General features: G+C 34.3%; 4 protein-coding genes and 1 long non-coding RNA gene across 8 annotated transcripts; 3 read left to right on the top strand and 2 right to left on the bottom strand.

The window, feature by feature from the left end:
- Positions 1–158: 158 nt before the first annotated feature.
- Positions 159–1,424, top strand: LOC132620142 (uncharacterized). Its single transcript, XM_060334841.1, has 5 exons — positions 159–165; positions 274–357; positions 680–852; positions 900–984; positions 1,099–1,424. The coding sequence occupies exons 1-5, from the start codon at positions 159–161 to the stop codon at positions 1,422–1,424; spliced, it is 675 nt and encodes a 224-aa protein (XP_060190824.1).
- A 2,462-nt stretch (positions 1,425–3,886) lies between these two features.
- Positions 3,887–6,911, bottom strand: LOC132618833 (uncharacterized). 4 transcript variants are annotated; one of them, XR_009574348.1, is made up of 3 exons: positions 6,410–6,882; positions 5,565–6,323; positions 3,887–4,660 (listed from the first exon to the last, which is right to left on the bottom strand). It is a non-coding gene; the product is annotated as an uncharacterized LOC132618833 (long non-coding RNA). The 4 variants fall into 4 exon arrangements; XR_009574349.1 differs by having other exon boundaries at positions 3,890–4,660; positions 5,565–5,653; positions 6,382–6,874; XR_009574346.1 differs by having other exon boundaries at positions 3,895–4,660; positions 5,565–5,653; positions 6,410–6,868.
- Positions 6,912–33,290: 26,379 nt separating this feature from the next.
- LOC132620141 (uncharacterized) lies at positions 33,291–34,213 on the top strand. Its single transcript, XM_060334840.1, has 2 exons — positions 33,291–33,602; positions 33,758–34,213. The coding sequence occupies exons 1-2, from the start codon at positions 33,291–33,293 to the stop codon at positions 34,211–34,213; spliced, it is 768 nt and encodes a 255-aa protein (XP_060190823.1).
- A 22,184-nt stretch (positions 34,214–56,397) lies between these two features.
- On the top strand, positions 56,398–59,952 carry LOC132620140 (ammonium transporter 2 member 3-like). Its single transcript, XM_060334839.1, has 3 exons — positions 56,398–56,991; positions 58,194–58,479; positions 59,058–59,952. Exons 1-3 carry the CDS (start codon positions 56,398–56,400, stop codon positions 59,585–59,587), a joined length of 1,410 nt encoding a protein of 469 aa, XP_060190822.1. The 3' UTR covers positions 59,588–59,952.
- A 427-nt stretch (positions 59,953–60,379) lies between these two features.
- LOC132616771 (serine/arginine-rich splicing factor SR45a-like) lies at positions 60,380–65,657 on the bottom strand. Its single transcript, XM_060331421.1, has 7 exons — positions 65,520–65,657; positions 64,632–64,651; positions 62,252–62,380; positions 62,018–62,120; positions 61,583–61,732; positions 60,903–60,981; positions 60,380–60,817 (listed from the first exon to the last, which is right to left on the bottom strand). The coding sequence occupies exons 1-7, from the start codon at positions 65,520–65,522 to the stop codon at positions 60,591–60,593; spliced, it is 711 nt and encodes a 236-aa protein (XP_060187404.1). The 5' UTR covers positions 65,523–65,657; the 3' UTR covers positions 60,380–60,590.
- Between the last annotated feature and the right edge of the window lie 6,432 nt (positions 65,658–72,089).

Genomic DNA, 72,089 nt, shown 5'->3' with positions numbered 1-72,089 from the left:
TGAAGCAAATTGTCTATTGTTGATCATTCTTTTCTTCTTCTCAACTGATTGTGGAGTTACACTTACAAAACTTAGTTTGATGAATTTAATATTCAGGTAATGTGGAATCCAAACTTATATACCTGACATTCTGAAGTTTGCTTTCCAGTGATAGCACAATGTCAAGTTTGCTTCCTAGTGATAGCACTTCATCTTTGTTTCTTAGTTGAAATTTAAGTTTAAATATACCTGTTATATTATTGTTATAATTAGAATTTTAATTTGGTAATGCAGTTTCAAAATTCAATGAAGAGAATTTTCTCTCTTGTATCATCCAAGTTGCCATAATCAAGTTCATCCGCTCCAAATGCTCCTCAGGTGGAAGAATACTTAAACCAATTAGAAGAAAATCATCATTCTGCTAAAAAACAAAAGCAATGAGTAGAGTTGGATTCTTTACGGGCAGATCCAAAGAAAAGAATACCCATTCTAGACTATCATCTAGATGAACATGATGACATAAGACGAGTATATATATAAAGACATCCTCATCAACCTCAACTTCTTATGTTTCCTCAAATAGATTTTTACGGATTTAAACGTCGTTCTAATCGTAAATGGTGTAAAAAATATCATGATTGGTTGGAGTATAGTTTCATAGAAGATGCAATTTATTGTTTGTGTTGTTATTTATTTCAAGATGGATGCATTCATCAAGGTGGAGGAGAACCATTTTCAAGTATAAGGTTCAAGAGAAGTCACAAAAAGAAAAGATCAGATACGCATGTTGGTGAGTTGAACAGTGATCATAACCAGGCAAAGAAGAAGTGTGAAGATCTAATGCGACAAGAACAGTCAATTAAAGTTGCATTTGTAAATCCGGATAATAAAACTAAGCTTGAGCACAACTTTGTTTAAAGGCTTCAATTGATGTGGTGAGACTCCTTTTGAATCAAGGATTGACATTTCGTGGACATCATGAAGATGAATCATCATTACACAAGGGTAAATTTCTTGAAATTCTTTCATGGTATCCAAAGCGGTGTGATAAAATTAGTGATCTTGTGATGAAAATGGCTCCAAAAAACGATCAATTGACTTCTCATAAAATTTAAAAAGATATTATCACTTCATGTAAGCTTGAAACAATTAAAGCTATTACGGAGGATCTAAATGGAGACTATTTCTCATTGCTAGTTGATGAATCTTGTGATGTGTCACGTAAAGAGCAAATGTCAATTGTTTTGCGATATGTTGATAGATGGAGATTTGTGGTGGAACGGTTTATTGGGATCGTTCATGTTCGTGATACTAGTGCTTTATGTTTAAAAGAAGCAATTGTTAACTACCTTGCTCAACATTCTTTGAGTTTATCTCATACACGTGGACAATGCTATGATGGAGCAAGCAATATGCAAGGGCATCTAAGTGGCCTTAAACTTTGATTCAGCAAGAAAGTATATCAACTCATGCGATTTATTGTTTTGCTCATCAACTTCAGTTGAGTCTTGTCGGGGTATCTAAAAAATATCTTCAAGTTGAAGAACTTGTATTGTTGGTTTCTAATGTCTTAAATGTAGTGGGAGGTTCTTTTAAACGCATGAATGAACTTCGAGAATCTCAAGCAGAAAAAGTTCAAGAGGCACTAGATATGGGCGAGGTTGAAACCGATAAGGGCTTGAATTAAGAACTTGATCTAGCTAGGGCTGCCAATCCTCGTTGGGGTTCACACAACAAATATTTTAAAAACTTCATTAGTATGTTTGTCTCTATTACTGATGTTCTTGATACTATTGTTGTTGATTTCAAATGTGCTGAAGATAGAGCTAAGGCAAAAGGATTTCTCAGGGTTTGTCAAACATTTGAGATTGCTTTCATATTGCAGTTAATGAGAGATATTTTGGCGATCACAAATAACTTAATGGAACATTACAGAAGAAAGAACAAGATATTGTAAATGCTATGTTACTTGTTCAAGTGGTGAAGAAACGATTGCAAGATCTAAGAGATGAAGGATGGGATCCGCTTATCGAGAATATGTCTGCATTTTGTGTCAAGTATGATATTTTGATATCTAATTTTGATGAGTTCTATGTTAATTTTGGAAGATCTCGACGTAGAGTTGCCGAGTATACTTTTTCACATCATTATTGTGTTGACATATTTTTTAAGATTATTGATTGGCAACTTCAAGAACTCCAGGAACGTTTTACCGAGGTGAGAACGGATTTGCTTATTGGAGTTGCTTGCTTGAAACTAGTTGACACTTTTTCTAGTTTTGACATCAAGAAAATACTGAGAATGGCTGAATTATATCCTGATGATTTTGGTGAAAATATAATGGTTACTCTTACGAATGAGCTAGAGACTTATATTGTTGATGTCCGTGATGTTGATGGAAGATTCTCCAACCTAAAAGGATTTGGTAATCTTTCTGAAGAGCTAGTTAAAACAAAGAAGCATTTACATTATCCCCTTGTGTTTCGCTTGGTAAAATTTGCGTTGCTCCTGCCAGTCGCCATTGCTACAGTTGAAAGAGTTTTTTTCGGCAATGATGTTGATCAAGAGTGAATTGCGAAATCAAATGATCGATGACTTCATGAGCGGTTGTATAGTGCCTTATGTAGAAAAAAGAATATTTAATACCTTTTCTGATGAGAGTATTATGAATAGGTTTCAGAAAATGAAAAATCGTAGAATACAATTGTTATAGTCAATATTAATTAATCAAACTTTGTTTAGTTTGTTTCTATGTGCATTTATATTCTTATATGTTGAACCCGCTTGGTGAACATTATAGGTCCTCCACTAGCAACCCTCTGTTTCAGACACCCCGCCTCAATATGATATGTAACATCCTCGTAAATTTCAACTTTAAACGAGGTAAAATTTAATTAACAGCAAATTAGTAAAACAATTCTTACTTTTTAGACTAAAGAGTTTTACTCAAACTAAGGTGAAGAGTGGGACGATCAAGGGCAAAAGAGTTAATTCACAAAAATATCAGTCTAGAAAAGTTGTACATTGTGCAGTAAGACCATCGGGTTCACTAAAAAATCAGGCAACTTTGATTTAATTTCAGGCATACCCCTTACTATTCAATAACTCCAGTACAATGCCACTATCAAGTTGCAAAGCTTTGATTTACTTAATGTCACGAGTGTGAATGTGTACATTTCTAAACATGTGGGTCCTACTTTTTTGCTTGCCTTAGGAAGATTATTAAGAAAAGTAGGAGTACTTTTTATTCCTCCTGTATTAGACCATTTAAGTTGTAAAATTAGCATTTAAGACCAATTCAATTTCTTTTTCTTACATAAGCACGACATCAAATTAATACTTCTGTTTTTGCTGCTTCCAATTAAAGTTAAACAACGAGTATTCACTAAAAATTTAAAGATAGAAGCTTTTTTTTTATTTAAATGAAAAATATATTTGAACTCTGTGTCATTTAAACCTTTTAGATTTGATCTAAATATATGAATTAATATAAGTTTGATTTATTTCTAAAATTTACTGAATCAAAGATTAATAAAAATAATAAATATGTTTTGAGTTCAATTTACATAAACTAACAATATAATATAAGTTTTGCAAATTGATTTACAAAAAGAATTAATATAAGTTTGATTTATTTCTAAAATTTACTGAATCAAAGATTGATAAAAAGAATAAATATGTTTTGATTCCAATTTACATAACCTAACAATATAATATTTAGACTTCTAAATTGACTAGATAGTAATATCGTGGAAGTCTGAAATTTCATTTCTTTAACTTCTATAAGAAATTGCGGATTAAAAAAGATAGTAACATCTAAAGATAAATATTTCAAGTACAAAATAGTAATCATCACTCAAAATTATTTAAATGCAAGGCAAAAAGATTGGTGAGAACACATAGAACACTAATTTATAAATCTTGCTACATTTCAATCCACAAGCAGTTCACCATCTACAAGACCAAATAGCTTAGATAGCTATCTTGAAGGTCCTAACAAGCTTCTACAGCTATCCTTGCAAAAAACATCACAACACCCTATTACCCAGCTGTATCGCTGAACATAAAGCAGGAATGCCGGAAGCCGTTATCATAGAGCAGACTCGAACTTTAAAAAGGATGTCTAAAGGAGCATCGAACATGCTCAGTTCACATCAACGTATATATAGACAATTTAACCAGTAATTTGAAACTAGTCATAGCAAAAGCATGAATATAATAGTAAACACTTCAGATAATACAAGTAGTCCGACAAATAAATTTTTGGATTTTCCGTGACAGTTGAGTTAAAGGCATTGAGCACTTTATACAAAATGATGGACATCAAAAGTATATAAATGCAGCAAATACATTGAGGAAAAAAATCAAAAGAAGACTTTAGTTTCTGCCCTTTAGAATTGCAAAGCACAGATACTCAAATTCGTCCAGCTAGTTTTCTATGAATGCACATTCCTTAGGAATGTGATACAAGCCTTCAATGTTGGCCTCTTTAAATGCAACCAGAAAGCATCTACCTAAAGAATATAAGGCAAGAGATTAAAAGATTTGTACCAAAGCTATTAGTGGTACACAGAAAGAAAGACTTCCGCTGGCTTGATTTTAGAAGCTCTTTCTGTTGAGTACTGCAGCTTCCTTTGTTTGGAGCAGCAAGTTGGCAACGTGGCTTTTTATCTGTAGGCATCTGTAATTTGAATAATTTAAACAACTCCACCATCAAATCTCGAACAATGAAACGCACAAAAAATATACACACAGGAATTCACAGTTCAAAAAGTAATTTTTTGTTCTAATCATCTCATTAACGTACAAATTTTATAGAGTTATGCCCATTTATTACCAAGAGAAAGACAAATTCCTTTTCTTAACCAAATGTATTATTTGTTTATCCTCACAACTAAGCCAATCATAGAATATATGATAGCCATAGCTTTAATTAAATGTCTGATATATTGGTTAAGTTGTTTTCTCCCTCTCTTTTTTCTCTGTTTGCTCTGCTTGTATTTAGTCCCCTCTCCCCTGATGAATCTTGGCTCTGCTCTTGCACCTAGTTATTCAATTTGGACAGGTGAAATTCAACAAACAAAGTAGAATCACAAATAAATTGAAGCTCCTTTTAATATCAGACAAGAACACATGTAGTAGGTTGACCACCAACTCGATCTTTTAAGAACAAACATACTGAATTAAAAAAGCAGTCGAACATAAAGAAGTTGCATAAAATTACAAAAGATGTTAAAATGAGAATGCAGCAACGCTAATTAAACCAAGTTGTAGCAAGTTGAAGCCATTAACACACTTTAAGAATGCAGTCTAGGAAGTCTTAGAGACATCATCATATTAATGGACAACGTCTAGTCTCACTGCTAATTTCCCATTGATGGTGTACTTGAGTTTGTTGTATACTCCAAGCCAACATGCATATCATATATAATGACATTCAATACCGTAGATAATTGACAAATCATATCAATTTACATCATTATACTTTTTAGTGATCCAATGCATAAAATTCGAGAATTTGACAAACTCACACCATCCATTTCAACCTAATAAAGAATGTTATTTGCTGAGTGACTTTGACAAACCTTTCATGGTGCCAAAAGATCCCATGAAGGCTGAAACTTGCGGCGCATACTACTGCACCTCAGTCATCACCAATGGCATCAGCTAATCCCTTTGTTACAAAGTAATCAAAAGAGAATTGTGAATTTCATCAATCCAAATAAAATGAGTCGGACATATCATAAGACACTGGGTGCACATGTTAGAAAATCTCTTTTAGTGGACTCACATATTTAATATAATTGTACATAGATTGCTATCAATTAAAGAAGCCCATTTTTCTGATCTAGTCAAGTATTAATTTTATGGGCTAAATATATAAATCTTATGTTATAAGGTATGAATTTTATACGCGTAGAAATATAATTAACTCTTCAGTTATATATGATGGGTTCATAACTGAAGAGTTATACCTCTTCTAAAAAGTTACCTTTGAAGAGTTATGTCACTTCGGAAGAGTTGCGTATATTCTATTTAAATTGGTTATGGTCCCTGTGCCACACATGTTATTATTCTTCTCTTTCCCCATTATAGAAAGAATAAGAAAACATTAATGTGTGAAGGCTCAGAAGATCATAACTTCCTCTGGTCGATTGTTGCAAAAGAATCAAGGTAAGTGTTCATCACTGTCTAATGATTTACTTGTGATCCTATGTGGAGTGTATAAAGTTTTCCAACAGCACATCCACTTCAGTTATTATTATCCTAATCACGTAAGAAAAGAAGAAAGGAACAGGACTTGACAAAAAATATGTAGTTGCAATGTCGTCTTCCGTGTTATCCTTCAAAAAAAAAAAAAAAAAGGAGAGATAGAAACACAAGTTGATGAACTAACCATACCAAGTGTATTTTAGCATTAACTGCATACCTTGTGCGTCTTCTCCTGTAATTCCAATGCGGTGGTTCAAGATATTCTGAACAAATAGAATTTAATGTTGCATTAATTAATTCGTGCCAAAGGAGAAAATTAATCAAAAAATACAACAAGCAACAACTATTCAAACATGTACACTTGCAGGCCCCAACATATCTATCTCAAGACATGCATGTGTAGATCATATACATTTCAGCAAGAAAATGGATTGAAGGGAATCCTAGGTTAAAATCACAAAGTCCCCTAATCAATATGATTATCACTTCCCATAAACCTGTCACCTGTTATTTCCCCGATCGTTAGAGATAAACCAATTCAGATTTGCAAAATAAACCAATTCGGGTTTACAAAAGATTAACATGGAAAAGGGACGAAAGAAAATGCTAGAAGTGTATGAAACGGAACTTAGTTGTGGAGGATATGCCACGTGGTTGTTCCAGTAGGGGTATAGAAGACACGTATAAGTTGATAACTGAAAAGTCTACTATGACCTTAAGTTGAGATTTTTTTGACAATGAAGCAGCCATGTCAAAACCATGGCTCTTCTAATATACTAGTGGGAACAAGTCGTGTTGTGCACAGGCTCAATATTTATTTATAAATTTAGTTTTTATAATCGCTAATCATTAAATGATTTTGAAATTTATGATTTAAGATAATATATAAATTTATATCGTAATAAATCATCTTATTAGGAGTAAAATAATAGCTGATAAATATTAATATTGATTTTGGGAAAAAAAAATTAAGAACAACAAAGATATTTATAATCAATGCAAATTTAGCAACATAATTTTTTTTGTCCTTTATTTCACTAAATTGGAAGCGCAAATTAAATATAATATATTTAATCTTTTTCACTCAAAAATCAGTATAAAAACATAAAAGATCACTGTTAGAGCCTGTTTGGAAAGCCACCCAGGTAATTGGAATTGGGTGTAATTACACAGTTTGGCCTGTTTGTTTGATCAAGTAATTACACAGTTAGGTGGGAATTGAGTGTAATTGACAGGGTGTAATTACACTCTCCAATTCTCAAGGGGGGGGGGGGGGGGGGGGGGCTGAGAATTGGGTATAATTACACCCTGTAATTACAGGATTACTTTTTAGTTTGTTTATTTGTTTATTTTAATTTATTTTTATTTTTAATTTATTTTATTTCTATTATTTTAATTTTTTTGATTTTTAATATTTTTTTATTTCTATTATTTAAATTTCTTTTTTATTATTTTTATTTTTTAAAATGTATTTTTCTTTTTATATTATTTATTTTTCATTTTCTTTCTTTTCATTCCCAACCTTTGCTTCTTGTGATTCCATGTAATTGCTCGTATTTTTTTATTTTTTTATTTTATTCATTTAGCATAACCGTGTTATTATTCTAATATTTGAAACTACACCTCTTAATATTGGAAAGAATGAGTTATTAACAAACTTGTACACCTCTTAATATTGGAAAGAATGAGTTATTAACAAACTTGACATATAACGGGTGACGTTATTAAAGTAGAATTTCATTGTGAATGGGGTTATAGACTTATATTTTTCCTTTCTTTTGAATTATTTACTTAAGTTACGTTGGAACTTACTTATGTAATGTTGGAATTTGACATAAGAGTATTATGTTGAACTTTTTCTTTTGGATTTTGAATTTAGGTTATATTTTCAATTTTAAGTTATTTGCTTTCACATTGCATGTTGTTTATTTTTCACTTACATTTGATGAATTTTTTGTGTCAAACATTTGAATAATGTTATGGCATTATATTTATTAATATTATTTTTTTGTCAAACATCCAATCCATGACGTTCTCACAAAAAAAGTCTTCTTTTAAGTTTTATAATTAATTAAAATTAAATATTAATTTGAAAAATATATATCAATTATTTTTGTTACAATATTAGTTACAAATATATGATTATTAATTAATATATTTTCAAGAAACAATGTGTTATTAAATAACTAATCTAATATCATTTATAAAGGCAATATTTTTTAAATATTAATTTTAAATTTTTTATAATTAAATTTTATTTTTAAATTAAACTGACTATGTAATTACACTTGTGCAACCAAACAGCACGCTTGTAATTATACTGTAATTACGTTATGACAAACAAACATGTCGTTGTAATTACACTACTATGTAATTACTAGGCTGTGTAATTACTACCCTAGTAATTACACAAAATCCAATTACCAGGTGGCTTTCCAAACAGGCCCTTAATTCATTTGATTTATTGTATCCTTTAGTTCTACACCAATTGAATGCTTTCAAAAATAATCTGGAAAGTTTTATACAAAATTGGTAGTACATACTACTTTAACAAAAAGAAAACAAAAAAGGAAACAGAAGCCAAAAGTAAAACAAACAAAGTGGGAAATGTTAAATTGAGATATCAACGTGGGACCCACATGGTCATGATGCAGAACTTTGAATATTGCAAAGCCAACGCGTGACATTCAAAATACAAGTGGACCCAGCGTATAGCAAATTAACACTCACGTGAACAAGTGATAAGGCATCAAGTACAACATTTTAGAGGCATACAGATCTTGAAGTTTCAAAATTATCCTCAAAAGAAGCTGGTATGTCAACGAAGTGGTGGCTGCTTCAGTAGCTCACTCCCACTTCTTATATAGGAGAAGGAGAAAGAATAGATTAAATTTCATCAGTTATGCAAATTTATTTACGTTAGAAATATTTAAGAAATTTCATGAAAATGAGAATTTTGAGTCTTCACAAGCTTTAAGTTCACGACCAAAGATAAATTTTGGATATAGAACGCTAACTACTTTTTTTGGCCGTGTTTTGAACATACATTAGCAATTGGAGAAGTAGACAAATTTAAGCGGATTTTGTATAGAAAAATATCTTAAAGAATAACAAATGCATAATTTTAGTCTGAGAAATTAAGTAACCAATTGAAGGAAAATATTCTATTGATAAACTCTATGAATTCTTTGAATGCTCTCTACAATTCCACAACATAAAATAAATTGCAGCAGCCCTATTTATAATAGTATAAAACCTATTTTAACTCAGAATAGGAAAACTTATTCTTATACTAATTTGACTATAAATCCTAATTGGGCATGGATTAAAATATTTAATCCTAATCAATTTTGGTTTCCTACCATTTTGAATTATTATTTCCAACATTCTCCCGTAATTCAAAATTGTATATCTAATTCTTGATCCACTTGTCACAATCTTCAAATTGTCGAGGCACTTGTTTCCAACCCATCAATCGTTGAAGCACTTTCTCTTCAACCGTCACTCACCATCTTCCAATTAGTTGAAGCACTTTCTCTTCAACCGTTCAATAGCACTTTCTATCCAATCTTCCCAACCGTTGGAGCACTTTCTCCCCAACATTCCATTGTCGAAGCACTTTCTCTTCAACCTTCAATCGTTAGAGCACTTTCTCTCCAACATTCCAATTTGTTGATGCACTTTCTCACCAACCTTCAATTGTTGAAGCACTTTCTCTTCAACCTTCACAATCATTTGAGCACTTTCTCTCCAACGTTCCAATTTGTTGATGCACTTTCTCACCAACATTCAATTGTTGAAGCATTTTCTCTTCAACCTTCACAATCGTTTGAGCACTTTCTCTCCAACATTCCAATTTGTTGATGCACTTTCTCACCAACCTTCAATTATTGAAGCACTTTCTCTTCAACCTTCGATCGTTGGAGCACTTTCTCTCCAACATTCCAATTTGTTGATGCACTTTCTCACCAACCTTCAATTATTGAAGCACTTTCTCTTCAACCTTCGATCGTTGGAGCACTTTCTCTCTAATATTCCAATTTTGTTGATGCACTTTCTCACCAACCTTCAATTGTTAAAGCACTTTCTCTTCAACTTTCACAGTCGTTGGGGCACTTTCTCCCCTGCATTCAAATTTTGTTCATGCACTTTCTCATCAACCTTCCATTTTTTTTTGCCTTCTCTTTAACTTTTAGAGACGATATCCTTCCTCTTGTGCTACATGTGCTTGCACCTCTTTAAACTTGCAATAGTTTTTTAGTCCTTCTCAACATGATTGTTTTTCATGCATATCATTAGCCCGATATTTGCCAACATCATCATCATTGGCCAGACGAGCGACATATATGAGTCATAGCCGCCCGCCGGCAGCGGAAGCTCTTTGATTTTCTACCAGGATCGTAGAAGCTTTGATACCAATTTGAAGGAAATAAAAATACTCAAAGGAATAATATAAGCACAAGCGGAAGACTCAACAATGACTATATAGAAGAAATTTATCAAACTAGAGAGAGAAGGTAGGAGACTTTACTTAATAACTCAAAACTCTTGAATCTCACTACAATAAAATATGTGACAGATCATCCCTATTTATAATACTAGAAAACAACATATACTAGGACTAGAAAACTCATTCCAATATGAACTAGACAAATTAATCCTAACTAAGTATGAATTAAATAAATACCAATCCTAAACAACTTTGGATTAGTAATCTTGGTTTAATTCCAATAGAGCCTCTCTTAAACCAAGATATTAAAACTTGAGCGTGCCATTAACAATATCATATCTTATAGAAGTCAACCACCTCAGACTCTCGAACAATTTCCTGAAGTATGTAGCATCAACAAACTTGCGAGTGCCATCTTTAGTCAGATTCAGTTTCTCTTCAACAAGATTCAAAGTTAATTTAACTTTCTCCGTCTTCAAAATATCATGAGCATATTTGTTCTTCTTTTTGTATCCTTCAATAACTCGTCTTGATTTAAAATCATCTGCTTCTTCACTTGATTTGTACTTAGTCTTGTGTGCCCATCCTACTCTAGTTGACCTTTCAATAGGTGGTAGAGCAGTATCATCAACAAATAATTTTTCTTCAATCTCCTCAAAATATACAATCTGAGATAATGGTTCAAAATTGATTCCGTCTTCAATATCCAAAATCATGCACGTCAATTGTGGATCTGGACCCTTAATTATTTTTGCTTCAATTTTGGGTAGATCATTAAAAACCTGCTCTTGATGAACTTTTTTGCTTCTTTCATCACTAGATTCATCTTCAATACCTTCAAACAATTTTTCTTGTGTGATAATGGCGGGTACTTCCATTCCTTTTTCAATAGCCCCACATTGTATAGACCAATCATGTCTATTACATATTTCATTACTTAAAAGACTAGTAGCCTCTACCGAAAGAGCGTCAGTTCCAATCAAATTATCCTTTTTAGCTATCCCATAAATCATTGATAAATCAATTTGAACATTATTAGATTTTGCGTTGCAATCAAAGACATTATACCACAACAAAAATTACCTCTACCTTCTCTTCTTTTCTCTATAATTTCTAAATTCTGGCCTTCTTCATTTATTTCTGCCAGATCCGATGACTCTTCTTTATCTTTTGGTTCATCCTTTGTTTGCAATGCCTCATCCACTATCTCATGTGTTTGCTGATTCAATGACATCTCATATGCCACCAATTAATCTTCTAGATCATCAACTTTCAACGTATTAAGATCCTGGATTGCCTCAATAACTGTTTTCTTAATGTGAAATTCTAATCTTAGAGACTGCAATATCTTCTCAACAACTTTAACATCTTCCAATACTTCTCCATTAGCCTTCATAACATTAACTAGTTTTATAATTCTTGCAAAAAATTCTTTGACAGGTTCTGTTGGTTTCACCTGGGCCAGCTTATACTGTCTCCAAAGCTCTTGAAGTTTCTCTCTCTTCGCATCTACAACACACCTATATGATTTCACCAATATTGTCCAGGCCTCTTTTGCTGATTTTGCATGCAAATATTTGTTATATACATGTAATCGGACTTTGCTATTGAGGTAGTAGAGTGCCTTATAATTCAATTGCATATTTTTCTCCAATTGTGTAGCTGTTTCACCAGTCAATGTTGTTCCTTCTGGGGTTTCCACGAACCCTTCATCAATAATGGACCATAGTCCAACAACATTGAAGAAATTCTTCATCTGTTGATACCAACTCTCAAAATTATTTTTCCCATCAAACACAAAAACGGGACAATCTGGTAAATATGGAGTATTCATATTCTTTTATATATGTCGGATCTTACACGAGGCTTTGATGGGATCTCACACAGGCTCTGATACCAATTTGAAGGAAAATATTCTATTGATAAACTCTATGAATTCTTTGAATGCTCTCTATAACTCCACAACATAAAATAATTGCAGCAGCCCTATTTATAATAGTATAAAACCTATTTTAACTCAAAATAGGAAAACCTATTCTTATACTAATTTGACTATAAATCCTAATTGGGCATGGATTAAAATATCAAATCCTAATCAATTTTGGTTTCCTACAATTTTGAATTATTATTTCCAACACCAATTAACATTAATAAGATCTTTTTCTGGAATAGCAGAAAAAAATTCAATCTTTTATTTTTTACTATTTGGGCGAAGATATTATTTGATCTTTATTAATTTAATATGTAACTATAAATAGTAAACACAAAAAAAACTTGGTAAAAGAATTTAAAATTGAATCATGATATGAAACTTTAAAGAAAATACGCTTGATTTGAAAATGTATGTAGTATTTTCATTACATTGACATAAATGATACACGTAATTAAGTGATGAAGTCATGAATTTCTTCAACGGTGTATAAGATTTAATATATGTATAATTTTATTTATTTATTTATACACACAATATCACATTCTATATATTTTTCGATAAAGAGTGTTCAATTGATCATGGTTCACTCTATGTGGCTACACCACTAAGTATGTATCATTTTCTCACCAAAAAATAAATTAAAAAAATATCCTCTCATGCTCATATTTTTCCTTTTATCAGTTAAGACAAATTACATGCTTAGTTTCATTCGATAATGAAATGCATTCTTAGTTATAAATCAACATGTGAACAAGAAATTGAGAGGAATGGCCTTAAGGAATGCATAAATGCCCACCCCCGTGAATTTATGTTGTTACACGGTGATAAGGGCCAAATTGAATGTTAGATTTTGAGTGTCTTACAATTTAATGACATATGTTATCATACTTGATACTAATAATACTTGACAAGATACAGGATTAAAGACTTATTACCTTAATGGCTACATAATTTTCTTTTGAACTTTACATCTTCATTTATTCTCTTTTAATATTTCTAAAATAGGTACACAAAAAAACAAGGAAAACTTTTAAGGTTACTCTGTATGCAATTTATATAGTAAAACTTACACAAATAGCTACTTTTTAATAGACTCTAACAAGTTATAGCTATAAGTTGAATATTTACTTTTCGTAGCTAGTTTTTGATGTATTTCAGAAGATTCTCGATTGGCTGAAATATAGTGAAATACACTGATATATAGAACGGCTATTGAGTAAAAAACGGCTATATTTATGGCAATAAGAATCTTTTCCAAATTAAATGTTTATTTGTATTTATGGTTCCATGATTCACGCAAACCTCATGAGGTTCCATTACAGCTAACGTCTGTCAATTAAATTAACTCCATTCAAATACTTTTTGAATTTAAAAAAAAAACAAAATCAGCATCTTATCTTTCCCAAAAAATAGCTGAAGTTCCTTTCTTTCTTTTTTTTTTCAACAATCTGCTTTGCGATAATACAGCAATAGTTCCTTTCGTTCGTTTATTATTTTTTTCAACAATCTGATTGGAGATATGTTGTTCTAATATCGTTGTATTCGTAATGATATAAATGGCCACCGTAACCGCTTTGATCCGACATTTTGGTTTTTGGAACGATCAAAATTGTTACGTTAACTACAAAATAGATGCAGTTGTATTCAGTGATTATTGCAAATACGATGGACTGGTTGCTACGATTTCAACTCAACTTGGTCTGGATAGTTACAGAAACAAAATCTCAATAAAATATGTTGTTGAGGGGGATACTCAACCAATGGAAATACACAACGATATGGGAGTTAGGGTGTATATTGAGCTTAAGAGGGAAAAAAGTATTTTGCGGATGTATCCATTGTGCGTTAGTATTACAGATAATCATGTTGAGGAGATTGCAACTGGTGAGTGTGTTTTTAGAGACGATATGCTTCAACTTGGATACGATGATAATTTGGAGTATATGGTTGCGTATGATTCGAATGAATTCGATCTGTCAAATTGTGGAAAGGTTGCTGTATTTTTAGATGAGGACAACAAATTGATTATTTTCAACGCAGAACAGAAGGACATTTTTGTAGATCAAATTTACAAGGATAAGGATACATTGAAACTGGTAATGGCGAATTATGCTATCCGAGAACGATTCAACTTCAAAACTGAGAGATCAAATGCTATAAGGTATGTGCTTTCCGTATTCTAACTCTGCGGGAGATAATAAATGCATTACAAACAGCTCGTTACGGAGAATGACTTCATAATGATATATGTTTTTTTTTTAGCTATACAGTCGTATGTATGTCGCCTGAATGTGAATGGAAATTAGGAGCCTCAAGTGTTGGAAAATCTGAACTGTTCAGAGTTAGGTATTTCCATGACGAACATACATGCCCTTTGAAGGACAAGGTATATTCATAGAGGAAAGCAACAAGTTGGTTTATTGGGGAATCGGTTGTTAAGCTGAAAATAGCGAACCACAAGAGGAAAGTCAGCCCTGGGGATATAATGGACGACGTAAAAAAATGAATTCGGCGTAGATGTTTCTTACATGCTGGCCTGGAGAGCTAGAGAAAAAAGCTATGAATGATTTGAAGGGTGATCCTGCTGCTTCATACAATAAATTGTCGGCGTATGTGTATATCCTAGATAAAACATACCCTGGATCATATGTTAAAATGCATAAATCATGTGAAAATGAGTTCCTGTATTTCTTTGTTGCACTCAAAGCATTCATAAAGGGATCCGAGTGTTGTAGACCAATAGTGGTAGTGCATGGTGCACACCTTAAAAGCACGTATAATGGTACATTTGTATCCGCAAGTACTTTGGATGGTGCAGGTATGTGTATTCCTGTGCGTTTAATTTCAATAATATAAACTGAAAATACATTGTATATACCGAAATATACTGTGAAATATAGATTACATTACTCTTATCTAGACTGATAAAAATACATAGTTTGTGGATTAACTTTTTACAATGCAAATGTATACATAGGTGATATTCTACCACTGGCATATGGTTTGATAGATTAGGAAAATGATAAGTCCTGGACTTGGTTCTTTGAGCAGTTCAAGCAAGCTTATGGTATTAGGGATAACATGTGTGAAGTATCCGACAGACCCGAAAGCATAATCAAAGCGGTGTATCGGGTGTATCCTACTGTTCCTCATTTGGCCTGCATATGGCATGTTGACACCCAATTTTGTCCCGCCTCTCCTCCGAAATACCTATTTACGCTTCTAATATTTTTGGAAAATTAAAAAATATATATATTTATATTTTTACTATAATTATTAGCCTCTTATCAATACCGGCATTTCATTATTCTATTACAGTTACTAGCCATCATTATTATTATTACTATTATTATTATTATTATTATTATGTTACCAATATTATTATAATTCACAATTTTTATCATTTCGGTATTTTACCAGCTTACGCACACGCATCGCATTTATCTTTGCATAATTAAATAATAGTGTTTATTTACTGTGGATTTTCGAAATATTATTGCACGACTATTACAACGCCATTTTTTATCTGAGCACTAATAATTGCATATTTTATGTTACGTAATATTTTAACGCAAGTTATTTAAGTAGGTCTTTATTTAAACGCAGTAGCCCAATCAACCCATACTATTTTCGGACCAATTCATAAATCAGTCCACATTTTAATTTACCAGCCCAATTTAATTCATCTTATTCCAAATAATTAACCAACACTTCGGACCAGCCCATTCTTTTAATGCCCGGTCAAAAATTGACCCAGTCCAAAAAAGAACCGGGTCCGGCCCATTCCGTTTCAAGATAAGGGAAACCCTTTTAGGGTTTCCCCTTCATTTTCTCCTCTTCTCTTCAAGCCGCCACCCCCATCTCTCCCGCTCCCTTTCCCTTTTCCTCCTCCTTTCTCCCTCTTTCTCTCCCTCCACGCTCCTCTGTCACCCACTATTCCCTGTTCCCCGCCACCACCGCCGCCTACCCCACTCCCATTTCCCTCTGTTCCCCACTCGTCTTGTCCCCCCCGCTCCTCTCTCTCTCTTCGTCGAAGAAAACCCTAATTCGCCCTATATATAATCATTGTCCAAGTCAAGTGTTAGGGGGACTTTTTGGGAGCTTGATCGGAAACCCCCAAAAGAGCGAAATCTTTGATTCAGAAAGTTCCTCAATAACTGATTTTCGGTTCAAGGAATCCCTTGCAAAATAATTTCTTTTAGCTGTCACAATATCATGAAACATCGCATAAAAAAAAATACTCAAACAATGTTTTCGTCTACTCTGCGTTTGTCTCGAATTCGAGTCTCGCGACATGGAATTTGAAGTGTTCGAGAATAAATCGAGGCTCCCCGCACCTCAGGTTCGCTGCACTCGAAGAAGGTAAATAATCCTCCTTTCATTAGTTTAATTTCATTTTTTAGTATTTTAACAGGGATTTAGATATTCACCCATTTTGTTTGTTTAGTCGGTTGAACCTCTTCCTTTATTTATTTTTGGTATTTTGCGGGTTTAGTTCAACTAGTGCTTGTGTGTTAATTAATACCCGTGTTCGTGTTCGTTCAGTTTTAGTTGAGTTTAGTCTTAATTAATATGGTATAGCATCAATTAGTTCATAAAAAAAAAAGGATGAGTGATTTTGAGTCGCACAAACTGATCAAGATTGTTCACATGCTATTTGAGAATGTTGTCTAAACAAACGTAGTTGGGGTTACTAGTGTGCTATTGTTCTTTTAGTATCTAAGGATCCCAGACATGTTTCATTAAACCATTAAAGTACTCTAGCTCAATTATGCTCCTTTAACACTGTATGGTATGTATGCTGCCTGATTATATTTTTTGCATATTATTCCTCCTATGTGGTTCTATCCCTTGATTTAGCTCCTTTTCACACTTTTGATCAGTTTGGGTATCTGGATGAATCCTGTTTTCAATGGATCTGTCCTTAATAGATAACATTAAGTTCAATGCTTTGTTAAGTCTCATTCTACTGGAAATAACTCTATCGATTTGTCCAGTATTAATCATCTTTTAAGTATCTTAGGTGATAAAATTAAATTAATGATTCATGTTTTGGTATAATTACACTTCTTTAGTTTAAAGGTATCCTCTCATTCTTGTTGCATGTTTCTTTTGCTTATGGCTTCACTTGGGTGCCTTTAGGACATTATTGTGCTCCAAAGTGGTGTGTTTGAATCCTGGAAAGTGTGCGAATATGAGTTTTAAGATTACCCTGCTCCATTAAGCCATTCTTGTCTTCCGTACTATTTTCTATCGTCTTTAAACCACCATAGTGTTATGCTTTGAGTCGGCTGCTACTGCGGTCTACTGGGATGTTATGCTGGTTACTAGGAACCATGATCATAGAATCCCTATGCTGTTGTTTTATGCCCATCATCATGTCTGTCCCTGTGAATTGTTGGCTGCTATGCCTAGTTGTTGATTGTGGCATTTAGAACTAAAAGTTCTGGTTAGTTTTTATTTTTAGACCAAATATTGTCACTCTTTAGCATGCTGCTGTTGAGTTAAACCACTTGCTACTGTGTTTGAAACCTGTTTTCTGCCATGATTAGTTGATGGTTCAAAATGTTATATCCTTGGCATGCCTGCTCACTGGTAGATGAATACAATATATCCGCCTAATTGTTAAAGGATCCAGCATATATATATGAAGACGTAGTAGCTATTTGGACTGAGGAATATTAAAGTGTGACGCACTGTTTTGTCGGTTATGTTATTTTGCTTAGCATCTCTCAGTTGCTGCCTCTTTAAATATATTCACGGTTACCTTGAATTTTCCCAATGTCCTATATACATGAAATGAATTCTTCTAACTTCTATGGTTATTTCTATTTCTAGTCTTATAAAGGGTTAGCCTCCTTGTCTTTATAGCCAGCGAACATATACGGATACACTGACTTGTCCATAAGCCCTTTGTTTCTCATGTCCACCTTGGATGTCTAGCTCAACTGTTTTGAACAACTGCATAATTTCACTTATTTTAGTGGCTGTACATTTGTACTCTTGTGTATATTAATTGTTTTCTTGGTTTTTGAGAGGCTGGTCATGTATGCGTCAAATGTCCTTGTTGAAGTTGGTTTTAGATTTACTTATTAAAAGATGTGATTTTGGGAGGTGGGGTTTCTTCGGTTTTGATAATTGGCTATACTCTGTGTATATCGACTGTTTGCTTGGTTTACTAAAGTCTAATGTTCCTGTTAAAATTGGTTGCTTTGATATTAGTAAGCGAGTGTAGGTTAATTGGTGTGCGTTTCACTGTTTGCTTGTATGTCTTTGGAAATTTCTCGCCTCAATTACTGTAACAAGTGATTGTTGAATATTCCTTTCGACATTATAGTTTTATTGATTAGAACACTAATTCTTTTTTTTTATGCATGACCATCGCATACGAGTCCGAGGACTCGTCTTCTTCGCATCCAGTGTTGGGTTATAAACCCAACGCAATTGCTCTCGAGTCAACCTATCAATTCTGTCCGCAGCCAAACAAAAAATAACATCCGGGTCAAAGCCCAACAGACAGAGACAGCCTGCAGCAATATATAAAAAAACTGCTGGGCCGAAGCCCAACAGAAAATGGGTCCAGCAGTCCCCAAACGGGCTGGCCCATTTGATACTTATTACCCTTTTATTTTTTTATTTTTTGCATATAAATTTGTATTATGCAAACTAACTCTTTGTTTGTTTTTGTTTTCTTAGTTTAGATAAATTTTAATTAATTAGTAGGCTTAGTTTTAGTAATGGGTAGTTAGTTTAAACAAAACCAATAATTAATCCCATAAGTTTCATTTTCTTCTCTCCACACTAAATTATTCATAGAATCTATAATGTTTGCTGCCGGAATAATTGATGGCATAAATTCATCTTTTGATTTCCAAAACGCCACTAATACATAAATAGGGATTCAAGCATATTTTCTTAAATAACTCTTCAAATTTGGAATTAATCACACATCATTTTAGCTAAGGGTAATTAATAAAATTAATGAAAGTGAGGAAACTTATGTCCCTTTTCCAGCATATTTAAAGAAAAATAAAGCATTTCTACATCACTATATATCACAATATAAGTTTTATTTAACATTCACACTATCTATTTTGTATTTTTTTGTTTATACTCTTAAATCAAAAAAGAGAATCATCAATATCTCACCATTTGAGTTGTTTCAAATATTTATTAAAACGCTGCGCAAATCCGGGTTTCCTTCTATTTATATATTCTATGCAAAATCTTATTTTTGAAAGCATTATTATTTAGAGCTTTAGCAATCTTCATATGTTTTATTCGAAATGGCATTTAAAATCTTCTCTTATGAAAATCATTATATTTTCTCTAAACCTCATCTTAAGCAACATTTTATATTAAACTTTAGCAGTATTTATAAACTACTTATTTAATTTTAAATATTATATTTGCATTTTTCCCCCCTAATTAATTAACCTAAGTTTGGTCGGATAACCGTAAGTTAACGGATTCTAAAGGATGCCTAACCCCTTCCCTTTAGGATAATATAGAGCCCTTACCTAGAATCACACTGGTTAAGCAGACTACTAATTAATGTTTAGTTTTAACTTTGCCTTAGTTAACCTCTAGGTGTCCTAATTCACCGTTAAATTAATTAGGTGGCGACTCCTTAAAACAAATAAATAGGAATCACCAATACGTCATACTCCTAATTTAACTACCCTGTTAAAATGGGGTGTGACAGCTTGGCGACTCTCCTGGGGAACTTAGGCTCTAACCATAACAACTTAGGTTAATAAATAATTTGTGGGACATTTTGTTTGTTTTGCTTTATTTTCCTTATACTGTTGCTTTATATGCTTTTAAATGTTTGTATTTCATTCTTTATGTGCATTTTTTCATGTAAAATGTATATTACTGCTTTCCTTAAATTGGCATTCCGTTCATATTTTCTTCCACTTCTGGAAACTCACACTATCACACGTACACGCGAGGTGTGTTTTGCGCACCCGCAAATTTCTTTCGTAGAATCCAAATTTTAGGAGAGTTGGCGTATGCGCGGGGTTCTCGAGTAACGGGGACCGCGTGGCCTTCTCACTCGAGCAGTCCGCTTGGGAACCTTGTGTCTAGTAAACCCATTCTTAGTCTACTCAGGGTAGAGCGAAGCCAAAACCTTGTAAGGACATGCATCATTTTAAACCTAGGAAGCTTAATACCCTTAGTGTATTAAGTTCATTAGTCAACCTTACCAAATGTCCAAATGAGTCTATGACTCTAAGTGACACTACTCACTATCTATGTGCATTATTTGAAGGACAAATATGTGGAATATGTGGACCTAATACTCTATAGATAAATATTTCAAGGAAACTGACATTTTGTTGCAGGTTGCCGTGGAGCATTAATTAATGCCGGAGGTTGAAGACAACCAAAGGAAATTAGTGAAGTTGAAGTATTAGATATCTTAGGTTGATTTTGAGATGTATTATTGGCATGTAATAATTTCTATTCTTGCAAATTACTTTTAGGAGGAGTTGTGGAATGATACATAAAAGACATGTTTGTCCATCAAATATTCGTTAGGCCTACCTCTGGCATAAAGAGGTCCCTTGCATTATAAAACGCGATGTATTATGTGCAATAATGTGTTTATATGCAATAATATGTCCTTACCGTATACTGGCTCATTTTCTTTTTTCTTTTTCTTGTTTTATCTTTTTTCTTTTTAAAATTTATTTTCAAAATGAAAGGTTGACTTGTGCTAAAGGGGAACTGGCGGAGCATCCATATTTCACACGGTCTAGAGCCAAGAAATCAGACTCTGACTCATCACTAATCATCTGGTTAACTAAAAAGACTCGTTCGAAAATGGAGCAAAGTTTGATCAATGCAACCACTTCATCTGAGTCATCTCTTAGTTTACCGATCACGAGTGATCCCACATCTTCTAATGAACCAGAAACACATTTAGAGATCATTTCTCGTCTGGAGCGACGAGTTGCTGAATTAAGTCACATGGTACTTCACAACCGGTCATTTTCTCAAACGCCACCACATATGACTCCATCTCATGGGGTTCGTCAGACTTTGCCAATGCCACCTCCATTCCCAAATTTGAACGAATTTAACCAAGCAAATTATTTTACCACCTCTCAGCCGGTTCGTTCCGAACCCCTCACTCAAAATGCTCCCCTTTTATTTACAGCCACCTCATCAAAAGCTCAGTTCATACCGCCGACACATGATGTTACCAATACGCATCAAGTTCCGCCAGTATATACTTATACCACAGCTCCACCCATGACACAAATCCAAGGACAATGTCGCACAGATGTTGATCATTATGTCGAAGTTGAAAATGAGGCACGGTCAGTTAATGATGAAATGATAAATAGAAAGCTCAAAAGTTTGGAGGATGCCATGAGAAGTTTGCGTGGACTTGGTAGTAACCAAAGCGTGAGATATGAAGAATTATGTGCATTTCCTGAGGTAGAATTGCCACCAGGTTACAAGATTCCAAAATTTGAGAACTTTGATGGGTCGGGGAACCCTTTCTTCCATTTGAAGGTCTATTGTGAAAAGTTGATTGGTGTGGGGAAGAATGAAGGGATAAGAGTCAAACTATTCAATCAAAGTTTGAGTGGAAAAGCCTTGGAGTGGTATTCCAAGCAAGATACAACCAAATGGCGTACTTGGGATGACTTGGCGAATGCTTTTGTGGATCATTATAAATTTCATGTCGAGATCGCTCCTGACAGAATCTCGATTACAAAATTAAAGAAGAGGTCAATCGAATCATTTCGAGAATATGCTATACGGTGGAGGGAAGAAGCATCTAGAGTACACCCATCCATGGAGGAGACAGAAATGGTTACTTTCTTCATTCAAGCACTAGAACCGGAATACTATGAACGTTTGGTGACAATGGGCGGAAAAACTTTTGCAGAGGTGATCAAAGCTGGGGACATGATCGAAGATGGCATTAAGACAGGGAGAATAACAAGTCTTGCGGCTTTACAGTCTACTAGTAGGGCCATACAAACTGGTACTCTCGGAAACGGAAAGAAAAATGAAAAAGAAGCAGCATCGGTAATGGCTTTGGGAAACACATCATACCACCATCAACGACCCCCGCGATACCAGCCTAACGCTCACCATTCACAATATTTCCAATATTCTCCACATCCCTACGACCAAGCTTTGTCATCTTACCAACCTCAATCACCACAAATATCCTACCCTGTTTACAACACACAACCAGCATATCGAGCTCCACGACCACCAACATATCCAGCTCCACCATCACAAACTCATCATCCAAACAATGCATCCGCACCTCGCCCAAATAAACCGTTTCGCAATTTCACACCATTAGGAGAGCCACTGAGCGTTGTTTTTGAAAGGCTGCAAGCTTCAGGATTAGTATATCCTGTGGAAGGTAGAATTCTAGATCCATTACCCAGAAGCTTTGATCCCACTAAAACATGTGCATATCATTCGGGGGTAAAAGGCCATTCCACTGATTGTTGTTACGCAATGAAGCATAAGGTTGAGGATCTTATTGAAGCAAAACAGATCACGGTCAAACCACCAACACCAAATGTGGTTAACAATCCACTCCCAACCCATGATGGGGCCACGATAAATATGATTGGAACAGATGAAAATGTTGATGACCCAGCCGAATTTATAGTGCCTGTGGATCGTGTGGAAGATCATGATCTTGTAGCCGTTGCTTCTCCGGCTGTAGTGATAAGGGGTTGTGTGCCTGTCGAGATATTAGGAGCTTCATCAACGCCTGTGGAAGTAGTTCAAGCACCAAATCAGTTACCAGTGCTCGATACAAAAGCCGTACCATGGAATTATCAACAAACTGTGATGGAATGTCGAGGAAAGGACGCGATCACTGACAAGGTTAAGACATCAGGAATGACAAGGTCTGGAAGATGCTATTCTCCAGAAGAGCTAGTTAGATTGGGGCAAGTTAAGGAAACCAACGTACCTCCCAAAAGGGTCGTGACTGAATTCGAAGCAGAAGAATTTCTGAGGAAAATTAAAGCTAGTGAGTACTCGGTCGTGGATCAGTTGAAAAAGACCAATGCTCAAATTCCTATTCTCTCTTTGCTTTTGAGTTCGGATATGCACAGAAATGCACTGTTGAAGATCTTGAATGAAGCATATGTCCCAAGCGAAACAACTAGTGAGGCGTTAGCTGGGATGATTGAGCGCGTACTTGATAGCCATCGAATCAGTTTCGATAATGAAGAACTGCCGCCAGAAGGATGCATGCATAATAAAGCGCTCTATATAACTGTCAAGTGTCGTAACATGTTTGTGGCTAAAGTATTGATTGATGGGGGGTCTGGACTCAACATCTGTCCATTAACAAGTCTGAAGAAGATCGGATATAATGTTAGTGAGCTCAAGACCAGTGATATGAATATTCGAGCATTTGATGGGGCTCAAAGGCGCCCTATTGGGGAAATAGAGTTGAAAGTGTTGATTGGCCCTGTTGAATTCATTATGGATTTTCAAGTACTTGATATTTCCACGACATACAACATGTTGTTAGGTAGGCCGTGGATCCATCTGGCTGGGGCTGTACCATCTACTTTGCACCAAACTGTCAAATTCGAGTGGGATCAGCAACAAATATGTATACATGGAGAAGGGGACACGTCTTTCTATCTAGAGCAATCCACCCCATTCATCGAGGCAGAAGGAGGGTTTGACGGAGCTGCTTATCACGCTTGGGAGGTTGTGAATGTCACTAAGGAGAGTGAAGTGTGTCAAACTCAAGAGTTCAAAAGATCATGTGCCGCAATTATGGTTGCAAAAGAAATGCTGAGAAATGGGTACCAACCTGGCTTTGGGCTAGGGAAAACACTAAATGGGCGGGTTGAGCCAGTCGTTCTCCCTACGCAACAGTTTACATTCGGTTTGGGATATGAGCCAACTGAGGAAGAAGTGAAGAAAGCACGAAAGAATAAAAAGAAAGAGATTGCATTGCCAAAACCCATTCCTACCATTAATCAAACTTTCTCAAAACCTTCAGATCTGATTGTTGAAGTTGCCTACGATGATATCGTGGAGGGAGTCAAGAACCTATTCGTGGAAAATGAAGATTATCATGTGGTGATAATCAAAGACTTTGCTGAAATACTGACTTTATAGGCTGCTGAGCCAGGACCGGAGTTGCAAAATTGGACTTCTATCTTAGCCCCGGTTCGCCGGGAGTTTCAGTATTTTAAGTTTAAATTTCCTTTTGTAGTAGGCCGGAGGCATCAACTAGAACATTTAGTTCCTTTTGTCATGTTGCCTCTATGTTTTGTTACGGCCTTTTTAAATTAAGATTCTGTCATTTTGTTTGTAACGAACTACGTTTGGCCTGACTTCCTGTTGTATACGTAGGCAGCCCACATCGGGTTCGGCCACTCTTTTCAAATCATTTCAGTATCTTTGTTTGTGGTTGGAACTACGTTTGGCCTGACTTCCCGTTGGAAACGTAGGCAGCCCACATCGGGTTCGGCCACTTTTTCAAAATATTTCAGTGTTTTGTTGTATGAGTCGAACTACGTGTGGCCTGATTTCATTTTGGATACGTAGGCAACCCATATCGGGTTCGGCCCCCTTTATTAAAAAATCAAAAAAAAACTCAAAAGTCTTTATTTTTATCACGAACTACGTCTGGCCTGATTCCTTTGGGATACGTAGGCAACCCGAGGCGGGTTCGGCCCTTCTATTTTTAAATTTTTAATATCTTCGGATTGTCCAAAACATTTTAGTTCCTATAAAATATATAAAGATTTTTATACAAGACTTGGTCTTCCCACCGTTTAAATTCATGTGTCTTAATATCTTGAAACTGGGACCAATTTTTGAAATCGATCAAATCACTTTCAAAAATTTTTCATTACAACTTTCTCACCTTTCGATTGTTTAGAACCAAGTGTCTCCAGGACTTGAAACTGGGACAAAATTTTGAAGTCGGTCAAATCACTTTAAAAAACTTTCAATATAAGTTCTTGCTTTTCAATTGTCCAGAATCAAGCATCTTCAGGACTGAAACTGGGACAAATTTTTAGAAATTGCATAAAGGTTATCTTAAATATTTAACCATTTTTTAATAAGAATCTATCCATATTTCTAAAATGCAAATAAATTCAAAAATCAAGTCATTTTACAGATTAGAGCCACTAAGTATTGCCTTTCAAAATCATCCAAATCTCATTACTTTTATTTTTCAAAATACATTTTGTATAACTGAAACTCCCCGGCAAAGCAAGATGTGTGGTGAAGCATCGAAGAATGAAGGATGCGACCAAGACAAGATCAATTCAAGGGCCAAGTTCCCCGACACGCACAAGTCAACTAATATTTCTTTTAAACTCACGATTTTTCTTTGATGAGGCAGGTTCAATTAACGTGAAGGTTGTGCATATTCGACTCATCTTAAAACTTTAATTATGGGCGTGATCGAAAAGTTAGCTTTCTTCAAAAGGGCAAACATTCTTCAACGTGGATGCAAAGGTAGCTTATGCCGAACGGCGGGCGTCGTTCCACTCATCACGAAATTTCGATTGCAACAGTGGACACAAAATCATCTTCTCAACCAAGGGCTGTAAGTATAATTCTTTCAGACCCAGCTATTTATTCTTATCACTAACAGTTGTTTTAGCTCGTGACATTCCTCGATGAATCGAATACATATAATCATGGACACTGACCTTGATCACCTGTTATTGGTTAGAATTCCTCAATTTCATCATCACTTCATACATGTTCAAATCATTATCAAATTCTTTTAGAATGAGGTATTTTAATAAGATGACCAGATCGAAATATTGCATCATATATCAAGTTGTGAGGTTAATTGTAGATGTAACTTCCGTCACAACGGGACATGGATTAAGTTGTGGATATCTTTCCACAATACTATTTCTAAAGTGGACGTGGATTTACATTTACATTGTGGATGCGAGCATGGAAGTGGGAGTAGAATTATATTACAAAAAATATACATATAATTGTAGAAAGTGGATACAGATTTATATTTTCGAAAGTAAAAGTGGATTTATTTTTTGCGCCGTATAATACGGACGTGAAAGTAGATGTAGATTTATTTTATATCGTATAATACGGACATGAAAGTCGACGTGGATTTACATTTTTGTACCGTGAAATGCGGACGTGGATTTATATTTTGAATTGTGAAAGTGGACTTAAATTTATTTTTCTGCACTCTGGAAATGGATATGGATTTACATTTTTTGCACCGTGGGAAGTGGACGTGATTTAGGCACCCACCTTAGAATGCGGGTATTTCAATTTTTAATTTAGGCGCCCACCTTAGAATGCGGGTATTTCAATTTTTAATTTAGGCACCCACCTTAAAATGCGGGTATTTCAAAATTTAATTTAGGCACCCACCTCCGAATGCGGGTATTTTATATTCAAGTCCAGGCACCCACCTCCGAATGCGGGTATGTTATATTTTATCTCAGGCACCCACCTCCGAATGCGGGTATCTTATATTTCATTTCTGGCACCCACCTCCGAATGCGGGTATCTTATATTTATTTCAGGCACCCACCTCCGAATGCGGGTATTTTATATTCAAGTTCATGCACCCACCTCCGAATGCGGGTATTTTATATTCAAGTCCAGGCACCCACCTCCGAATACGGGTATCTTATATTTATTTCAGGCACCCACCTCCGAATGCGGGTATTTTATATTCAAGTCCAGGCACCCACCTCCGAATGCGGGTATCTTATATTTTATTTCAGGCACCCACCTCCGAATGCGGGTATTTTATATTCAAGTCCAGGCACCCACCTCCGAATACGGGTATCTTATATTTTATTTCAGGCACCCACCTCCGAATGCGGGTATTTTATATTCAAGTCCAGGCACCCACCTCCGAATGCGGGTATCTTATATTTTATTTCAGGCACCCACCTCCGAATGCGGGTATTTTATATTCAAGTCCAGGCATCCACCTCCGAATGCGGGTATCTTATATTTTATTTCAGGCACCCACCTCCGAATGCGGGTATTTTATATTCAAGTTCAGGCACCCACCTCCGAATGCGGGTATTTTATATTTCATGTTAGGCGCCCACCTCCGAATGCGGGTATTTTATATTTCAGTTCAGGGGCCCACCTCCGAATGCGGGTATGTTATATTTCAGTTCAGGCGCCCACCTCCGAATGCGGGTATTTTATATTTCAGTTCAGGCGCCCACCTCCGAATGCGGGTATTTTATATTTCAGTTCAGGCGCCCACCTCCGAATGCGGGTATTTTATATTTCAGTTCAGGCGCCCACCTCCGAATGCGGGTATCTTATATTTCAGTTCAGGCGCCCACCTCCGAATGCGGGTATTTTATATTTCAGTTCAGGCGCCCACCTCCGAATGCGGGTATTTTATATTTCAGTTCAGGCGCCCACCTCCGAATGCGGGTATCTTACATTTCAGTTCAGGCACCCACCTCCGAATGCGGGTATTTTATATTTCAGTTCAGGCACCCACCTCCGAATGCGGGTATGTTGTGGATTCAACTTTCGAAACAGAGGTTACAAGTGTAAACTTCTCCAACCCTGTCTTATTTACACATATATTTCTTTGTTGCTAACAATTGTTTTTAGCTGGTGGCTTTTAACAATATCGAAGTTGGCATCACACATCAACTCGTAGAACTATTTCTTCGGCAGCGAACTGGGGCAATTTATCGGGAAGGATAATCAGACTTCCCGACACGGGTCAAGGATCTACCTCGAACACTCGTCTCTAATCACAAGTATTCTTTTGCATTCCAGCAATAGAATTCTCAAGTTTCTATCATAATACCCAGTGTTATCATAATTCAACACTGGGACAATATTTTGCAAGATTCGCGCCAATCGGGGTTCAGGTGTCGTATTTGTCCCAGAACTACACTCGACCTGATTCTCGTGTAGCCCGAGATATGTAGGCAACTCAGAGGCCGGAGTTCGGTCATAATCCTCTCAAGTTTCCTTTAGCCGGGACAAAATAGGCTATTGAGTCAACGTCTTTGCCCGACAACTCTTTTCATCATTACCGGGCAAAGAGGGACAAGTTGTTGACACCCAATTTTGTCCCGCCTCTCCTCCGAAATACCTATTTACGCTTCTAATATTTTTGGAAAATTAAAAAATATATATATTTATATTTTTACTATAATTATTAGCCTCTTATCAATACCGGCATTTCATTATTCTATTACAGTTACTAGCCATCATTATTATTATTACTATTATTATTGTTATTATTATTATTATGTTACCAATATTATTATAATTCACAATTTTTATCATTTCGGTATTTTACCAGCTTACGCACACGCATCGCATTTATCTTTGCATAATTAAATAATAGTGTTTATTTACTGTGGATTTTCGAAATATTATTGCACGACTATTACAACGCCATTTTTTATCTGAGCACTAATAATTGCATATTTTATGTTACGTAATATTTTAACGCAAGTTATTTAAGTAGGTCTTTATTTAAACGCAGTAGCCCAATCAACCCATACTATTTTCGGACCAATTCATAAATCAGTCCACATTTTAATTTACCAGCCCAATTTAATTCATCTTATTCCAAATAATTAACCAACACTTCGGACCAGCCCATTCTTTTAATGCCCGGTCAAAAATTGACCCAGTCCAAAAAAGAACCGGGTCCGGCCCATTCCGTTTCAAGATAAGGGAAACCCTTTTAGGGTTTCCCCTTCATTTTCTCCTCTTCTCTTCAAGCCGCCACCCCCATCTCTCCCGCTCCCTTTCCCTTTTCCTCCTCCTTTCTCCCTCTTTCTCTCCCTCCACGCTCCTCTGTCACCCACTATTCCCTGTTCCCCGCCACCACCGCCGCCTACCCCACTCCCATTTCCCTCTGTTCCCCACTCGTCTTGTCCCCCCCGCTCCTCTCTCTCTCTCTCTTCGTCGAAGAAAACCCTAATTCGCCCTATATATAATCGTTGTCCAAGTCAAGTGTTAGGGGGATTTTTTGGGAGCTTGATCGGAAACCCCCAAAAGAGCGAAATCTTTGATTCAGAAAGTTCCTCAATAACTGATTTTCGGTTCAAGGAATCCCTTGCAAAATAATTTCTTTTAGCTGTCACAATATCACAAAACATCGCATAAAAAAAAATACTCAAACAATTTTTTCGTCTACTCTGCGTTTGTCTTGAATTCGAGTCTCGCGACATCGAATTTGAAGTGTTCGAGAATAAATCGAGGCTCCCCGCACCTCAGGTTCGCTGCACTCGAAGAAGGTAAATAATCCTCCTTTCATTAGTTTAATTTCATTTTTTAGTATTTTAACAGGGATTTAGATATTCACCCATTTTGTTTGTTTAGTCGGTTGAACCTCTTCCTTTATTTATTTTTGGTATTTTGCGGGTTTAGTTCAACTAGTGCTTGTGTGTTAATTAATACCCGTGTTCGTGTTCGTTCAGTTTTAGTTGAGTTTAGTCTTAATTAATATGGTATAGCATCAATTAGTTCATAAAAAAAAAAAGGATGAGTGATTTTGAGTCGCACAAACTGATCAAGATTGTTCACATGCTATTTGAGAATGTTGTCTAAACAAACGTAATTGGGGTTACTAGTGTGCTATTGTTCTTTTAGTATCTAAGGATCCCAGACATGTTTCATTAAACCATTAAAGTACTCTAGCTCAATTATGCTCCTTTAACGCTGTATGGTATGTATGCTGCCTGATTATATTTTTTGCATATTATTCCTCCTATGTGGTTCTATCCCTTGATTTAGCTCCTTTTCACACTTTTGATCAGTTTGGGTATCTGGATGAATCCTGTTTTCAATGGATCTGTCCTTAATAGATAACATTAAGTTCAATGCTTTGTTAAGTCTCATTCTACTGGAAATAACTCTATCGATTTGTCCAGTATTAATCATCTTTTAAGTATCTTAGGTGATAAAATTAAATTAATGATTCATGTTTTGGTATAATTACACTTCTTTAGTTTAAAGGTATCCTCTCATTCTTGTTGCATGTTTCTTTTGCTTATGGCTTCACTTGGGTGCCTTTAGGACATTATTGTGCTCCAAAGTGGTGTGTTTGAATCCTGGAAAGTGTGCGAATATGAGTTTTAAGATTACCCTGCTCCATTAAGCCATTTTTGTCTTCCGTACTATTTTCTATCGTCTTTAAACCACCATAGTGTTATGTTTTGAGTCGGCTGCTACTGCGGTCTACTGGGCTGTTATGCTGGTTACTAGGAACCATGATCATAGAATCCCTATGCTGTTGTTTTATGCCCATCATCATGTCTGTCCCTGTGAATTGTTGGCTGCTATGCCTAGTTGTTGATTGTGGCATTTAGAACTAAAAGTTCTGGTTAGTTTTTTTTTTTAGACCAAATATTGTCACTCTTTAGCATGCTGCTGTTGAGTTAAACCACTTGCTACTGTGTTTGAAACCTGTTTTCTGCCATGATTAGTTGATGGTTCAAAATGTTATATCCTTGGCATGCCTGCTCACTGGTAGATGAATACAATATATCCGCCTAATTGTTAAAGGATCCAGCATATATATATGAAGACGTAGTAGCTATTTGGACTGAGGAATATTAAAGTGTGACGCACTGTTTTGTCGGTTATGTTATTTTGCTTAGCATCTCTCAGTTGCTGCCTCTTTAAATATATTCACGGTTACCTTGAATTTTCCCAATGTCCTATATACATGAAATGAATTCTTCTAACTTCTATGGTTATTTCTATTTCTAGTCTTATAAAGGGTTAGCCTCCTTGTCTTTATAGCCAGCGAACATATACGGATACTGACTTGTCCATAAGCCCTTTGTTTCTCATGTCCACCTTGGATGTCTAGCTCAACTGTTTTGAACAGCTGCATAATTTCACTTATTTTAGTGGCTGTACATTTGTACTCTTGTGTATATTAATTGTTTTCTTGGTTTTTGAGAGGCTGGTCATGTATGCGTCAAATGTCCTTGTTGAAGTTGGTTTTAGATTTACTTATTAAAAGATGTGATTTTGGGAGGTGGGGTTTCTTCGGTTTTGATAATTGGCTATACTCTGTGTATATCGACTGTTTGCTTGGTTTACTAAAGTCTAATGTTCCTGTTAAAATTGGTTGCTTTGATATTAGTAAGCGAGTGTAGGTTAATTGGTGTGCGTTTCACTGTTTGCTTGTATGTCTTTGGAAATTTCTCGCCTCAATTACTGTAACAAGTGATTGTTGAATATTCCTTTCGACATTATAGTTTTATTGATTAGAACACTAATTCTTTTTTTTTATGCATGACCATCGCATACGAGTCCGAGGACTCGTCTTCTTCGCATCCAGTGTTGGGTTATAAACCCAACGCAATTGCTCTCGAGTCAACCTATCAATTCTGTCCGCAGCCAAACAAATAATAACATCCGGGTCAAAGCCCAACAGACAGAGACAGCCTGCAGCAATATATAAAAAAACTGCTGGGCCGAAGCCCAACAGAAAATGGGTCCAGCAGTCCCCAAACGGGCTGGCCCATTTGATACTTATTACCCTTTTATTTTTTTATTTTTTGCATATAAATTTGTATTATGCAAACTAACTCTTTGTTTGTTTTTGTTTTCTTAGTTTAGATAAATTTTAAATAATTAGTAGGCTTAGTTTTAGTAATGGGTAGTTAGTTTAAACAAAACCAATAATTAATCCCATAAGTTTCATTTTCTTCTCTCCACACTAAATTATTCATAGAATCTATAATGTTTGCTGCCGGAATAATTGATGGCATAAATTCATCTTTTGATTTCCAAAACGCCACTAATACATAAATAGGGATTCAAGCATATTTTCTTAAATAACTCTTCAAATTTGGAATTAATCACACATCATTTTAGCTAAGGGTAATTAATAAAACTAATGAAAGTGAGGAAACTTATGTCCCTTTTCCAGCATATTTAAAGAAAAATAAAGCATTTCTACATCACTATATATCACAATATAAGTTTTATTTAACATTCACACTATCTATTTTGTATTATTTTGTTTATACTCTTAAATCAAAAAAGAGAATCATCAATATCTCACCATTTGAGTTGTTTCAAATATTTATTAAAACGCTGCGCAAATCCGGGTTTCCTTCTATTTATATATTCTATGCAAAATCTTATTTTTGAAAGCATTATTATTTAGAGCTTTAGCAATCTTCATACGTTTTATTCGTAATGACATTTAAAATCTTCTCTTATGAAAATCATTATATTTTCTCTAAACCTCATCTTAAGCAACATTTTATATTAAACTTTAGCAGTATTTATAAACTACTTATTTAATTTTAAATATTATATTTGCATTTTTCCCCCTAATTAATTAACCTAAGTTTGGTCGGATAACCGTAAGTTAACGGATTCTAACGGATGCCTAACCCCTTCCCTTTAGGATAATATAGAGCCCTTACCTAGAATCACACTGGTTAAGCAGACTACTAATTAAGGTTTAGTTTTAACTTTGCCTTAGTTAACCTCTAGGTGTCCTAATTCACCGTTAAATTAATTAGGTGACGACTCCTTAAAACAAATAAATAGGAATCACCAATACGTCATACTCCTAATTTAACTACCCGGTTAAAATAGGGTGTGACATGGCATTTGTGGAAAAATGTGACTAAGAAATACAAGTCGAATGATGAAGTATTGAGCCTTGTGTTTTATTCACTTACCAAAGCATACACACAGGATGAGTTCGATAAACTGATGGAAAAGATTGAGAATGTTGAAATACGAGTAAAGGAATATTTGGATGATGCTGGAAGGGAGAAATGGTCTAGGCTATATTCACATGTTAACAGAGGTTGGACGATGACTTCGAATATAGCGGAATGTATTAATGGAAAACTAGTAGTGGCAAGAGAGTTTCCTGTATTTGATTTCCTTGAAGAAGTTAGGAGGATGTTTGGGAGATGGAATTGCACAAATAGGAAAAATGGTACATACACATTCTCAACACTTTCGAGACGATACCAAGAAATGCTCTCAATGAATGAGTATAAATCGTTACGCATGAGGGTAAGTTTTTTCTTGATGATAAAACTGGTTTGTTTATGTCTCAGGGTATACTTCTCTGTATTTTTCTCTATTTTGTTGTATTTACCTAACTTCCTTTTAAGTTTATGGAAACTGACATGCAATGTATTTTTGTTGTTGAATGTGCATTTTCTTAGGTTGAAGCATCAACTAAATATGTTTATACGGTTAATGATGGACCGCGGCGTTTCATAATTGATTTGAAGAGGAAAACTTGCAGTTGCAGGATGTTTCAAATGGACGAAACACCATGTTCACATGCCTGGGCTGTATTAAAGAGTAAAAATCTAACGGCTGATGCATATTGCTCAAAATTATTCAAGCCAAATACAGTGGTGAATACGTATGAAGTGTCGATTGATCCACTTCCTGACGAGAGTAAGTGGAATGTTCCAACACACATATTGGATGAGGTTGTTCTGCCACCGAGATACAAGCGACCTCCTGGTAGGCCAAAAAAGAAAAGGGATAAGCCATTAATGGAGCTGATGATTGGTAAACGTAGGAATGCTTGTAGTACATGTGGACGTCTAGGTCATAACAGGCGTTCGTGTGGTAATGATCCACTTAAGAAGAAGAAAATAAATGTCTAGTCTTTATTTGTGTTTTATTTCTAGGACAGTTGTCCGATGATGTTTTAAAAAAATCAGATGTATTCCATCTTGAATTCATTTTTTCTTTTCTGTGATGTATTTCACTGGTGTTATGTCATAGAATTGAACTAATTTGTTCAATAATAAAATTACAATGAAATTAACTTGAAAAACATTGGTCAATACTTATGCCTCAATAAATGACTTTATATATGCAATTATTGTTGTGGGAATACATTTGATTCATACAGAACATATTGGCCGAATCATTATACAAAGGGAAAGCATTCAGCAGTTTTGTAACTTTTTATATTTCTTTGTATTTCACTGTATTTCAATTTATTTCCTTGTATGTCAATATAGTGTCATTGTTGGGAATACATTTTAAAGAACACTTGTGAACTTATGAACCAGTTGACTTTTATTGCAATATATATGACATGGTTGTTGCATTTCTGGTTTTCCAAAAAAGAAGCTTACCAGACATACAATGAATAAGGAAATGTATTGCGTACTTATAACAAACAAACACGAAATGACTGCAGACAGCATACGAGTGTATTTAATAATATCCGAAAACACTAGACAAAAGACAACACCATAGTCGTTGTATTCTAAAAGAAAAACATATTGTCTAAAAGTAATATTAACTGATCCAAACACTAATGTTCAACATCAAAAATACATGAAAAAATGTCTTGAACTAAACAACATCTAATCTACCCCAACATCTACTCTACGTCATCTACTATATTCACTGCATCGTAATCAACTATAGGCCTGACTGGTCTTGCTGGTTGCTTGTTATCACTTTCTGCATTCTGGTTTGCCTTTCCTCAACTACAGTCGCAAAGAAGTGCACCATATCTCTGACGGTGAAACTTTGCATCAATATTGACTGGAATGCCTTCACCCGAGCTCAAGAATTCAGCAAAAGCTGCCACATATACACCACAATCCCTGAAACCAAATGAACAAAAATTTATTTGTGCTTTAGTAAAATTTTAGAAGAAGAACAATGTTAATGAATTTGTATTTCAAAGATTAAAAAAAAACATACATGCTTCCAGATGGTTGTTGTGGTAGATCGTCCACATTAACGACATCAAAATCGTCATTTAGTGCTATATTTTTGTAAGCGGGGTGACTCTGAAAATCTATATTTTTCTTCTTTTCATAAAAACCGGACATTTGTAGATGATGTGGCACAAGGGCAACCATCATGTTCACTTCTCTCCTAACGACGGTATCATGCCCTGCAGCTCGATATGAGTCGTACACATACAGACATCTACTCAAAAAAATCATAAACAAATATAAGAAAACAACAAAAAGAAATATTATAGAAGTGTATTTCATTATTTCTATAGCGTATGTTTAATAACAAATACACACCTGTCAATGAATGATATAACCACTAAAATCCAGTGATTTTTCTCTTTCACATTGATAGGGATTAATACGTTGTCAACTGTATGCCATGGTACATTACCTATCAACCTGTACCCATTTATGTACTCACATACGTCAGATTCCTTGCTAGCAACACTTGTGGATGATTCCAGATTTTTCCAAGCATGGTAAATCTCTGTGATTATGGTATGTAGTATACAGCTGACGATGGTATATTTATATGTGTTGTTATCTTCATATTTTTCGTTCTTACGGAGGTAATAAAAAATAACATCAAGATGCTGCAAATAAAATATAGAGGCAGTCAGTAATCTCAGTTGTTACTTCGTCAAAAATACACTGAAATATATTGAAAAAATATAGCAAAACTACTGAAAAAAACAGAAGCATATCACGGTAGGAATATAAAAAAACATAAGCATATCACAGTAGGAAAAAAACAGAAGCATATAACAGAATGTTATTACAAAAAAAAAAAGTACGAAAGTTACATATGGTAAATATAGTGAAATATAGGATAAGATTCATTGACATACACATTTCCAAAAACACAGTCAAATGAAAGGGTGATAAATCAGTGAAGTCGATATGTGGAATACATCGAAAATATATGATAGAGACAGTGAAATACATGAAGAAAAAATAGTGAAAATTAGGAAGATTTAACGAAATAGATCGTAAAATAAACATTGAAACATGCAAATGGAAAAAGGAAATTCTGTAAAAAAAACGAACCTCATCATTCCAAAGTCTCCCTTCCATTGATAACAAGTAGAACCAGTTTTTATTTTTAACAAGTGTGACGCCTAACTTGAGTGACATATCGGCGTCTTCAGGATCCACTAATTCCTTGTTTTTTCTATCGTGGTTTTCCTTGTCTCTTCTATATATCAATAGACAAAAAAGAAACATATGATTAGAAATATTGTATAAAAAACATTTTCATATTTTAAAGAAATGTAATCTTAAAAAAACTTACTTTTTATCATGCCTTAATAACAGACCTTTCTTGAGCCAAATTTCATATTCTTGAAAATACGTCATGTCCGCAGGGGCATTTATTGGATGTTCTACAAAGGGGTGCTTCTTTTCAAATTTGATAGGGACAGAAGATCTTGTTGAGCTGTAATTTGGCATGAAAGGGGACACAGTGTGTTTGCTGGGTTTCCTATCTCGCACAATGCTTGGGTGGACAATCATTCGGCGTTCAGTATTTTCGATTGAAGGTTGTGCTATTTCAGCAGCTGAACCTTGCCCCGTTGTTGGTTGTACTCCAAGTTGGCTGGGTAATTCATCATCAGGAATTAACCATTGAGAATTTGGTACAACGTTCTCAACTTTTCTGCTCTGAGGGGTCTTAAACATGTAGGGATCAGCTTGATCATTAACCTGTATTGCAGGGGGACCAAGTGGAATCACGGTGGCCAGAGGACACTGGATTAGCAACTCTGCTACCATTTGCTCTGATGCACTAAATTCTGCATTATCATTTACCCCACCTTGTTGCACTGCCGGAACCGGCACATTGTATGCACAATGACTGCCTCGCCCTATACCAGTTATAAACATTCAGTGAAACAACAAAATACAAATTCAAAATGAATTAAAAACATCACCAGGGTATACAATAAAAAAATTAGTGTAGTGTTCATTGCACAGTAAATATACTGGAATACAAGAATGAGTTATAAAACAGTGAAATATAATTTGAAGTATAAAAACTCGGGTTAGAAATATAGTGAAATACACTAGAAAGTGTTAGAGATGCAGTGAAATATACTAAAAAAGGTTGCAGTGAAATTCAGTAGAATACAAAAAAAAATGTTGTGACAAGTGAATTATACACTGAAATATAGTAAGAACAATTAGAGATATAGTGAAATATATCGTCAAATATACTAAAAAAGATTATAAATACAGTGAAATATACAAATTAGTGATAGAAATACAGTGAGATATACTAAACTTGTTATGTGAATACAAGTAAACATGTGTGTACCACATCCTTTCACAGAACCAAAAATGGGATTCTGAAAAGAAAAAAAAAAAAAAAAAAAAGCAAATTTTGTTCTTAGGTACCTGTGGTTGTGTTGGCTTCGGGGGTGTTTCACCGCTACCTTGAATCTCTTCAGTTGAATCCTTAAAGTATCCCCACTTTGTGTACTTCAGCGCATTCCAACACCAGAAACATCGCCAGTTAACATTGTGCCTTCCAACTTCATATTTTTTCCAATAATATATATTATTGTGAGTTCCTATATGTATAACAAAACAAATTTAAAAAAGTACATATTGTTAAAGGGTAATTTTTACCTTATTTTCATCGATACCATCTTTGACAGTTGATGTCTCTTTGGCATATTGTTGTTCTTGATTGAATTCATGCGAGTATTGTATGCCAACCTCGTATTGATTTACCGGAGCTTCACTATCGGCAGCCTTAGAAATATATTTAAATGTTATTCGTAAAAGTATGGGAACAATTTTCATTCAAAAATCTGTATTTTATGAATAACTCAATTTTATTTTGGATTTACCTGTTCTGAGGTTTGATTTCCCTTTATTGCCTCAACAACCTTTTTGGAGTTGTCATCGATGCATTTGCGAATATCATACATGGACTTGCGAATATCATCCATGGACTTGTTAAGCTCAGTAAACTGAGCAGATACCTACGTGTTTTTGACAGAACAATACGTCAAAATTTTCAAAACCCTTAACAAAGCAAAATATTACAAAAAAAAAAAATGAGAACAACACACTTACATCGTTCTTAAAAGCTTGAAACTCCTATCTGAGCAGTTTCACCTCATCAGTTTTGGTGGCTGTTTGGAAAACACGATGCCTTGATGTCGAAGCGTCCTTCGATGTTGTGAGTGGTTCGTTCCGGGATGGTTGTTTCCTAACAGTAGAATCTGTAACTGAAACCCGTCTGCGTTTCTTATGAGGCGGTGAATCAGATACGGCAGACCACTGTTGTTGTTTACCCCTTACATTGTGTGGTGGTGTGGTACTGAAGTCATCATATTCATCATCAACCATCTCGTTGCCTTCGGCAACTTCAACTCCGTCTGTTAAGTTGGGGATAGCTTGTGAAACAACAGGAGGCAAATTAAGTCGTTCCAACTCAGCAGTGGTTGGAACAACATCATCAAAAGTACAAATCTGTGAATAAAAAAATTAGAAACAGTGAGATATGCATTAAGTACATAAAAAGAAATTGAATGAAATATATTTGTATGGATACATCTAATGGTGTCAAAAATCATATATGGAAACATTTATGATATTTGGAGGCTATAATATGAAAAGCAGTGATATAAAGGACGGAGTCGATGAAAAATATAGTGAAATACATATGATTACCCCCTCTGAAAAGGTGATGATCTACATTACAGTAAAACATATTGAGAAATATACTGAAATACAATAAATGTATATGAAAATACAAGTGATATACATTTACATACATCAAAGGAAATTGACTGAAATATATTTGTGTAGATACATATAATGGTTTCAAAAATAATATATGGAAACATTTATGATATTTGGGGGCTACAATGAGAAAAACAGTGATATAGAGGTCTGAGTCAATGAAAAATATAGTGAAATACATATGATTACCCCCCTGAAAAAGTGATGATCTACATTAGAGTAAAATATAGTGCGAAATATACTGAAAAATAATAAATATATAGGGAAAAATACAAGTGATATGCAATGGGATGCAAATGAATAAAACTTTGATTCAAATACAGTTAGAAAAAAACTAGGAATGCATGTGTAAAATTTAACGAGTGGATGTCATCTCTAAACATGTCTTCCATTAAAGCATCAAATTTCAGTCTTTCTTCAACAGTCCGCCAATTCAAAATTCTTGGAATTAAATTCCCTGACTTAATTGCAATATTTGATTGGACTTTTGAACAAGATTCATACAGCCAAACTTGCATGGCAATTGGCATTCCGTGAATCCTATAATATTGCTTGAAGTCGGCATATTTCTGACTGATGCTTGTAACCAACTCTTTGAAGGACTCTTTGCCCCAAGGATAATCAACATATCTCTCATCCTCTATAACGTCAAAATGTATCCTAGGTATGTTCGATCGAACAGACTCACCGCAGAATACGAATGTATTTATAAAATACAATATGGCCATCTTGACTGCGTCCTCGCCTTTGTCCTCTCAATCTGTATTGTTGAAACACTCAATCAGCTGCCCCCTTTTGATGTGATCAGATGTTCCACCCAAATAATCATCCATAAGCCTATTTTTTTCCGTCTTATCGTATACAAACTCATTTGCGTCGGAGACACAATTCAATCCAGTGATTAGTGCAAATTCTCTAATGCTAAAACGCAATACTTATCCATTTATTTCAAATGTAAAGCACTCGTATGTACTTCCCTTAAGCACTTTAACCATGAAGCACCTGAACAACTGTGCTTGTACATCCATATGCTGCATTCTGAGATATTTCCCAAAAATGGAATCTGCAAACTTGTCCATCTGACCAGCCCCCTTTAGTTCACCCCTAATGTCACTGATTACATTGACGTTCGTGTATATTTTCATAGATGGGGCCACAGCAGGCTGCTTCGTGACCAAAAATCTAGAATCCTAGACCAAAAGACATGTAAAACACGGTCAATTTTCCCTACGAAACTAAGATACAAAAATTTAAAAACAAGAAATCACAACTACAAAGAAACACAACTGCTAAAGTCTTAAAATCTATAACAAACATGTTGTATTTTTGACACTAAAATACACTGAAATATAATGAACAATTATACTGATAGAATGTCCAACCCAGATTAAAAACAAAAATATAACAAAACTCAAAAACATAACTACCAGTTGGTAAAATGTATAGAACAAATTGAAAAACACATAAATAATTCAAAACAAAAGGAAATACGAAAAAAAATACACATAAATATATGGGAAATATAGATCTGGTGAATTGAAATACATTCATGAAAAGGGGAAAATACCTCTCCAACGTCTTCTACATCAATTGAAGGTTTCTTCAGAACTACTTTTTTGCCCTTGCTTCCAGGAACATTCTTGGTAACCTTTCTCTTCTTCTGTAGCGGCACTTGAGAAACTTTTTTATCTGGTGCTGACTGTTTCCTCTTTGTTTCTTTATCATCTGAGAATCATGATGTTGTTTGTTCCTTCTTGGATCATTGATTTTTTTGCTACGCATCTCAGCATAAGATGACCCTCCTACAATGGGGTTTTCTTGTTGAGTGAATCCCAAAGAGAAACTAGGAGCATCTATTATATTTTCTATACCTCGAGTTCTCGTGCCCGAAGAGCCAATTTCAGCCATTGAAATGGAATCTGTGAATCTTGATGAAAAACAACACTAAGAATGGATGATTTCTATATCTGAGAATGATGAAATTAAAGCAACAGAGAATTTTACAAAAAAAAAATAGCAAACAGCATGCATCTTCACAAAAATATACTGAAATACAGTACACAAAATCAAAACCGAAAAAAAAAACTTACCTATTTTTGGTAAATGTTTTGCTTAGAAACTGTAAAAATAATGTGGTGTTATGTGAGAGTGAAAAACGAAATTGATAATTGAAGAGGTGGAAGAAACTGATTTGAATTATGGAAGAAATGGGGGGAATTGGGAGTTAATTGCGTGTATTTAGGTGGAGAGAGAGAGTATATTGGGGAACTATGCGTGAAAAGAGGGATATGGTGTTGCACGGTTAACTAGAAAAAAAGTGGGGGTAGCTATGAAGTGTAAATTTTGAAAAATATATTTATGGATCATAAATATTAAAAAGGTTAGATTTATCCATAAATAAGTCTTAGGGGTAGTTACACCAAGTAAATTTTACATTTATATAACTAAATGTAATTAGCTATATTGGGCCCGTGCAAGCACGGGCTTAAATTATCCAAGTGGTAATGCTTTTTCTTCTTTCTCCTTTATTTTCCTTTTCTTGTTTTAGCTTTTCATTAGGTAGTTTCTACTTTTCCATTGAATTCCTTTTTCTGCAAATACAAAGATAAATCAACTAGGCGTGCAACACTAAAACTTATAGAAACACATTTTATTAATTACACACAATATATCTGCAGAATATGATAATTTGTTTTTCAGCATTAACAAGAAAAAGAAAAAGCAAATGAATTATGTATTTTTTTAGCAAAATCAGCTTAAAATTTGACCAGCCAACTCGTGTGAGATAATGATGATTTGAGTATATATGAAGGACAGAAAAAAAAACTATTGCAGATTTGCAGTCAATTTGATAATTATCTTGCAATATTATCTCTTCGTTGCAAATGAATTGTGTAATTCTTTTGTGAAATCAACTTAAATTTTGACCAGCCAACTCATGTGAGATCAAATATGATTGGAATGCACATGATGGTTAGGCATTTGCAGATGAAGAACTAGTGGTCGGACCAAAAGTAGTACTCATTTCATTGAATTATCGTCTCTTGACCTTTTAATTGTTTAGTTGTGTCAAATAGACGAGTAGAGCTACATTTTGACAGATTAAAATGAAAATAAATAAATAAAGTGAGTTATAATTCGTCTTAGTTCTTATTTGAATCGCGATGAACGGATCAATTTGGACTAGGCCATGATCATAAGTCGTAGCATAGCTTCCCCAACTCATAATTTTTCTACTAATTACCAAATTATTTGTTTGTTTTTCCTTTTCTAATTTGTCCAATTACCAAATTAATCGAACAACTAAAAGTTTTTTATCATGACTATATCAAATATACAAACTCAAAAAAAGAAAGTTTATATGGTTTTATACTTCTCTTATAGGTCAATTTGGTTGAACATGTAGTTGAATTAAAATGTTAATTGTAATAGTAATAAGGGTTAAATCAACTGAGTATTCAACTTTTTAAAGTCTTTTTAATTTCTATCAGAAATGAACTTAGCCTAAATTTTTAGGTAGGCTAATTTAGGCTAATCCTGACTGGTCAATGAATACATACCTAGCTAACTCAACTAGTCTGGAGGGATCACTACTAGAAATAGAGCCTTTTCTCATCGCGAATAGTGGGAAATTTGTTCTTTAAACATGATTTTACCAACCTCAAACCAATTGAATCAGCTTATTGGAAAAGCGCTTGGTGGGAAACAGATTCCCATTAAAAAACTGATAAATTTCCTAATTTTTTCGTATAAAAACACTACTATTTTTTCTTTTCTCCCTAATTTTTGTAGCAGTAGCCACTGAATATTTTCGATGGGAAGTTTTAATGGGAAAATAGTGATTTTCTAGTGGTGGATTAGACGAGTTGTATTTTCATATGCTGATTAATTTGACACCCATAGAATCGTTCCTTGAGCAGGCTGCCTGAATTGGCTCTTGGAATACTTCTCTATTCGCACTTAATTACTTAATGAAATTCATCCCTCCACGTTAAGTCAACTGCATTGTCCAATTCTCATGTCTTTGCTGTCATGTTGGCCACACTTCCCTATTTCCAGAATTAACAACACAGACAATCTGCCAATTAAAGAAGCTCATGAGCCAGAAGCAAACACAAATTAGAAACACACTTTATCAAACAATATGAGAATGTCAAGGAAAAAAATTCTTTGCAAAGTACGCAAGAAGTTGTACCATCCAAATGGACAAACTACAATTATTGTTATCCATAACAACACCATCACTAACAGTAACAGGGTCAGCAGTGCCAATGCTCAATCTGAAGATCATAGTGGCCCTCATTTTATGTCTAAAGAAGATATGGCAGCCATTTCTATCCAAGCTTATTTTAGGGGTTACCTTGTAAGTTGTACTCCTCTCAAATTATCTGTCGTGTTTCTCTTTATATACCCTTATGAAAACACTAATAAGGCATGTATTTGACTATTTAACCATAATTTATGTCATAAGATATATAATATCTCTATTCATTGAATATTTACTCTGTTTATGTGTAATAACTCTATAATTGAGGTGTTTATAGTCTTCAAGAATAATTACTACTGAGGGTAAAATGGAAAGAAAAAATTAATCTTGTCTTGAACTTCTAAAATGACAAATAATTTAATACATCTATTTTTAAAAATCACGACAGATATTTTTAGAAATCACGACAGATATTTGTAATTTGTACTTAACCCTCCCTCCTTGCTATTCTTATTTTCTTGGCTTAATACCTAGATGGACCCTTAAACTTGGCATGTTTTGTAAGATAGGCATATAAACTTATAAGGTGACCAGATAGACACTTAAACTTACTCAAAGTGTATTTTTCAAGTTTTTCAGTTGTTTTGAAAACAAAAACTATATTTTTCAAACACTCACAATTTTCATGGCCAAACAAGCCCTAAATATATCACAAAATATTTTTTTTAAAATGCAAAAATAAGGCAAACGCATATACATGAAACTATAAATGTGCACTTAAACCAATAAATACTCGCTAATCGCAATTTTGCAACTTTCAATTAACTCGGATTTTTTTTTTACACTTGAATAATTAAAAAACAATAACTTTAACCAATAAAAATCCTTAAAAAAAGAAATTTCAAATTAAGAAATTTCTAAGTTCAGTATTTCAAGTGTAAAAGAAATTTCAAATTAAGAAAACTGTAAAGCCGAGAAGAAAATCCTTAAAAAAAAAAAATCTTTTTTTAAGGATTTTTATTGGTTAAAGTTATTGTTTTTTAATTATTCAAGTGTAAAAAAAAATCCGAGTTAATTGAAAGCTGCAAAATTGCGATTAGCGAGTATTTATTGGTTTAAGTGCACATTTATAGTCTCATGTATATGCGTTTGCCTTATTTTTGCATTTTAAAAAAAATATTTTGTGATATATTTAGGGCTTGTTTGGCCATGAAAATTGTGAGTGTTTGAAAAATATAGTTTTTGTTTTCAAAACAACTGAAAAACTTGAAAAATACACTTTGAGTAAGTTTAAGTGTCTATCTGGTCACCTTATAAGTTTATATGTCTATCTTACAAAACATGTCAAGTTTAAGGGTCCATCTGGGTATTAAGCCTATTTTCTTTCTGGAAATTTCATAGGTAGTCATCCAGCGTTACCCAAAAGTCATTATTCTTTTCTTGTTAAACAAAAATCAGTTAACTTTGCTCCACCTATCACAATAAGTAACTTTGGCCTGATTTGATAAAAACCCTACTTCAAAATGTGAGAGAAAATAACAAAAATATCCCTTAGTTTGAGGATAGATTCAAAATGGACCCTTAAATATGTTTGTGAGCAGATTTGGTCCCTTAAATGGGATGACCACCCATGAAAATTTTAGGTTTTAGGTTATTACTTTTGTCATCAAACGTTTTAGGTTATTACATCAGAATTATAAAACTAACTTTTCTAAATGAATAATTAGTCAATTATAAAACACCGAAAGTGCTAAATTCTATCACAAAAACGCAAGTAGGTTGTCATATGTATAAAATCATCGTCTTAGCTCTTAAGTCTAGCCACTATTCACGATTTTTCGGCCAGCCTAACACATAGTGACTTTCACCATGTGGTATATTATTGATTTTTTGTTTTGTATTTTACGTGGGTCAAAAGTTGATTTATTTTATTTAATTGGTATGAATATCATGTAAGATGAGTTAGTAAACAGCCAGTGGCAGCCTACTTGTATTTTCTGGACCAGATATAACATTTTTCAACTTTTCATTTTTTGTGTGATATAAATTAAAGTAATAGTTGAGTTACTTTTCCATTATAAAAATTATTTTTATAATGATGCAATAAACTGAAAGCAAAATAATTCTATGTGAAATTAACCTCTTTTTTTTTTCACCTTTTACACTTGCAATCTATCTTATTGATTATGCTAATATGCAATTTAATTAAGGCAAGACGGATGTTTAAGGCTCTAAAAAGCCTAGTGAAGCTTCAAGCAATTGTACGTGGAGTAAGTGTAAGAAGACAGGCACAATTAGCTCTCCATTGTATGCACGCCCTAGCACGTTTGCAGGTCACGGTCCGAGCTCGTCAACTCCAGTAATTATTACCTACGAAGGTTTTTTCATCATAATTTTTTGTAGGAAAACTCGCAGGAAACTAATGCTTCAAATTTTTCTGTATAATTCCCAAAAAAATTCATATGTAGTACTCATACTTTTCTTGTAGTGTCCTTGCGACGACCGCACATAATTTTTATGTTATCGGTATATTTCAATACGTTGCCGATCATATGTATCTTGTATTTAAGTCTCAACTTATTAATGAAGCATGACTGTTATAATTTTGTATATCAATTTCTTTAATTGACACGCAATGCCAGTGCACTAAAATTAAACGCGGAGTAGTTGAAAATTGTATTTTATATATATATATATATATATATATATATATTTAAAATACGAATAGAAACTGATTTTATTTTGCAGCATTATTCAACCTTTTAAGTTGATAAGAAATCTATATTATTTTTGTACCGTGACATTAAGAGCATAGTAAACTCCTCCCAAGTTTTTGTGTTTTTATATATTTTTAAAATACAAATAGAAACTGATTTTATTTTGCAGCATTATTCAACGTTTTATATTAATAAGAAATCTATATTATTTTTGGATCGTGGCATTAAGAGCATAGTAAACCTCCTTCCCAAGTTTTCATTTTCACAATAAAACAGTTGAAATAGTTTAGAAATTTGAATCAAACTACTCAAATCTTCACGTTAGTAAATAATTTCTTTTTATAAAAAGATCTAAGTCTGTCAAGTGGGCCGGCCTGGGTCGGGTCGGGCCGGGCCATATAAATGCGGGTCACATGGGACCGGGTCGGGTCATAGTTAGTGGGCCGGGTTGGAGGAGGGAAAGGGTGTCCGGCCCAGCCCCCTACACGGGCAGGGGTACATAATCGGCTAAGTGGGTCGGGCTGGGTTTTAGTTAGTGGGTCGGGCCGAATTTTAATTATTTAAAAAAAAAAAATCTAATATTAAAATTTATTAAGTTTGATACTTTAAAAGCTAGTGGTTGTCAACTTTATTTTAACCATCAAGTTCCTTAAATTATACTTTGGCCCTATTTTCAATCTATAAATACCATTGTTCTCCATATTGTCTCACAATTCCCTACTCTCCTCTTTTCCCTAAATTTCCTACTCATCTAAATCTCTCTCTCTCTTCCAACTTCTAAGTTCAAATTTCAAAATTTAAATGTAATGGATAATGATAATCCTCCACCTCCTCCTCCAGTCCGAAGATCAATTTCAAGTCCGTTGTGGTTGCATTTTGAGCGAGTAGACGAGGAACATGTTAAATGTCAACATTGTGGTCGATATATCTCCAGAAGTCCGAACCGGTTTTGGGGGTATCGGTTACATAGGCACTTGGACAAAAGGCACAAAATTGAACTTTGAAGTTTATCTCTTCTTTAAATTTCTCCATCGATGCTAAGGTTTTGAACTTTTCATTTGTAATAAGTTAACCGTTCAAGTTTGTATGTTTTGAATTTGCAATGTTATCAATTTAAGTTTGAAGTTTATTTTAAATTACTTATGTAGTCTTGTATCACATTCTCAACTTTTTATAATTTTTAGCACTTAAATAGCTGTTGGGAGTCTTCATTCCAACAACATATTCAAGATATACACAAATATACCATTAACATATACAAGATATATACAAATATACCACTTAAATAAAAAAAATTCAAAAAAATTAATTCGAAGTGGGCCGGGCAGGGCGCCCTGTAGGCCAGAACCCGAGCTGTTGGTGGGCCGGGCTACCGGGCTAAATGGCATGTCCGATACAAGCCCCTAATTTTTTCCACTAGCCCAACCCACCACCCTCTTACCGGGTTGGGGATCTGGGCCGGTTATGGGACGGGTTAGGTAGGTCGGTCCCGGGCCGACCCGGCCCAATTGATAGGCTCAAGATCCAAGGTAATATATTGTCACGCCCCAAAACTTTGGTGAGGTGGACTAGCACTCAGTGCGTTAACTTGGCCGAGCGAACCATATTCAATGAATCTGAATACCGCATTTTGCGACCCAAGTTTCTCCTCTCTCTGTCAGCTTCTGCAGTTTACGAGTCCAATCTGCGGTCCGCAATCTAGTCATGCGGTCCGCTTAGAGGGTCTTTTCTATACGTCTTCAGTTTTTCGGCACTTATGTCCACTTTTATGCACTTTTCCAAAATTTTGTTGTCCCAAGAAAAAAATCATACAAAATAACATAAGAAACACCTACTAAACGGGCATTGAGGACACAAAAGTCTATGCAAATGATATCAAATTTGCCGTAAATTTGCAGCAGGATAACAATGGCGGAACCGAAAACCTTTCCATCGTTAGGGAGTGATTTTCCGATGAAAAGCCTGAATTTTTCACGGAAAGTAAATCTGAAAGAGGTGAAAAGCATGAGTTTTGAAGCTTTCGGAGGGAAGAAATTGACTTTTATTTCTAATTTGGGGTTTTTAAAAACTTTGGGATGGGGACTCTTTTGTATTTTTCAAGACTTTAGGGTTGGAGTGTAAGTCTTTTAAGACTTTGGGGATGAGGACTATTTTGTATTTTTCAAGACGTTGGTGTTGGGGGTGTAAGTTTTTTTAACACTTTGGAGATGAGTACTATTTTGTATTTTACAAGACTTTGGTGCTAGGGTGACAACTTTTTAAGTTGGTTTGCCAATGTCATAAATGGTGGCTCTTTCACCAATTCTTCAAGACTTGTTGCGTATTCTACCTAATTGAGTTGAAAAGTGGCCTTTTTGCCAAGATCAGATCCCTCTGTTTCAATTTGTATAACATGGTTTTCACTCGACACAATGTCTAAAAAAATAACGTTTGACAAAAACTAATAATCTTATTAAATATGGCGTGATATTTATGAGTCAAAACTTATCCACTCCGAGTGTTTACAATAAATTAATACAACTTATCATGATTATAAGACTAGAAAAGCTCTCATTAAAGGTAAAATAACAAGTCTAAAGTTTATTAGTTATTTTTAAATATATAAAATATGATTTTTTTCTTGGAGCAGACAATAAGAAAACAATAGTCATACAATCTTTTCTTAAGGAAAAATGAGAACCTTCTAAATTAGAAAAAGTATACATGACTCTAAATTAGAAAACGGATACATGACATATGTATTACTTCAATGAAATTTCCAAGACTTCATATTTCGTCTCTCTTTCTTATTAGTATAATTTAGTAACTAAACCTCCAATAATTGAATGGTACATAGTTAATTTAAGATTTTTCTTTTTCCTGTTTCTTTAGTCAGTGTTCGGTTCTCGTATGGAATCCTGATCAATTCAGATTCACGTCGCATAAAGCACAATTAAGAGGAAAGCTTCCTTAAAAAGATTTTTTTTTTATATTCAGAGTACCAATTCGAGACCTCCTGTTAAAAGCAAAGAAATTATATTTCTCCCACCTTAACTCGTATTCACAAATTCAAGAAATAATAAAAGCCATGGAACAATTCCAATCTCTATCGAGTCTGAAACGTATGTTGCTGTTCTAACTCAATTTCAAGCGAAACAGTTGCTTGTAGATAATATTGCTTGACATTGACAACTTAATGACATTAGTCTCTACACGAAATATTTAAAAGGGATAATTTGCATTTTAATTTATCCCTCAGTTATTCATGAACGTTGATATTGATCTTTATGATAAATTGACTAAATATGTTTAGTTTTTAATTAACTAAAATGCATGGTTTTAGTTTTTTTAAGGTGGAATGGAAAGTTATATTTGGATAATATTGCTTGAGATTGACAACATAACCGCATTTATTCTCTACACAAATATTTAGAAGAGATATTGCACTTTTGATCCCTCATTTAGCTAATTTTGATGCTTATGATATTTGACTTATCATATTAAATTTTAACTTGAAAAAAATGTGCATTTTTTTTTTTGGTCTCTTCATGTAAAAAGTACATCATATTTAGATTACTTTTAGAACTCTATATTATCCTTACTATTGAGTAATTGCACAAATTTAACTTAGCACATCGAGTAATTAAATAATTTAACAGTTACTAATTCGTAAAATTCATAATAATTCGCAATTGGAGAGATAAAAAATACATGTTTCTATCAACTGAAGGTTAAATGCGCTAAGTATCATAAGGACCAAACCAAAAGTTGACAATATTTCAATGGTGATTAATACAAATAGTTAGTTACCAAAAAAAAAATTGGCAATATTTCAGAGTGACTGAAATCGCAAATTCCCTATTCAAAATTTGTTTTTTTCCACGTCCTATTAAAACAACACATACATATACACGTTGACAAAGAAATAAACACACATACGTAGAGATTGAAAAAACGAGCCTTAAATAGTGCTGAAGGGTGGCTCAAAAGTAAAGTGAAGTGCCAATATTGGCTTTTCTTCTCAACTCTCCTAGAGAGATAGAGACACACAAGAAAATTTGAGATAGATAAATTCTGCAAAAGAATTTGATTTGACATATAATCTGGTATGGGCCAATGTGTTTCAACTTTGACATGTGAAGAAAACAAAAGGGCAATTTCATGGAGACCCAAAGATCAGAGACAAAAATTGGATGAAAAAGGAGGCTGTGGGAATAATAAGAAACATAAAGTTTCTTCTTGTTATACCATGATCAAAGAGCAACGTTCAAGATTCTATATTATTAGAAGATGTATCATCATGCTTATTTTTTGGCATAGATACAGCAAGATTTGATATTTTTCTATCTCCCTCAATCAATTCCTCCATCTTTATTTCTTCTTCTTGGTATTAATTCAAGATTGATTGAAAGCACGTGAAAATTCATGATTTAGAGTCGGTGGGTTCAGAATTCATAGTTTGAGTTAGCGGCAATGGATTCAGTTGATCTCACGACCTTAGATGGAGGGCTCCGCAGAGGCATCTTAAAAAAGGGCTGAACAAAAATAGATCAGAATTTAATGTGCTTGTATTTCAAGATTTGATATTCTCTCTCAATTTCTCCATCTTTACTTCTTCTTGATACTAATTCAAGATTGGCCTAAAGCACAAGGGAATTCTGAGAGCAAGAGTCGGTGGATTCAAAATACACGAGTTGAGTCTAAAGGTAATTGGATTCAATTGAACCCACCTAAAGTAAAGGGCTCGGCTAATGAGTAGGAGGGTTGGGGCGGGTAGAAAACGTGTTACAAAAATGGGTCAAATTCAAATCGCTTATATTTCAAGCGAATAAAAATTAAGTTGATCTAAATGCGGGTTAATTCGAATTAGAGGGGTCAAGCAATTTTGGGTTGATTTCCATCACTAGTCTCTAGTTTGTACATGATGTTTTTGGATTGGTAAATGTAAAAAAGAAGGTTCAAAAGGTAAATGTAAATTGTGAATTTGGTCGATAGTGATTATGTAACCTTTTAAATTTAGTCAATAAGAAGGTATTGATTATTATTTTGAATAACTTTCTAAAAAGCATTTCTATATTTCTATACATATTCGGTATTCCTATGGCCTTTACAAATCTATTTTAAGTTGTATGATCTTTTTACATGAGATTTTTAATTTTTACATACAATAAGATATCTGAAAACGTCATTTATTTTTATTCAAATTGTTTTTCTCTTTTCCTATGATCAAATTAGAATAATTTAGTCAAATAACCCTCTTAATTGATATTATTAATAATTTTCTTAATAGATATAAAAAATTATTAAAAAATATTTATTGTGGGTTGGAGAAAGTAGTTCGGTAGGGACTATGGAGTCAGTTAATTAATTTTGTAGCTCTTTATGTCAAGATAATTAGCTTTGCCACATAATTAGTTAGCACCCATATATTATTATAATAAAGTTATTTAAGAGAACGCGTTTTAAATAATCAGCTGTCATAATGACATACATAATGATTACTTTCCAATGATCAGATGAGCACCAAATACAATCAAAGCAATGAACAAACTTTTGAACAAATAGTCTCCCAGAGTTACGACTTTAAATAGAAGAAAATATTTTTTTAGATTTCTTATACGTAAAAAAATATGTATAAAGAATATAAAAATAAAAATAAAATTGTAACGGATACGCAATCAATTGACTGTAAATTCTTGTATTCACACATATTACATACATAAAAGAAGTCTTTTTAGAAAGAAACTACTCGATGATATAATATGTGTATGTACTATTCTTCCTCATCCAACCATATTTACAAAAGTTATTGGACATTAATAATAAATATACAGCTAAACGCGGTGCTAGGTTTTCTCCTAATTATAGAAAATCAACGTAAACCTTCTAAGCTAATTAACTTCGACTAATTCTTTCTTCCCAAGAAAACAGAACCTTTATGGTTAAAAGACGGTATAATTTTGCGAATAAATCAATTTTAATTTATAATTGAATTAATTTTGTAACAAAAAATAATTCAACTATATTTCTCTTTGTGATTAATGAAAATTGATAAATTTGGTCTCGTTAGTTGAGTCGAGGGTCTATTGGAAACAATCTCTCTATCTCTACGAGGTAGGGTAATTAGGTCTGCATAAACTCTACCCTCTCGAGACCTCGCCTACAGAATTACACTGGGTATGTTAGTGTTGTTGTTGGTCTCGTAAAACGCAGGTAGACTACCAATTGACATATTAATATAACAATTCATCTAATATAATACTTACGCGACACCACTTAAAAACCACATAAAAAACTCATTTTCTGATCTAACCTAATAACCGACATCTTTCACTAACGATATGTCATATGGTATGCTTTTTTATTAGTTCTTACATTTTTAAATGACGTCACATGGATGTTATGCAAGATAAACCGAATTTAACATTTTTAGACACTCTTTTGTATTTTCTATGATATATAAACATAATTAAATTGTCGGGGTCTATCGAAAACACTCTCTACCTTCCCAAGGTAGAGGTAAGATCTGCGTATATTCTACCCTTCTCACATTCCACTTCTGAGATTACATTGCGTTTGCTGTCGCTGTTGTTGTTGTTGTATAAACATAATTAAAATTATTTTTTTGTATGACTTTTTTACAATAAATTGAAAGTTAAATGATTATTTGTGAAACTAATGCACATACTTTTAAAAAAAAAAAAAAAAAAACTAAAGTTGACCTTAAAGAATTGAATGGTTCAGAGTAAAATTATAAGCCATGGGACACGCATTCTATCCATCCAAATCAAGTTAGAAACGTACGGTGTTAGTCTTCTAACTTATTTCCAGTTTCCACAAGCGAAATAATTGCTTGTAGATAAAGTTGCTTGACCTTTGAATAAATTATTAATATATTAAATAAAAAAGTTGCTTGAGATTGACAACATAACCACATTATTCTCTATACAAATAATATTTTTCTTAAAAAAAATATTTGGTACACAAATAATTGTTAAACACGTACATATACACGTAGACAGGGAAATAAACATACTTATATACTTGACCATGGGAATACTTGTACTTTTAGCCCCTTAATTATTGATAACTTTTAATTTTGATCCTTCTACATATGGCCAAGCACATTTATCCCTCAAATAATTAAAATATGTACTTTTAATCCCACTGCTTGTTAGTCTTTACAAAATTTACCGATTATTAACGGTTAAACTATTACATTATCCATACGTTATGTTATTAAGTTTGTATTATTACTTGTCCTTGAGGGTACATAATTTTAAATATAGTCAAACATAACATCTTTTTTACTTAAAAATAGCAAAAACGGGAAAAAGATCTAAAAATATCCTTTTCATAAAGTTCCCCTTTCCTTCACTTAATATCATACTTCATACACATATTTTAACTAATTGAAGGTTAATTGCTTGATCCATTGTTCGTGAATCATCAAATATTTACCAAATACTAACGGCTACAACATTCATATACCCATATAGTATATATTACGTTAAGTTATTTGAAGGGCAATATAATTTTAAATATAATCTGTATACAACATATTTACTAGATAAAAGTACAAAATTTAATTAATTTAATATTTAATGTATTTTGTCAGATATCACAGAAACTAAAATAGAGATTTACTAATAATTGAAGGACTAAAATTGCTATTATCATATATGTATAAAGAAAGCCTTAAATAGTGCAAAAAGGGTGGCTCAAAAGTAAGATCAAGTGCCCTTGGCCTTCTTCTTCTCAACTCTCTTTCGAGAGACAGAGACACACACATATACACATACAAAGAAAGTTTGAGAGATTTCATTCATAAAAAGGGTTTAATTTTTTGCCTTTCTGGTGTTTTTGGGACATCTATAGATCATCATGGGTCAATGTGTTTCAACTTTTGCATGTGAAGAAAACAAAAGGGCAGTTTCATGGAGACAAAAAGATCAGAGGCAAAAGTTGGATAAAAAAGAAGGTTGTGGGAATAATAAGAAACATAAGGTTTCTTCTTGTTATACTATGATCAAAGAGCAACGTTCAAGATTCTATATTATTCGAAGATGTATCATCATGCTTATTTTTTGGCATAGACACAGCAAGATTTGATGTATCTTCATACTTCCTCTTCTTGGTGTTGAGTCAAGATTGGTTGAAAGCGCGAGGAAAATCAAGATTTAGAGTCAGTGAATTCATAGACAATTGGATTCAGTTGAACTCGCCTCAGGTTAAGGGTTCAGCTTGAAAACGGATTGAATAAAAACGGATCAAATCCCAATGTGCTCGTAAAAAATTCCGCGGTTTGAATGCTGGTTGTCTCTAATCAATTTGGGACTGAATTTGCCACCACTAGTCTTTAATTTGTACATGGTGTTTGGGATGGTAAATATTTATATGTAAATTGTTACTTTGGACATAAATTAAAAAAAAAATCGTTTTGGATTTCTATGATTACTGTTTTCTTCTGATATTTCTTTTTTAAATATATTCCATTGAGGATTCATGATATTAGTTGTAGTTTAGGGTTGATATCAAGTTTGGTGAAGAAAAATATACATGTTTGGGAAAAAGTCTATTTGAGGTTGCTTTCTTTAGGGTTATGGGCGGCGCAAACAACTAAATAAGAGAACAAGTGTAAAATACAAGTCAATCATTAATTTAGTTGCAAGTTAATTTCAATCTTTTTTTTTTTTTTTTTTTTTGTAAATGAAACTGAGACTTACTATGCATAATACATCAGCAGACACCAGACAGTGATACCATTTCTTGTGATTGGCTGAATTCTTTTATAGTACTATATGATTCTTTAATATTTCAATTTTAACCAGATACCAATCGAATATGAATAAAGATGATGGATTCACCAACGCCACAAAAACAAATTGGTATATTCTTGTCACTGTGTGTGTTCTAATTAAGTTTGATAGAATGAGTTCTGAAATATAACATTAAGTCTATCTACTATATCTACTTTTTTTTCACATGCATATATGGGATTAGATTCAGAAATCCTTCTCAATTTATGCGTCCATACTCCACGAGAGATGAAATATGTTTATATTTAAAAACAAATTAAGACAAACTTCTCATGTTATCTTCAGGGGCGGCTCAAGAATAATCAAGGCCTAAGGCCAAACTTTGATACAAGGCCTTAAAAGATTTTTTTAAAATTATAATATATTATTTAGAAGCCTAATTTTTAAACTTTTAAGATGCAAAGTTAGTAATAATTCTTTCATAATTAATTTCTTCTAATGATCCCATTTGAATTGATAAAATAGCTAATCAATTTAATATCCTTGAAAATGTTGAATTAGCAGTGTCACGAAATACCATAAATAATATGTCATGTTTAAAATCATAATTTTAAAAGTAACTCTTTCTTTGTTAAACTATGTCACAATTCACATAAATTAGAATAGGGAGATTACATAGAATTCGACCCGAAATACTGGATTCTACCAAACACATAGACACGTTATCGGATTTTGCCGATGATAATTTCCTAGTCATATGGAAATAAATATATGGCTTCTGACGTCCAAACACTTAGTTTTACCGGACTCGCAAGCCCATTGTTGGATCTACTTGCCCTAGTTACTACTAAGAAAAAAAAAGAAAAAAAAGGCAAAATTCCAACAGAATCCGTCATAAATTGACTCGTCGGAAATATTTCAGACAGAAATGCTTTAACAACGAGCCAATTTCCGACGGAACGCCCGTTGGAAATTTCTGTTTTCTTAGTGAGTGAGTCATATGATTGGCAAGAACCTAGCCATAGTTGTTTAGCTGTTTAGCTTACGTAACGAGTGTACTAAATTCAAGAATCATTGAAACAACAAACATTTCCAGCTATAATATGACACTACAGAATATCAGAGAATCCTTAACTAAATCCAAAAACTTAGATTATCCCAATATCTCGACCTTGATTTTCTCTCAAACTTGTTCTGTTATAAATATCTTGCCCCTATTAATTAACCTTAACAAAGAATAATGCCGCAAGCTTCAATATTAATTTCTACCTTGCTTTTCTCTCAAACTTTTTGTTATAAATATCTTACTTCATTAACCTTAACAAAAATAATACTACCATGTACAATATTCAATACAATCAGATCTCTCTATAGCAGTCATCTCTATAACAATATTTCACTATAACGGCTAAGTTTTCTTTGGACCCAATTTTCATATCATGTTATATTTATATGTGTTCTATAACAGCATTTCAATATAGCAGTCAAAAAATATTCGGACAAACGATGTCGATATAGAGAGGTTTTACTGTCTTAATTTCTACCTTGATTTTCTCTCAAACTTTTTATTATAAATATCTTACCCCATTTACCTTTCAAAAAAAAAAAAAAGTTCCAATATTTCTCTCTCTCTCTCTCTCTTTTTTTTTTTTTTTTTTTCTTTTTTCAAAAATGGATCCAAAATATTCATACCTCCCAAAAGGTCTCCAACCAGATGAATCATCACCAGAATGGTTAAGTAAAGGAGATAATGCATGGGAATTAACAGCAGCAGCCATGGTGGGCTTACAAAGTGTACCTGGGCTTGTAATTCTATATGGATCAATGGTTAAGAAAAAATGGGCTGTTAATTCAGCTTTTATGGCCCTTTATGCATTTGCAGCAGTATTAATTTGTTGGGTTTTATGGGCCCATAGAATGGCCTTTGGTACACCTTTAATGCCCATTTTAGGCAAACCTGAACAATCCATGGCCCAAAATTTTTTGTTAAGGAAATATTCACATTATAATATTCCAACAGCAGATTATGTTTTTTATCAATTTGCATTTGCTGCAATTACTGTGATTTTATTGGCTGGTTCATTACTTGGTAGGATGAATTTTTATGCATGGATGATATTTGTTCCACTTTGGATTACATTTTCTTATACAATTGGAGCTTATAGTATATGGGGCTCTGGATTTCTTGAGCCCATTATTGATTTCTCTGGTGGTTATGTGATCCATCTTTCATCTGGAGTGGCTGGATTTACTGCTGCTTATTGGGTAATTTTTTACTAGACATTCTGTACCTTATAGAAGTCCTACAATTTTAAAAAGATAATAATAATAATAATAATAATAATAATAATTCTACATATTGTCATGTAAATGTATTTTTAAAAACAGTCCATATGATAATGTTTCACTGCATACTAAGTTTAAGAAAGAAATGAAGAAGTTACAAAAAGAAAAATGAAACTCTGTCACTCAATATTTATATATATATGTGTGTCTGAGCGCTAGCATGAGCGGATCTAGAATTTGAATTTAATGGTTCAAGGTTTTGAGTTTATTCAAAACAAGGGTTCTGAACTTTATGTTTATACTACTTTTAGTATTTTTCACATATATATCTATGATCTAAGTAGAAAATGAGTGTTAATTTGAACACACTTCTATCGATTAGGTTCACCTTCTGTGTCTAATGTATCAAAAGTACCTTCAGAATTTTGTGGTATTCGGCCAGTCATGTCACTCCTATAAGAGCACTCCATTGAGTTGTAAGATGGAAAGGCTAAAACTAAAGAATTTCAAGATATAGAAACGTGTCCATCTTTCTGAAACTGATAAAAAAGAAATTAGAGTGTCATATAATAAAATAGACACGGTAATAAACAAGATAGTATCCAAAAAGATTTCTCAAACTATAGGAAAGTATAATCAATTAAAAAGTTTCTAATTATAATATTGAATTGATGATAAAATAAAATTTAGGTTTGCAAACAATGATTTGATTGAGGATGAAGAAAGAGAATTCTTGGTTCAACTCTTAAAGAAAAATATGTTATAAAAACTATATGGTGAAAGGTAGAAATAAAAAAATAAAAAATAAAAAGCGCTTGTAGCATTTGCATTATTTTGAGTGTGAATATGATGATTAATTACTGGGTTGTGGTGGTATGAATATGATTCTTCCACCCTAAACCAGAGGTCTAAAGTTCGGGCGCTAAGAATGAAAAAGAATCTTGATAGGGAGCGCTTAAGTTCGGGAGCTAAGAATGAAAAGGAATCTTGATAGGGAGCGCTTAAGTTCGGGAGCTAAGAATGAAAAGGAATCTTGATAGGGAGTGCTTCCCTTTAATAGATTTTATGCGGCGTGAATCTGAATTAATCGGACTTCAAAACGGATACTGAACACCGAATATGAAACAACAAAAAGATGCATGATGATTAATTGATTAATGGAGTTTTAATTTGATTGTTAGGTTGGACCAAGACATTCTCATGATAGACAACATTTCCCACCAAACAACATAATTCACATGCTTGGAGGTGCAGGATTTCTTTGGATGGGCTGGGCTGGTTTTAATGGTGGATCTCCATTAGCCTCTAATTTAATTACATCACTAGCCATTCTAAATACCCATATTTGCACAGCCACAAGCTTGTTGGTGTGGTTATCCATGGACATGATATTCTACAACAAAAGTTCTGTTATTGGAGCTGTCCAAGGAATGATCACTGGCCTTGTTTGCATCACCCCTGGTGCAGGTTAGTACTTTGTGAAATAGCTTTAGCTTAAAAGTTTCAATCAAGGGCGAATTCAGGATCTGAAGTTTATGGACTTTGGATTCTAGATTTTAGTCCTTTTTGAGTTACTGGGTTCTAAATTAATAATTCGTACATATCAAATGAATATTTTAAGACAAATCCGTACCTTCTACTTAACCTCCCTAGCTGGTTTCAAATTTGATTTCCCATCTCAAAAGTAAAAATTTCAGAATAATCGAAAATTATGACTAAGATGAAGCCAAGGACACATTTGTTGTCTTGAACATGCCATGATACTTTTATAGTGATAAGAGAATGTCATAAGGGTAAAATGAAAAGCTTAAAGTTAAAAGAGTATCCAAATATGGAAAAATTGTTATTCTTATATCTAGAAACTCAATAACCTCAAACTCATTTTACGCTTAATAAGATGCTCTACAGCCATAGAAATGTCATGGCATGTTTAAGACCAGATGTTCTAACGATACTTTTAATATGTACCAAAAGTCCTTCTTTAAACTCCGTTCACAGTAAAGAATACCGCCATGTAAAATGTCCTAAAGCATGTTCATTGGCAGGTATAGTAGAGCCCTGGGCAGCAATACTCATGGGGATCTCATCAGGCTCAATACCCTGGTTCACAATGATGGTCCTCCACAAGAAATCAGCATTTTTCCAAAAAGTTGATGACACATTAGGTGTCTTCCACACACATGCTGTAGCAGGCCTACTAGGAGGAATCCTCTCTGGAATCTTTGCTAAACCTAAGCTTTTAAGGATGTTTTATGGTTCAGACAAGTATGGTCCTGGATTTTTATACAGCATAATTGATGGAGACATGAAAAGAGGGGTTAAGCAAATGGTTTACCAGCTTCTAGGTGCTGCATTCATCACAATTTGGAATGTTGTTGCTACTAGTTTGATATGTATTTTTATAAGTAGAATAGTTGAGTTGAGACTCCATGAAGATGATCTTGAGATTGGTGATGATGCTGTTCATGGAGAAGAGGCTTATGCTTTGTGGGGTGATGGAGAGAGGGATCCACCTCGCTTTAATCGGACCCCTAAAATCCCTTCTTTTTGTCGACGCCATGGGACTAGTCATTAAAGAGAGACGAATCCAAAATGTAGAGTTAAAAGAACTTTTCATACTCTAGGAGTATTTGCAGAAAGTGCGAGCTCCATCTAATGGAAGAACCAATTCCATGAGGATTCGGTTAATGCAACACGTACAAGTCTTGAGCATCATGTCTTTCTATGTTTTATAGATCTGCAAGCAGCTATAGAGTGAAGATATTCTACATATTGTGAATATTTCGCTCAAAAGAGTTGGCTTTAGTTTCAATCACAATTGTTCTTTTAATCTCAAAAGTTTGCTTTAGTTCAAAATGCTCAATATGTAGAATCTGAAAAATCGATTCGTTAGATTCATGGAGGAATATTCACTTCTGAGTTTTAAAGAGAGGGTTTGAAAACATATTCATCAGAATGTAATCCCAATATACAGGTACATTGAAAACCTTTTTTTATATGTATACATAATTTTAGCTAAACGTGATAAATTGAGTTGAGCCATAGAACCCACTCTAAAACCGCCTTAATAGAGAAGCATGGAAACCCATCCTTCCACTACTCTTGAAAAATCAAAGATAGCAAACTGTTGAATTTCCAACCGTGTTAAGATTCAGCTGGCGGAAATTAAAGCAAAGCTCTGCCACAGTAGGCAATTACTATTACGCCCAAGCCACAAGAAACAGCTTTTTTTTTCCCCGGTTAACGAATCAACGCAACAGAAATGCAAGCATCGCATATTAACTTCATATACAAACTTTAGATCTAGGCCTTTCATCCAACGCGGAAGCAAATCATGATATCATGAGTAAGAAAGAAGACACTGGCCTTTGGCACACAACCAAAAATATGGCATTGCAAAACACACATAGTACATCAACAGTACAATTTAGAAATTCAGCTACACACGAGCATATCAGGCGCAGAAGCACACATACATTCATTAATTGGTACCATAAGACCTATTTCCTAGTCCAACCAAACTCATAAAGATCCTTACAAGCAGTTTTCCCTAGTAAGTAGGGCAACCAGATGCCCTCCTATCTACCACCACGAGCATAGTTCCTTTCATAAGGAGAATATGACCTGGATCGTTCCCTTCTTGACCTTCCCCCATAAGGTGAGCGCCTAGGGGAATAATCTCGACCACCTCGATAAGGCGGTGGCGAACGCCTTGGAGATCTTCGGTAACCATAGTCATCACGGCCGCGATACCTTCCACGGTCACCACGGTCACCACGGTCGCCACGATCGCCACCACGGTAACCTTTGAACAAAGGAAACAACAGTTTAAGACTTCCAAAATTTTCCCCAAAATTACAAAAACTAGCAGAAAATGAGAAAGGACTCACCATCACGGGCATCACCCCTTGCATTCTTGAGCCCTAGATAATGACCAGGCGTTGGAGTCCTCGCACGTTTCCTCCGAGACTGAAAAGTAGACATTTTTCCTTAATGTGAAGTCTGAACAGGTACACATTCACATCTAGGAATATGGAATATCTAGACTAGACAATATACTCCTTTCTTGTAGTAAGCATGAACATAAAACTTCTCTAATCTAGCAAAGAAAACAGAGTTGCTTACCTTCCCCTTACATGCTTGGTTAGGAAGTTGACAAAGCAGATAACTACGTTCGTTATAAATAAGTATAAGATCATGCTAGTCGTACAAGTAAAGCAGCTAGATATTTGGCATGTTCCATCCAAGCAAAAAGTTGTGGGAGATAGAGACCAATGCTGAATTAGATTGTTGATAATGACCGTAGATAAGTTGAGAGTATTTGCTGAGGTTGTATGGATGTTGAACAATATAGTTGCTATGTCTAGTTGATCAGATGCATGTGAAAAGCTGTTTTAGCCAGCCATTGGTCAAGCTATAATGTTGCAGGGAAGAACAGATCATCTTTTATTGCTGCCGACAAAGCTGATGCAATGTCTTCTGAATATAACCACAAAACCTCCAAGTCACAAGAAGATAGAAACTCAATCAAAGCGGACATGGTTCACTAACTTAATACAAAGCAGCTCACCTTTTCCACTGTTATGTAGCGGCCTTCAAGGACAGACTGATTTAGGTGCTTAATGCAGCGCTCGGAATCCTCAAGACTATCCATTGTTATAAAAGCAAAACCACGAGAGATACGAGAACGCGGTTCCACAACCAAAAAACATGATTTTACCTGGTGGATCGAAAGTAAAGAAGAAAGACTCAGAGCAAGTCCGTAAATTTGATAGATGGACGAAGGAAAAAAAACCAGCCAAAAATGCCACCACACCACAAGTCGTTGGTGTACATGTCGAGAAGATACTACTCATATCATCAACTTAACGGAAAAAATAGATTTAAAAAAAAAAAAAAAAAATCCAAGAGTATCAACAACTTTTTTGCCAAAAGGAGCGCGCAAAATAGAACAAAAAGAATGAATGAGAAACTAACTCGCATATAGATGAAGTAGATTACCAACCTTTCCCTCCTTTGAGAAATGCTCCTCAAGGTCCCTCTGTGTCACCCTTGTGGACAAACCAGTCACGTAAAGTGTGTTGCCAGGATTAGAAGGTTCAGCCGGCCTGAATAAACCATGGAGGAATAAGTTCTAGCAACTTAAAACAAGCTATTAAAGAAAGCATAAAAAATAGGATACTAAGCAGCACTACAAGTAGAAAGACACGGACAGAGAAAAGCTTAAGTTCCAACAAACCTCCCACGACTTCTCGACCTTGATCTGGACCTTTCTCTTGGCCTCGACCATGACCTAGACCGGGATCTAGACCTTGACCTAGATCTAGATCTTACCTTTTCTTCCCAAGGAGAAGGAGAGCGTGAATACCTGGAAAGTGCAGAAGTACAAGACCAAACCAGTTGAATAACAATCATATAAACAAACCACGTCTTACATACAAATGTAAACCTGCACAATTTAATTTTTGAAATTGATGCTACAACAGAAAAGCTCAGTAATAGTCCAAATTTAGAAAGGAAAACAAAAACAATTGATGCAACGGTATAATGGAGTAAATGCTTTTTCAATACCACACTACCACACATAAGTTTAGAAACAACTATACCTCAATCTCGAGCAAGTTAGGGTCACTGAACAAAGTCTGAAAAGCAAAGGCTTGAATTGTATCTTAGTGAAAACCTTCCATCAATCAATGATACCAGTTTTTCTTTCATAAGTAATCAATGAAACCAGTTATTTTCAGTAAAAGCGTAGATCAGTTCCTTGAAATTTATTTTTTCACTTTGGGAGGCAAAACCAAAGTAGATTCTTCTTCCAGCACCATTAACTAAACAGGATATGCATCCAACCCAAAAACATGGACATGAGAGATAGCTCCAAAACCGGTTACCAGCCAGTAGCAATATCCAATGAACAAAAATCTAATCACTAATTCAAAACTTTTTCCTTTAATATTCCTTATGTTCTACATTTACCTCCTGAATCTAACACATTCCTCCACATTATCACAGTGGTTGCAAAGCCAGTATAATGGAGGACTGCAGTAGGCTGAGAGGCAGTGTAAAAATAGTCTAACTATTATGACTCTTTTAAATACTGAAGGACTTTGATGAAGCAAAATGGATGCAGAGGATTCATATAGTTGACCCTAACAAATTCATGTCGATAGTCTTATTTTCGCTAAAATATGTTGCTCAGCTTTGGCTTTATATTCACTACTACCTGCACTTTAATTACATTTTGTGCTAAAAGACCCAACACACTTGCCTCTGATAAGTGTGATAACACTCATTCCCAATCCACTAGGAAACATAATCCTATATTTTAATCAGTCTATATATTTAAATTTTCATTCACAGTCAATCATGGCTCATCATCCATGACCATTCTTTTTGACAGGTAAATACAAGAATCAAATTCCAAGATAACCAAAAATAAGGTTTTCTAGTCCAATAATTGAATGATCAAACATCATATGTGGAATACATTAAGCTGGATTGCTTTCTCTATGTAAAATGAAAGCAATGTATATGCCTAGGATGGTCATTTCTTTACTAAGAAAGAAAAATATTTGCCCAAAAACTCATTCAAATGGTTTCAACTTTCAACCAAGCAGATCTACCTCACCCAGGAGTAATAAGATACTTCATTAAGAATTAACCAAAGCAGATCTTCCTCAAATAGAGTGTACTTTCCTTTTCAGCAAAAAACAACCATAGCCATTTCTCCATCAACCAATTCATCCCATTCAGAGCATCTATTTTCAAAGTCAAACATAACTTCACGTAGTTCCTTTTAGAGGTAAAAAGAAAATAACTCTAATATAGCTAATAAGCATGTAATACACAAAATGTTGCAAATAGCCATTGGTCGGGTCCACTCATAAGGGGTGATAATTATCCTGTTAGCCCATTAGCTTGTCCTCCACCTAAATTCCACCTATAACATATAAATACAACATTGTGGGTGTTGGAAAAAAAGGTTTTCCTACTATAATATGAACGCTAGGGTTTACAAAGAAAAAATGTTTTGCATCTTCTGGAAGATATCTAGGTTGCGGACAAAAGGAATTCATCCACTTTCTGAGGATCTCTGAAAACCAGTGACAAAAGTCGTGCTTGTTGCGGGTGCTTCCTAACTAGCACTCCCTCTGTCCAAATTTATGTGATACTTCTCATTTTTCCAGAGTCAAACAAGAAAATCTTTGACCCTGATTTATACGTATGCCCTATAAATATTTTAAATTGCTAATTATTGTGACTTGTAGTACATTTTATTTAGTTTTGAAATATGTAAATTATTTTACAAAAAACTTAAATATTGCATGTCTGAATCCACGGTCAAAATAAAGAAGTTTGACTCTCGAAATCCAAACTATATCACATAAAATGGGACAGAGGGAGTATTTACAAGCTTAAATACTACAGTAAACAAAGAAAAACCCCAGTACTCCATTTTTCACTTTTCAGATGAAGAAGTTAAACCAAAATAAAACTTTCGCCTGTACAAAACAGATCGAACTCCTATGTACAAATCATAAGTGCTAGCAAAGAAAGTTCAACAATATACATAAAACGAAAACAAAATGCTATACGAAATGAGAGAAACGTATTCGCACCTTTTTCCAGGAGATTCAGCCTGCAAAGAATCACAAACATGTTCAGTTGTTGTATTCGCAGTTAATCAGACAAAAATTCAGACTTAATTAGGGTGTGCTTGGTACGAAGGAAAATGTTTTCCTATTTTCTCTTGTTTGGTCGCACTAAATATCTTGGAAAATGTTTTCCTCAAAATAGGAGAAAATATTTTCCTTAAAAAAAAAAAAAATGACGTAAAATATTTTCTGGATCAATAAAAACACACCACCGTCCCCTAAACCCCCACCACCCCCGCCACCCACCCACCCCAATCCCCACCCACAACCACACCCACCACCCCCACATCCCCACCAAACCCACACCCCCCATCCACCATCCCACACCCGCAACCAACCCCCCGCCTACCCCCACACCCCCACCCTCAACCACACCCACCACCCCACACCCCCACCCAACACCTACACCCACACCCCCCATCCACCATCCCACACCCGCAACCAACCCCCCGCCCCCAACTTGTTTCCCCGCCTACCCCCACACCCCCACCCTCAACCACACCCACCACCCCACACCCCCACCCAACACCCACACCCACACCCCCACCCACCCACCATCCCACACCCGCAACCAACCCCCCGCCCCCAACTTCTTTCCCCGCCTACCCCCACCACTAGAAATTGCATTCCGAATTCAAAAATCTCATACTGTTTTCCTTTAACTATATGCAAATGCTCTTAAAATGACATTTTTCCAACTTGGGTACCAAACACACAAGAAAATGAGTAGAAAAATCACTTATTTTCCAACAAATAATTTTCTCGGAAAACATTTTCCGTCATACCAAACACACCCTTAATGTAACACACACACACACACACGTAGTAGAGAGAGAAAGAGAGTAAATTTACCATTTTCGCAGAGACAGGTAAACCCTAAATCGCCGAAATAGAGAGCTTTCTTTTTGGTGTGAAATATGAACCCGTTTTTGAAAGGGGGAAAACCCGGAAAGGGTTTATGAACAAGGCAAATGCACTTTAGGCCCCGTTTGAAATCATGGTTTGAAATTTAGTTTCAAACCATGTTTGGACATATAATTTAAATATTTTAAGTTATATTTTCTCTTATAAATATAAAAACCTCATAAATTATGAAAATTATCAAAACATTCTCAATTCTTATATAATCTTACCAAATGAACAAATATAGTTTATAACAAAATTAGTACACTACTAGAAGGTTTTTCTAAAAAAATGCAACATCAATTAATCAAACTTTACTTCAATAAAATCAAAATTTAACATGAATAGAAATGTAACTACTATTTAATATAATCTTCCCACATAAATTAAAGGTTGATAGACATGAATAAAGGTTGGTGGAAGTTAATGAGATTGGTAAATGATTGATGAGTGTAATTATTAAAAATATTTATCAACTTATGGATTTTTTTTTATAAAATATTAACTTATGCGTTAAATTTTGTATTTAAAAAAGCTAAAACCATGATTTCAAACCCCAAACCATGCTTTTTGGATGATTTGGGTTCAAACTATGGTTTCAAATTAGGTTTCAAACCATGACTGAAAATTAATGATCAAACGTTGATTTGAAACCATGGTTTGAAAATTGATGGACAAACGCCTACTTAATGTGAAAATTTTAAATTAGAAAGAAAGTTAAAACTGTCCTTAAATTATGTAAAATGAAATAATTTTACCCTCACTAAAAATGGATTGAGAATTTATGTTTATTTCTATTATGTATAAGTGTCTTAGAGGGACTAACACAGCATTGAATAGTTTGTACCCAAAGCTTCACAAATTGTACATTTTAACACATCAATGAATACTTATACAAAAAGTTATATAAATTGTACACTTCAATCAACTACTTCTTTATCCCACGTAGACATATATCATAGTATTGAATATTTATTCTCTTCTTATGTATACACGTACGCACTTTAATTTTAATTCTCTGACAGATTCATTTTCTCCGTGCACTTTTACTTGTTCACTTTTGACTTTTCACGTTCTTGCTGAATATTTATTCTCTTGTCATGTATAAACGTATGCAGTTTCAGTTTTAATTCCCCTATACAAATTTATTTCCTCCGTACAGTTTTACCTGTTCACTTTTGACTTTTCACGTTCTTTAAGAATTAATAAATTCCACGTGGATATATGTCATAGTACTATATATTATGTCATAGTACTGAATATTTATTCTTTTCTCATGTATACACGTATGCACTTCAATTTTAATTCTCCGACACATTTATTTTCTCTGTGCACTTTTAATTGTTCACTTTTGACTTTTCACGCTCTTGTTGCAATATTTATTCTCTTCTCATGTATACATTTATGCACTTCAATTTTAATTCTTCGACACATATTTATTTCCTCCGTAAACTTTTACTTGTTCACTTTTGACTTTTCACGTTATTTATGAATTAATAAATGAAGTACTCCTTCCATCCCATATTACTTGGCCACATTACTTGACTTGTCACGTTCTTTAAGAATTAATAAATAAAATACTCCCTTCGTCCCATATTAATTGGCTTCCATTGTGCACTTTTACTTGTTCACTTTTGATTTTTCACGTTCTTACTGAATATTTATTCTCTTCTCATGTATACATGTATGCACTTCAATTTTAATTCTCTAACACATTTATTTCCTCCCTGCACTTTTACTTATTCACTTTTGACTTTCACGTTATTTAAGAATTAATAAATGAAGTACTCCCTCCGTCCCATATTACCTGGCCACATTACTTGACTTTTCACGTTCTTTAAAAATTAATAAATGAAGTATTCCCTTCGTCCCATATTACTTGGCCACATTATTATACTTGACTTTTCACGTTCTTTAAGAATTAATAAAAATGAAGTACTCCCTTCGTTCCATATTACTTGGCCACATTATTATTCTTGACTTTTCACGTTCTTTAAGAATTAATAAAAATGAAGTACTCCTTTCGTCTCATATTACTTGGTCACATTACTAAAAATATATATCTATTTTCCATTCTATATTTTTCTATTCTATATTTTTCTTCTTCTTATATATAAACGCCCAAGGTGGACAAACATAACAACAATAGTAGTACTGTAACACCCCGTACTTTTAACGAAAGTTTTGACCACGATCCTAGACTTAGAACATCAGATAAAGAATGTGGAAATTGAAATTTTTCTGTTCAGTTGTACTATGGTGGTTTACGCCCATGAACAGTGACCGTATTTCAATTTACGACCATGAACAGTGCCCGTAAACTGAAACCAAGAATTTCTGAACATTCTGGAATTTGACATTTTGAGGTCATATGGTTAAATACGGACCGTATTTCACTTTACGGCCCGTATTTCAAAACGTATTTCGAATTTGGGAAAACTTCCTTGATGAAAGTTGTAGAGCATTGAAATACCTTTCCAACGGTATCTTACGGGGGTCAAACGGACATCTGTGCAAGGAGTTATGGCCATTTTACTGAAGCGACACAGTGCAGTCCAAAGTGCAGAATACGGTCCGTAAATCAATTTACGGCCCGTAAACTGACTTTACGACCAGCAGTGTTCAGGTCGTAAATTTCACTTTCACAGAACAATATATATTCGTCCATATCAGTTCAAGTCATTATTTTTCATTCCCTCAAACCCTAGAACAACCTCCTACTCTCCTCCAACATCAAGAACACCAAGGTAAGTCCATTCTAATTATTCCAACTCCATTCTAACATATATCCTTGTAATCTAAACAAGAAATCATCATTCCTAATATAGGGTTTTCAAGAAAACCCATCTCAAGATTCAAGAATCAAGATTTGGGAAATCTTCTCCAAAATTCAAGTCTTTAATTCAGGTTTTGGAGCAATTAAGGGTTTGCAACATATTTCCTTCCAAAGTGATTCAAGCTAGGTTTTGGGTGTTCTTCAATAGAAAAGTGAATTGTTAAATCTTGTTTAACAAATTAAGGTATGCCTCTTTTGAACATACTCTTTTGATCGATTTTGTTTTTTATAAACTCTTTGATTTTGATTCGTATGTCTCTTTTGAAAAATCTTATTTTGGAATGCATGACTTCTTTTCTTGAAAGTTCTTTATTGAATAGAAAGGGTGAACTTCTCATACAAAACCCTAATGTATGTCTAAGATTTTAATAATGTTCTTACCCTTATCATTGATTGATTTGACGGGTTAGAATAGAGAAAATGACATTGAAAGCTCGGTTATGATTTTTGGATATCAAATGATTTGTGGGTTGTTTTGGTATGATTAAATGGATAGAATTAGTTGGATATTGATATAAAATAATTGTTGAGATTGTTGTTGATGTTGTTGTTCTTGAATTTGGAAGTATAAATATTATTCAAGATCCTTTAATGAATGAAAGGAAAAGAAATCTTTACATGTTCCTTGAACTCTAATTCATGTTTAAATGGTGGTTAATGTGTGTGAGGGGACAAACCCACATTAAACCTAGATTGTAACAAACCCTATATATATGTATGTGATATTATGAATGTTTTCCTCTATAAGATATGTTTAATAATGATGGTTAAGGGTTGGTAATGATATTCTCATTGATGATTTAAGACATGGAAATCTTTCGTAAAGAAGTTATACGTTTTCAAACATTGGTCGGAATAACTTATCCTTTCAACATGGCATAATGCTCCGTAATGATAATTTGACTACAAAGATGATTTCTTTTAGACAAGGTCATGCGTGTGTAGGGTCAAGCCCGCATCGAACCTTACACGAACTATACTACTTTGTGAAACTCGCTTTTCCCCATTATTGGATGATTGAACTTAAATCTTCTAAAGGTTAGACCTTCAACTTGTTTTGTTGTAAAATGGGTTTCTTAAACTTGAAATTTGAATAAGATTCTCAATCGGTGGTAACTTGAAATGCCTCTATTTGGGATGATGACTTGAGAAGTGAGGTTCGGCCCTAAGCCATAATTGATAATTTAGTAATATGACATTATTTGTATTTTTGTTTGTGTTTTTGTAACTGTATGGTAAAGTTGTGTTTGTCCAGATGACGATTAGCCTCCGTGGTTTCCTAACCAGGAGTATCGATTGATTGATTAGTTTGCCTATGAGTGGCTTGCTTTCTATCTTGTTTCCTGTGAGTGGCTTGTAGTGATATAGAATTCGTAAGTGAAATTCTTGGCATGGTAAATGGTAAAGAGTTAAATTGATATGCCTTTCGTTGATCGATATGTGTAATGAACTTAAATGTTATTGACGGTATGACTGCTTTGAGACAATTGGTGAATCGGCTTCTATGCCATGGACTTTGTTGTTCTGTTTGCCTTGCTATTCGGGAGGAGGAGTAGCCACTATGGATCCTAGTGTATTAATTGCCTTGCCATTCGGGAGGAGGAGTGGCCACTCCCGGGTTCGCTACCTGGGGTGCATTAATGGCCTTGCTATTCGGGAGGAAGAGTAGCCACCGTGAATCTATATTTCGGTGTATTGCGCAGTGTGCCTAGCCATTCGGGAGGATGAGTGGTCACCGAGACTTTATAATTCGGTGTGGTGAGTTGTGACAAGGGAACCCTACGGTCATTCCCTCGATGTGATTGATTCTTGGGCTTGTGTCAGTATGTAAAATATTCGTATATGTGTAATATTCGTAATCTCTCATGGAACCGTTGTTGACAATCATGATCAATTTGAAAGGCATAATTAAAAGTTGTAACTTAACAAAAGACTTCATAATCGATTTTTGATAATTCTTATGGAGATACACATGTTGAATACTTGTTTCTATATTGATTAATGGATTTGTAAACTGTTTAACAAATGATATTGAGAATCACAAAGTGGAATGGCTGTTTTTATGCTATCTTTTTCAGAACTGATTTCTTTATATATTATTATATTTTATTTTCATAATACTTGTTGTCCCCGAGGCACTCACTGAGTACAAAAGTACTCAGGCATACCATTGTTGTTTTTGATGGTATGTTAGGTAACGAAGAAGAGCAGGTTCGTGATACTTTCGACGCTTAATAGGACTTGCTACTGCTGTGGATTTGGTGAGCCCACATCCTTGTTCGTGGGACACTTTCCGTTTCATTTATTATTCTAGATTTCCAGGCTGCGTCCCGAAGTTTGACGATTGTTATGTCTCTTAGAAGCTCCATAGGTAGTTGTCAGAATTGTGGGTAGATTGTCAAAAGTCTCGTACGACTTAATGGGTGTTTGCCACGTTGATGGCCATTGCTTATAAAGACTTCCGCTGATTTAATTCATGTGTTACATTTAATTTATAAATTGTTGGAGGCGAATATTGAACCTGGCGGGTTCAAGTATTATTATTATGTCGTTTAGGTTCTTCCGATGTTGTTCATGACGTCGGATGCCGGTCACGTCTAGGGTGGGTTTTGGGGAGTGACAAGTACAAGGAGCAACTGAAATTGCACTCTAAGCAGGGACTAACATGTGTACATTTCAGAAGTTGAACATTAATTCTACCTCTTGTGTGTTCATTTTTTAAGTCCCTACAGGTCCGCAATGTCTTAATTGTCCTTTCATTCCCTTCATTTGGCATGTACTTCCTCTGTCTCAATTTAAGTGTCAATGTTTGACTAGACATGCAGTTTAAGAAATAAAGATAGACTTTCAAATCTTGTGGTTCTAAGTTAAAAATATGTCTAATATAATAAAATATCCTTTGAATCTGGTGATTATAAACTTGACATGTAGGATATTTGAATTGTCAACTTACTAAATATAAAAAGAGGCGGAAATAACCAAAATAAGACAGTTTTCTTTTTATATTTTTAACAACAAACGCCCAAGTGGACGAACACAACAACAATAAGTTGTACAAAAAGCAATTGAAATTGTGCTCTAAGCCAGAACTAACATGTGTACATTTCAGAACTTTAACATTAATATTACTTCTTGTGTGTTTACTTTTTAAGTCCTCGCGTGTCCGCAATGTCTTAATTGTCCTTTCATTTCCTTCATTTGGCATATACTCCCTTTGTCTCAATTTAAGTGTCTACGTTTGACTAGACACGGAGTTTAAGAAATAAAGATAGAATATCTTGTGGTTTTAAATTAGAAATGTGTATAATATAATAAAATATCCTTTGAATCTTGTGATTATAAACTTGACATGTAGGATATTTGAATTGTCAACTTACTAAATGTAAAAAGAGGCGCACATAACTAAAATAAGATAAATTTTAACAATAATAAAATATCCTTTGAATCTGGTGATTATAAACTTGACATGTAGGATATTTGAATTGTCAACTTACTAAATATAAAAAGAGGCGGAAATAATCAAAATAAGACAGTTTTCTTTTTATATTTTTAACAACAAACGCCCAAGTGGACGAACACAACAACAATAAATTGTACAAAAAGCAATTAAAATTGTGCTCTAAGCCAGAACTAACATGTGTACATTTCAGAACTTTAACATTAATATTACCTCTTGTGTGTTT

This window comes from Lycium barbarum, chromosome 11 (assembly GCF_019175385.1).
Source record: "Lycium barbarum isolate Lr01 chromosome 11, ASM1917538v2, whole genome shotgun sequence".
Classification (NCBI taxonomy): Eukaryota; Viridiplantae; Streptophyta; class Magnoliopsida; order Solanales; family Solanaceae; genus Lycium; species Lycium barbarum.
This window is presented reverse-complemented; position numbering and strand designations above follow the sequence as displayed.

What these genes read in the sequence shown, in the direction of transcription:
- LOC132620142 (XM_060334841.1), top strand. An exon ending in CCGCTCCAAATGCTCCTCAG is followed by an intron (nt 358 to 679) that starts GTGGAAGAATAC and finishes ATTTATTTCAAG; the next exon opens with ATGGATGCATTCATCAAGGT. An exon ending in AGTCAATTAAAGTTGCATTT is followed by an intron (nt 853 to 899) that starts GTAAATCCGGAT and finishes CTTTGTTTAAAG; the next exon opens with GCTTCAATTGATGTGGTGAG.
- LOC132620141 (XM_060334840.1), top strand. Translation starts at nt 33,291, where the DNA reads ATGGAAAAGATTGAGAATGTTGAAATACGAGTAAAGGAATATTTGGAT. An exon ending in ATAAATCGTTACGCATGAGG is followed by an intron (nt 33,603 to 33,757) that starts GTAAGTTTTTTC and finishes GCATTTTCTTAG; the next exon opens with GTTGAAGCATCAACTAAATA.
- LOC132620140 (XM_060334839.1), top strand. Translation starts at nt 56,398, where the DNA reads ATGGATCCAAAATATTCATACCTCCCAAAAGGTCTCCAACCAGATGAA. An exon ending in GATTTACTGCTGCTTATTGG is followed by an intron (nt 56,992 to 58,193) that starts GTAATTTTTTAC and finishes TTTGATTGTTAG; the next exon opens with GTTGGACCAAGACATTCTCA. An exon ending in TTGCATCACCCCTGGTGCAG is followed by an intron (nt 58,480 to 59,057) that starts GTTAGTACTTTG and finishes GTTCATTGGCAG; the next exon opens with GTATAGTAGAGCCCTGGGCA.
- LOC132616771 (XM_060331421.1), bottom strand. An exon ending in AGGTCGAGAAGTCGTGGGAG is followed by an intron (nt 62,121 to 62,251) that starts GTTTGTTGGAAC and finishes TGGTTTATTCAG; the next exon opens with GCCGGCTGAACCTTCTAATC. An exon ending in GCTACATAACAGTGGAAAAG is followed by an intron (nt 60,982 to 61,582) that starts GTGAGCTGCTTT and finishes TCTACTTTTCAG; the next exon opens with TCTCGGAGGAAACGTGCGAG.